Genomic DNA, 60,948 nt, shown 5'->3' with positions numbered 1-60,948 from the left:
TCCTCCTCACTCACTCCCTTATAGGTCCTTCTCTTTCTGAGGCCACAGGGGTCACTTTCCTCTCATTGATAGCCCTTAATTTGATCCTAGTACATCACACATTCCTTTCTATTCCCCTGTTCTTCTTCCATCCCCTTTCATATTCCTCCCATGTTGTAATGTAGTCTCACACACAAACACATTGATTCACCTGTAGGTACAGTGTTGCCAGATTCTGTCTATACTGCCCCATGCTTGCTTCTTCACTGTGATCTCTGTTAGAGTTACACCTTCACTCTTGTGTCCTGTACATTTAGAAAGCAATTTCTTACTAGTTTCTCTGCTGTCACTCTGTTACTGTTGCTGTCCTTGGCTGCTGTATTCATTCCTTCCTGTGTTTCTGTTGTTTGGGATGTTTGAGAAGCAAATGATCTCTTGAGTTCTGGGTCTCTTTCTAAAAATGTTTCAAACTTCTCTTTATTTTCAAACATCCATCTTTTTTAATGTACGGTTAAGCTCAGATTTGCAGGGTAGGTCAAACTGGGCTGCATCCTGAGCTCCATTTCTCTTCTGAACATATTCCATTCCCTCCTGTATCTTCTAGTAGTACATAACAATTGCATTATTAGACTTTCCTTTCCTTTGTATTTGAAGGTCTTTCACCTGATCACTTGTGGACTTGTTTCTGAATAAAATTGTTAAATTTAACTACTATATCTTGGAATTTGCAGTCTTAGTTCTTTTTCTTTCTGGAGGTGATCTGTGAATTCTTTTAATTTGCATTTCATATTCTATGTTTGGAAGTTCCCTTCTGGGGAGTTCTACTATTTCCTGCATTCTGGTGTTAGGGTTTTTTGTGTTCTTCGGGGAGACATATGATTCTTAGGTTGTTTCTACACATTCTGGTTTTTGTTTTTGTTTTTGTTTTTGTTTTGGCTAGGCAATGAGGTTACGTGACTTGCCCAGAATCACACAGCTAGTAAGTGTTATGTGTCTGAGGCCGGATTTGAACTCAGGTCCTCCTGACTCCAAGGCTGATGCTCTATCCACTGTGCCACCTAGCTGCCCCCACATTCTGTTTTCTTGATCAGTATATTTTACTTGCATAGTGAGCATTTTTTAAAATATTATTCCTTTTTATTTCTCTCCTTCTGGATTGTCCTTCACTTCTATATATTTGCATTCCCAATCTCTTGTTCTCTCTTGTCTTTCTTTTGATGAGACTTGTAATTGCAGGTTCCAATTTTTCCATTCTGCCCATTAGTTTTGCTGTGCAGGCCATAAATTTTGCCCTCCTAATTCTTATTTCTCTTTTGAAACACTCAGGCATAGTGTGTTGTAGTTCCATGTTTTCTTCACATTCCACAGGGTCTTCTCTCTAGTCGAGTGTTGGATCACAATTTCCCTCTCTTTTGCAATATTTATTCATAGATATGAACTTGTTTACTATATCTAGAGGCCATATTTCTTCCTATTATTAATGTTTTTCCTATTGACTTATCTGCTTGTGTTAAAAACTCTGAGTTTTCTTCTTCCTAAGATCTTTGGTAATTTTAGTCTTCTTCTCTCTCTCATTTTCCCTATCACTCACTTTTCAACTCTGTCCCCTCTGATGGTAGTTTCCTTGGGAGATGATCTCAAACCATCTCAGCCTCTTCCTGCACTGGGCAATACACAGTTCACGAGCCTGGGTCTCTGCCCCAAGTGACTTTTGGGTGGTCAAAACTGTTCCCAGATGAGGACTGTGATCTTTCCCTCAGGCTTAGTGGAGTGCTACACCACTCTCATCCCCCATCCCACCCACCCCACAAACTATTCTGTTTCCTCCATTCCTTAGTTCTCTGATACAGTACTGGCAGTTCAGAGCTTTGCAGCACTGGTGCTATAGGGTTATGATCCCTTTTTGTCTGTCTTAGCCCAGGAGAACTTCCACAAGCTGGAGCTGGGGTTTCCATAGCACTGGAAGATGGAAGCGGGAATGGAGATGTGGCAGTAGATCCTTGGGTCTACTAGTGCAGCCTAGATGCTGGTATTGTGGGGTGTTAGGGAGGGGTGCTGAATGAGCTCAGTATTGGCAAGTATCAGTTCATGGCGGTTTTTTAACCTTCTTTTGGATTCTGCTTGTCCTAGACTACTGAGACAGCTATTGTTGCTTTATCTTTGGCACATAATTTCTGTTTTGGAGAGGTTTGAGAGGTCATGGGGATCTTAGAAAATTTCTAGGTTTCCATTTTGTTACTCACATGACCTAGAAGATGTTGTCTCCTCCTTTTACTTGATTCAGCCTACTGCTTCTTTCACCTCCTTCCACCCCACCCTTCAACTCCCACTGCTGTCTTAGGGCTGGGGAAGGATCAGGAGTCCACCTGGGGCAGGGGTGGGGAACCTGTAGCCTCAAGGCCACATGTGGCCCTCTAGGTTCTCAAGTGCAGCCCTGTAACTGAATCCAAACCTCACAGAACAAATCCCCTTAATAAAAGGATTTGTTCTGTAAAACTTGGACTTAGTCAAAAGGCTGCATCCAAGGACTTAGAAGGCCACATGTGGTCCCAAGGCCACAGGTCCCCCATCCCTGGTATAGACTCAGCATTAAGTGGAGTGTGCTCTAACAAGATCAGTTGAGGAAGGGCTGCTGTTGACTCACTCTCAACCCAGCCCCTCCCCCACTTCATATTACACTTGCAATAGCTATCTTGTTGGGCTGTGTTGAGGATACTCTTTTCAAACCACTAAGCACAATAGACATGAGATTGTTATTGTTGTTTTTGTTACTGTCATTAATATGGTGAAGGCCACCAGATGCCCCTATTTGTGGATGGTTTTGCATCAGTAGCTGTCAATCCTGAAAACACTATATAATGGGTCTTCTTCAGTGAGATCCAGAGCCACTTAAGAGAGTCAGTCTAATAATCTGCACAGGGAAAGCCAGATGAAAACCATGTTGTAGTATGGTATCATAGAATGAGTGCTAGATTTGGAGTCAGAAGACTCAAATCCTGGCAGCTAGGTGGCTCTGAGCCTGGAGTCAGAAAGACCTGGGTTCAAATCCAGCCTCAGACACTTACTAGCTATGTGACCCTGGGCAAGTCACTTAACCTTTGTCTGCCTCAGTTTCCTCAACTGTAAAATGGGGATAATAATAGCACCTACCTCCCAGGATTGTTGTGAGGATCAGATGAGATCATATTTGTAAAGCTCCTGGTACACTGTAGGTACTTAATAAATGCTTGTTTGTTTCTTTGTTTGCTTCTTCCTTTATTACTTAGTTCCTGTGTGATCTTGGGCAAGTCACTTAATTTCTGTAGGCTTCAAATTTTCTCATCTGGACAGGATGACCCCTTAAGACCCTTCCAATTCTATCTAAATCTCTGATCCTATGAACAGTGCATATTGCCCCATATTTGTGCCAAGCAATCAGTTCAGCAACTCATTAAGTTAAATGATTGGTACATATATCTTGGATAGACATTGAAGACGGACAATTAACCAGGTTCTAAATTGAATAGAGGTAAAGTAGGCTAGATAATATTTGTGAAACTACAAGATTGTAATTGTCTCAAGTTGCTCTCTGCTGCCCAAACACATCATTTTAAAAAAAAACACACAAACACCATCAATATTCTCCCAGTGATGTATATACAATCATGAATCATTGAATAGGAGTCAATAGTGAATAGTGAATCATGAAATAGAAGAAGAATCAAAACTACCGGAGATCCAGAAGTAATGTAGAGGTGTACAGTAGGTTACATCTAGGCTGCAGCACATTATCACAGGTGACTTTCCTGCAAGAGTTGGCATAAAAAGGGTATCATCACTTGCAATGACGGGTAGCCAGAGGGAAAATAAGCAATGACAGATTGGGTAACCACAAAGCATCCGGAGTTCAAGGAAGGCCTCCAGAACATTAGGCAGGTGATGGAGGTGGCCCCTTCCAGCTCTGAATCTATGATGCTCTCCCTAACAAGGACAACAATTACCCAAGATGAGGAGGGAGGTAACACACATAAGGATGAAACCACAGATCCTCTGCAATAGCATTACAATCTAGTTGTACACGAGGCAGCAAAGTGGCTTAACGTCTAGAATGCTGGAGGAGTCACGAAGACCAGAGTTCAAAGCCTGCCTTAGACATTTACTAGCTGGGTGACCCCGGGCAAATCCACCTCTCTCCGCCTCAGTTTCTTCAACTACAAAATGAGGGTCAAAGAATATATGTCCATATGACCATATGTGTCACTGGAAGTCCTTAGAACGGATAAGATGTTGTCTCCCATTCAGAAATCCTCCCAGATCCACCAGCCTACTGACCCAATTGGAGCCGGGAGCTTTCTGAGAGCAAGCTCCAGCTCCCTGATAATGTTTCACCACGCTCTTGCTTCCTCTCCAGAAACTACACCCCCCACAATGCTCCTCACGTTCCTCGGCCCCAGTGGGCGATGCTGATTGGTCAGAGGTTTCATCTTGCCCCGCCCCTTCCCCCAGGCGCGGCTACTTCCCATTGGCTGTGCATGGGCGCATGTGGCCAGGTGGCAGTAGCTGCGGCGGCTTCTTGGAGGTAAAGCTCGGGGCTTGCTGGGGGGCGACCCTGTGGTCTCTTGGTCTCTGTCCACCCTAGCTAGACTCGGCCTCCTGGGTCCTGGGACGAGCAGGAGCAGGTCTCGTTCTGTCTGGCGCTTTAGGGGAGGAGAGGGCGCAGCCCGGGAAGGGACTCTGCTGAGAGCTTCCCAGGGAGGGCGGGCGTGGGGTACAGGAAAGAGGGTTAGATGATCGATCCATCCTCCGGCTTCCTAATGGAGGACGAGGGGTTCTCGGGGGCTAGGGGAGCTGGTACCCAAGGTCTCCTCCAGCTGCCGTGAGCTTGTTGGAGGAGGTAACGTGTATGAAAGTCGGTCTCAGTCACGTGTATGTGTCCCCCAACCCCGCCTTTCCCCCGCCCCGCCCCGTCCCGTCCAGGTGAGCCCCATGGAGTCCCATCTGGAGGCGGAGGATGTGGCGCAGGAGTTCGTGACCTTTCTGAACCAAGGGACCCCGCCAGACATCCAGGCAAAGGCAGCCCGCTATGTGCTGGGACTGACGGGGTCCGAACCTGGCCGGTCACTGCTGACAGCACAGAAAGGGCTGCTGCAGGCATTAGCAAAACTCTTAGAGGCCCCTCCTGGGACAGCGGCAGGGGCGGTGGGAGATGCCTGGCGGGCACTGGTGAACCTGTGTGCAGAACCCAGTATCCACGGCTCTCTGCTGGCTGCACTGCCTGGGCTGCCAGTCCAGCTACTGGCCCGGGCACTAGCCCCAAACTGGCCCTGGGCTGGAGAGGCAGCCGCTGCGCTGGCCAACCTGAGCCGGGAGTCAGGGCCCGCCAGGGAGCTGTTGGCGGAGAGTAGCTTGGAGTCCACCAACGACGAGGCAAATCAGGAACCCAGCCTGGCCCGCCTTGTGACTGCCTTGACCACCCCAGACTATAACCCCCATGCCCCACTCCACTACCTGGCATCAGTGCTCTCCAACCTCAGCCAACTACCAGGAGCACGGGCCTTCTTGCTGGATCCGAACAGGTGGGGGAAGAGGAGGAGGAAAGCTGGAAGTTTGAATCCCTGGAGAGGGTTAGGGAGGAGGTGGGGCCCCTGTGGGCGCGCTGGGAAAGCATTCCGGTGAAGAGGTGAGGGAAGGTCTGCAGCTGTTAATTTAGACTCCTATTGCTGCCTCCCTACCCCCACCCCCCCAGCATAGCTGTGCTTATAATAGTTGTTAACTAAATTTGTTTGTGAATTGTGTGGATGTGTTGGGAGGTGGGGAATGTAAATTACTGGAAAAGGAGGTGAATGCATCCTTGTCCTGGGGGGGCCATCCTCTGTCTTCCTAGGTGTCTGATCCAGCATCTCCTGCCCCTCATCCACTGCCCAGACTCTGCTGTTCGAAGGATGGGGGTGGTAGGCATGCTGAGGAACTGCTGCTTTGAGCACCGTGAGTAGCTCAGAGGTTTAAAGGGAATCAAGGGAGGAGAAAGAGGGGAAAGGGGGGATCAGGGTGCCTCATAGGATCCCCATTCCTCTAGGTTCCCATGAGTGGCTCCTGGGTCCCCAAGTAGAGCTGCTTACCTTCCTGCTGATGCCACTGGCTGGCCCAGAGGAGTTCTCGGAAGACGAGATGGATCGTGAGCAGGGCTGGTGGTGGCAGTGGGGATGGGGAGGGGGTGTTTCTGGGGACTTTGTTAGAGCCCTGAGGATCCTGCAGTGTTAGAACTAGGAGTCCTTAACCACATTGAGTATCCCCAAAGAGGTTTGGAGCAGCTGGGTGGTGCAATAGATGTAACTGTGGGCCTGGAGTAGGGAAGACCTGAGTTCAAATCCAGCCTTAGACACTTACTAGTTGAGTGACCATGGGGAGTCACTTACCCCTGTTTGCCTCAGTTTCCTCATCTGTAAAATGGAGATAAGAACAGCACCTACCTCATAGGGTTGTTATGACAATCAAATGAAATATTTGTAAAGTGCTTAGCATAGTGCCTGGTACATATTTACTACTCAATAAATGCTTATTATTGTGGTGTCGTTCCCCCCCAGAAAAAAGAGGGAAACTAAGACCCAGAGAGGGTAAGGGACTTGCCCTAGGTCCTTAAGTGAGCCAGGGTCAGAGGCTGGACTGGAATCTTGGTGTCCTGGCTATTGGCCAGGCCTCTTGTGTCCCTGACATGGGAGACTTGGGGTACATCCAGAAAGTCAGATCCATGGCCTCCCCAGGATTGCCAGTAGACCTGCAGTACCTGCCCCCAGACAAGGAGCGTGAGCCAGATCCTGATATTCGAAGGATGCTCATTGAGACCATTATGCTGGTGAGTGGGGGCAAGTCATAGGGGCCCCAGGGATCTGCCTGAATCCTTCCCCCTTCCCCTGCCTGGTAAGACTGGTTCCCCTAACCTTCCCTGCCTCCCTATAGCTCACAGCCACTGCTCCTGGACGGCAGCTGGTGAAGGATCAAGGGGCTTACCTGGTGCTTAGGGAGCTGCATAGCTGGGAACGTGACCCTAACGTCCGGCTGGCCTGTGAGAAACTCATTCAGGTAAGTGGGAGGGACAGAGATGGTCTAAGAGCTCATCTTCATCTCTTCAGGCTTTTGTGTGTTTCCCTACCTTCCCTTTACTCCCTGCCCTCAAGTCAGTACGGTTTGAGTGTTCTACCCCATGGCTAATGCTTTCTCCCTTCCAAGTTCTTTAATCAGGTCTGAACCCCTTAGAGCAAGCCTGCACGACATACTTCCCGTGGGCTGCTTGTGTGGGTGGCATGTTGTGAAGACCTCTTTTACATCTTCTACATTTTTTGAGGGCTGCCCAAAATCCTCTGGTGGGCCACAAGTGGTGCATGGGCCATAAGCAATGTGTGGACCATATGTTGTGCAATCAGTCAATAAGCATCTGTTAGGCCCCTACTATATGCCAGGCATTGTGCTGGGCTCTATGTGTTCAGTGACTAAAATGAAACAGTCCTTACTTGTGAGGATCTTATAGTCCAATGGGAAAGACAACAAGGACACATACAAATACATATGTAATAAATATAAAATGAATAAATACACATATGTGCAAAGTTAAATGTAAGATGATTTTGGAAGTATGGCACTCGTAGTTGTGGGAATCAAAAAAGGCTTCATGCAGAAGGAAGTGCTTAAGCTTTGATTTGAGGGTTCTTTGGGAGGGAAGGTTCTTTGAGGCAAAGTTGAGAAAGGAGTTGTTTCCAATTGTGGGGGAGACAGCTAGTGCAAAAGTACATTGGGAGATGAAATGGAGGAGAAGGGAAAAGATGAGGTCAAAGAGTATGAGAGGGAATCTCCAATAAGACTAGAAAGATGGATTGGGACTAGGTTGTGAAGAGTTTTAAAAGCTATACAGAGGTCCTAGAGGTAATAGGGAGCCACTGGAGTTTATTGAGCAGAGGAGTGATGTGGTCTTAAGTACTTAAAGAAAACTACTTTGGCAGCTACTTGCAGGATAGACTGGAGTGGTGGAGATTTGAGACTGGGAGACTAATTAGGAGCTTGTTGCAGTAATCAGGGAGAAGTGATGGGAGTCTGAATGTAGGTGATAGCTTTGTGAGGGGAGAAAGGGGGAATGATGCAAAGCAATGTAAAGGTAGAAATGGCAGAATTTTGGCATCTCATTCAGTATACGAGGTGAAGAATAATGAGGTGTCAAAGAGGTTAACCTTGGAGACTGGGTGGTGGTGCCTTTTATAGAAATAGTGAGGGGCAGCTAGGTGGCACAGTGGATAGAGCACCGGCCCTGAAGTCAGGAGGACCTGAGTTCAAATCCAGCCTCAGACCAACACTTGACACTTATTGCTGTGTGACCCTGGGCAAGTCACTTAACCCCAATTGCCTTAACAACAAAACAAAACAAAAACAAAACAAAACATAGAAATAGTGAAGTCTGAAAGCGGGGAAGGTTTGGAAGGAAAGATGAGTTCAGTTTTGGATGTGTTTCTGGGACATCCATTTTGAAATGTCCAGTTGGCCATGCGGAATGAAATTCAGGGGAGAGACGAGGATATGGAAATACAGACGCTGGATTTGTAGATCTGTGAGTCACTTTCGTGGAGATGATTAAGTTTTTGGGAATTCATGAAGTTCCCAAGGGGGAGAGTATAGAGAAGAGGACCTTAGGGAATGTTCACAGTTAGGGGGCATGATATGTAGGATGAGCCCCCAAAGGAGACTGAGAAGAAGAGGTCAGACAGGAGAGTAATGTCATGAAAACCCAGAAAGGCGAGTGTCCAGGAGGAGAGGGCAGAGTGTGTCAGATGCAGCAGAGGTCAAGAAGGTTGAGGAATGAGAAGAGATCATCAGATTTGCCAGTTACGAGGTTGTTGGTCACTTTAAAGAGAGCAGTGTCAGTTGAGTGGAGAGTTCGGAAGCCAGATTGCAAAGAGTTGAGGAGTGAAATGAGAGCAGGAGCAGCAAGTGTAGACAGCTTTTTCTAGGAATTTGGTTGACAAAGGGAGGAGAGACATGACAGTAGTCTGAGGGGATGGTAGGGTCCAGTGAAGGTTTATTTTTTTTGAAGGGGGAAAGAATTGGGCATGTTTGAAGGCAGTAGGGAAGGAGCCAGGAGATAGGGAGAGGTTGAGAGAGAGATCTGCTGAAGAATACGGGCGGCAATGGAAATGGGCCTGTGGGCATAGTTGTGGTAGAGGAGTTGGTCTTGGCAAGGAGACGAGCCCCTTCATTGTCAGAGACTTGGGGAGTGGAAAGTAGAATGGGGAAGGATGTCAATTGCTTTTGAGATGAAGAGAAGGGGAGAAAAGGGAGCTTACGTGAAATGGTCTCAGATTTTCTCAGTAAAGTAAGAGGCGAGGTCTGCAGCTGAAAGGGGAGAAAGGGGACTTGTGGGAAGCTTGAAGAGGAAAAAGAAGGTTTGGAACAAATTCTGTGGGGAGATAGGGAATCAGTGAGGGAGGAATAAAAGTGCTGCCTTGTTACAGTGTGGGCCCAGCTGAGTTTGAATAACATGAATTTCTAAAGCACTTAGTCCTGAACCCATGAGATCCCTTTTTCCTGTGCCTGGGCAGGTGCTGATTGGGGATGAGCCAGAGGCAGGCATGGAGAACCTGCTAGAAGTGAGTGTTCCCCCAGATGTAGAGCAGAGGTTGCAGCAACTGGACCAGCAAGAGCAGCAGCAGCTTCAGCAGGAGCGAGAAGAGGCAGTGCAGAGCCCTAGCAGGCTGGATGGCTTGGGACCTAGCTGATGTCTTCTGCCCAGACTAGGGGCCCTGGACCCTCCCCATCCCCCCTTGTCCCTTGATCACAGGGATCTTGTGACTGGTAGACACAGGTGAGCTTGGTGTCCAGGCTGCTAGGCTGCTGTGCTCGATAAACCAGCCTTCTTTCACTTCAGTCTTTCTTTTCTTGGATGGGCAAAGCCTGGATTCCATCAGACTCTCCCTACTGCCTCTGCCTCCCCACTTCATCTTGATGAGAATCTGGTAAAGTAACTCCTGCCCCAAGCCAGGTGTTAGGAATGAACTGTGAACACTCCTGGGGTGCTTACAGTTTGAGGTGTCCTGGCTGGGTGGTTAAAAATTCAGTCCCCTGGAATGAAGCTGTCATAGTGCACCTTCAGGCACACGACCATTGGCTAGGCCTGCCTCAGAGGCTTCCCATTCTTTTGGAGAGCTCTTTGAGTCAGAAAGTTTTTCCTTACCAGAAGCTGGAGTTTGCCTCTCTGTACCTTCTCACTGTGCCAACGTTGCCCCTCATTCTGGGGCCAAGCAGAGCAAGGCATTTTTGTGACACCTCTTTGAATATTGACAGTTCTAATGTCATCGTTGCTGCTGTTGTCTCCCTCCTCCCCACCTGGTTTCTTTCACCAGTTCCTACGTCATGGTCTCCAGACCTTTAGCTGTCCTGGCAGACCTCCTCTTCAAGGGTCTCAGTTCGTTAATGTCCTTTGTAAAACGTAGTGCTCAAATCTGAACACCAAAGGTGGTCAAAGTAGAAGAGTAGCCAATAGGGCCAGCACCTCCCTGGTCCTGGACACTGGGCCTTTATCAATACAGCATTCCATGTCACACTATTGATTCATATTCCCAAATCTTTACATACATTGTTGGCTTAAATCCATGCCTCTTCCTCCTCCCTCATCCCTCCCTTCCTCCTCTGTGTGGTTGATTTTTTTGAGCCCAAGACTAGGAGTTTACATTTATTCCTATTAAACGTCCTGTTGATTCAGTTCATTCTTCCAACCTTTTCAAATCCCTCTCAGCCACATCATCATCATCATCATCATCTCTAAGTCGGATCGACATTGCTTCTATGGCTTCATCTAGATGATTGGTTAAAAATGTAGAACAGCATGAGACCGAGAACATGAGCTTTCCCACAGTGACCACGATCCCATTAGTCACTGCTCTTGGTCTGGTTGTTCTACTGGTTTGAATCTCCTAGCTATGCTATTGCCCATCTCAGGTTTGTCCATGAAAATAATGCAAAAGACTTTGTAAAGTGTTTTCCTGGAATCCAGGCATAATTTGGGGGGTCTCAGAAGTTTTCATGCAGTTTTAAACTTAGTACAACTTTAGTAGCTTAAAACTGCATGAAGATTTTTTGGGATCCCTGTACTATGTCCTTACCTTTCCCTGACTTACCAGTCCAGTAATCCTATTGAAAATGGAAATGAGGTTAGTCCTATACAACCTTTTCTGGATGAACCCATGCTAGTTCTTGGTGCTCACTACTTTTCTCTCAAGTGCCTACAAAATGATGTGCTATTAGAATTAACAGGAGAATATCACTTCTGAGAACTTTGTGGAAGGCTTCATGGGAGGGAGGGCTGTTGTGGTTTGGGGAGGTCCATCTAGGCAGGCTTTGGTGTTCATTCCTACTACTCTGATTTTCTGAGGAGATTGCATGTGAGCTGGGCCTATGTCTGATTAGAGCCTTTCCTAAGTTAGAGGGAGACTGCCTCTCCTTTCCCTCCCATTGTCCCCCCAATTCCTGGTCCAGGGCAGGGCACACAGAACGCCATGTGCTGCTTCCCACCAGCCCTCCCCAGAGACATCTCCAGCAGCTCTGACAGAATAAATACTTTATCTGGCCCTTGTCCCCACTCCCCTTACCCAATCCAACCCCTTCCCTCAGTTGACCAGGCGGTGCAGGGGGGTTTTCCGAAACACAAACATGGAGTAGAGGGCCAGAATCTGTCGGGAGGCACTGGTCCCAGCGAGGCTGCCCCCTGTAGGGTCCCGGGATCCCATTCCCCCCCAGTATGGCAAGTTCCCAGTCTTGTGGAAATTAGGCTTCAGGCTGGCCAGTATGCTAGGCCGACCCATTGATAGAGGGCGAGTGGGTGGGGATGCAGGGCCAGGACCCGGACCTGGACCCAAAGGTTGTGCCTGCTGGGGAGATGGCAGCTGGAAGAGGGAACTGGGTGGCCGGATCAGGGCCATTGCTGACAGCTCGCTTGTTGGGGCCTGTTCAGGGCTGGCTTCAGAGGGCCCCTCGAGCATCCTTATGGTTGCAGGGGTCAGGGCTCCTGCTTCCTGGTCCTGTGGTTCAGATCCCTCCAATTCCTCTATAACACAGAATGGGAATGAGGGGCTGCCCTGGGTGACAGGGTCAAGGTTAAGGAAGGGGGGGCACCTAGGAAAGAAGGATTTGGCTTTTGGGAGGAGGAGCCAGAGGAATAGAGGCAGCTCAGGAGGTTCTGGCTTAGAGGGCAAGAGGGCATCTGCTATGGGCAGAGGGGAGTTCTAGCTCTGGGCTCAGGAAGTGAGGGTGTGGGAGAAGTTACCTGATGCCAGATCACTCTTCAGGGATTTCTCCTCAGTCCCTGGCATTGCACTGAGCACATTGTGGAACAGGGCATGGGATGCAGGCAGCATCCAGCAGTGGGAAGCCACCTGCTGTAGGCCCAGCCGGGCTCTTGGCCGCAATTGGAGCAGACCTTGGATCAGGTCCTGGCACTCTGGGTGGGGGAGGTCCGGGGAGAGGAAAAGTGGAATGTTGGGGTGGGAACGTCACGCCTTTGGCAGGATTGGCTCCCTTTCTCTTCCTGGCCTCCCCTCCCACACCACCATCATCACTGTGGCCAGTCCACGCATTCCTGTGCACCTCCTTCTGCCCCCCAGCTCCCTGCCTCCAACCTGGGTGGGCAAGAAGGGAAGGACTTATGAGGTAGAAAGGACGTTAGAGCCTCCTCTTAATTCAGCTCCCTTACTTTGCTGAGGAGGAAAACAGGTCTGGAAAAGAGGACCGTCTTGCCTCAAGTCACATGACTACCGAGTGGCCGAGACCAGATTTAAACTAAATCCCCTCTCTCTGAATTCATTAAAGCCAGGTTACCTTGGGACAGGCTGGGCCGGAAGGCCAGACTCTGACGCATGAGGTGCAGCATTTTATGGGGTTGTCTCTCCTTGAAGGGCAGCTTCCCTGTCACCATGGCGTAGAGGATCACGCCACTGTACAAGGACAGACCTGTCGTCACCATCATCCCAATCCCCCTATTTTTACAAAGCTTTTCTCGAAACAACCCTGTGAGGTAGGTAGTTGGAGCAGCATTGCCCCTAATTACAGAGGGGAAAAGTAAAACTGGGGAAAGCCAAGGGCTCTGATGCTCAAGGGCACATAGCTGGTGAGCCAGGGCCTGGAGGAGAACTTGGGGGGCGGGGCCCTCTACCTTCGCACCCACTTTGGCCATACTGATTTACAAAGGCTTTTCCTCACTGTGGTGACATAGTCTTGCAGGTATTTTACCAAGGTGCAGACAAGGTCAGTCACTTGCCCAAGGTCACACCACTAGGGTTGGAGCCAAAATTTGAACCCAGAGTGCCTGAGTGGGCCAGATGACTTCTAAGATCCAGTCCTGAGTCTGCTGTCCTATGAATGGGTTCTTTCTACTTCATTCTTCACACTCCCCCAACCCCCCCACCCCGTCTCCCTCAGTCCTACTAGAGCCACTTCCTTGCCCCTTCCTGGTGCTCACTCCCCAGCCATGCCCCCACCCCCACCTCAAGCCATAGAGGTTATTCTGTTCTTTGTTGAGAGGCCTTGCCCCTTACCCTGTTCCCACTGAGTTCCTTGCTACGTTGGCTACTATTTTTTCACCTGGAGCTCATTCTCCTGCACTCTGGATTCCTCGAGGACCCACAGTCCTATTTTTGGTGAGACTTGCTTCCCTGCTCCCTGTTCATTTCCCAGGGCTCCCTATGGCTTTGAAGTTTGCTCGCCGGCTCCTTGCCCTCCTCCCCTGGAGCTGCCTGTGATCTTGGGGCTCTCCTGCCCTGGGGCCCCCGCTGCTTTGTCACTCACAGGCTCCACAGGTCGGCCTGTTCACCATTGTACTTCTTGCTCATGAGGATCTCAGGGGCTGTGTAGGCCACAGAGCCACAGAATGTGCTCAGCAGAGAATTCTTCACTGCGGTCCGATTGGCAAAGCCGAAGTCTGAGGGGGCAGGGGCAGAGAGGAGGGTTTGGTGAAGATGACTCTGTACAATGAGGACATCTCGGGGATGAGGATTGGGAACAGAGGAGAGGCTGAAAAGGGGTTGCTTCACGGGGAGACAAATCTTCCTTGCCCTTCCCCGACATTTGTCTGTGTCAGAGACTCTGCCTTTGTGTGTCCTCGGCTGCCTTGTTAAGGCCCAGGCACCCCTTGTCCGAATATGTTTTTAAATTCATAAAATAAAATACAAAGGAAACCAATTATATTGAAGTAGTTTTCAAAATATTTCAGAAAGCTTGTTCATGGGCCCCGAGTTAAGAACCTCAGGTCTATGGCAAGGTCAAGCTCAGTGAACCTCGATGACAATCAGTAATGTTACTTGGAGACGTAGGAGTTTTAACCTCTGTCGGAGAGACTGTCACTGGAACTCAGCCTGGATGGGGCCTCCCAAGCCATCTCCGCTCAACCTCTGTCTGAAGGACAAGTCCTTCCCTAACGACTGGTCATCCAGTCTTTGCTTGAAGACAGCCAGAAGTGAGTAACCTCCAGAGGTTACTTTTCGTTGCATTCCACTTTTGACCAGTCTGTGCTTTATATTGTGACAGAATCCAGAGGGGAGAAGTTGTCTCCAAAGGGGAGAGGGAGGTGATTCTGGCAGGAATAGAAGAGCCTGGGTGGGAGGGGGCTCAGTCTTGAAAAGGCTGGGACAGGAGGAGGTTCTTACCAGTCAGCTTCACAAACCCTTGATCATCCAGCAGAATGTTCTCGCACTTGAGATCCCTGCCAAGACAAAGAGGAAGGGAGATGGAGGCCGTGGTAAGGTCGGGAGTTGGGTCCGGCTGGGACTCAAGAGGCCAGGGTCAATTAGGAGGGTTGGGCCTAAGACCAAGTGTCAGATCTGATGGAGGATAGAGTGGTATTTGAGCAGCTAGGTGGCGCCATAGTGCATAGGGTGGCAAACCTGGGGTAGGAAGACTCATATCTGAGTTCAAATCCAGCCTCAGACATGTACTAGCTGTGTGACCCTGAACGAGTCACTTAGTCCTATTTGCCTCAGTTTCCTCGTCTGTAAAATGGCAAACCACTCCGGTATCTTTGCCAAGAAAACTCCAAACAGGATCACAAAATGTTGAATGTAACCAAACAACAACAGAGTGGTGTCAGGGCTGGGGCAAAGAATGGGGTAGGATCTGGGATCAAGATTTTCCACTTCTATGCTCTGGTCTGTCCTCTGACATCTCCCCTGGGGACTTAGCCCTACCAATTAGCCCCTCTCATCTTCAGTCTTTCTTTGAACAATGTCTCCTTCCCCAATATATAAAATTGCCAGTGTAATCTTCTCGAGGCACAGTTCTAACCATAACACTATTGCCCTCAAACCTTCTATTACTCCCTATTGCCTATAGAATAAAGAATAAACAGAGGGGAAAAGTGAAACTGGGGAAAGCCAAGGGCTCTGATGCTCAAGGGCACATAGCTGGTGAGCCAGGGCCTGGAGGAGAACTTGGGGGGCGGGGCCCTCTACCTTCGCACCCACTTTGGCCACTTTGGCCATTCTGTTTCCCTCCATTTAGCAGCTGCCCTTAGGATTGTTGGGAGGAGTTAAGAGGTTAGCAAAGTGCCCAGCATGTAGCAGGCACTTACTGTGTGCTAGGTACTTTGCTAAGTGATTTACAATTATCTCATTTGATCTTAACAACACTGGGAAGCAGGTGCTATTATTATCCCCATTTCACAGATGAGGAAACTGAGGTTAAGTGACTTGCCCAGTGTCACACAGTAAGTGTCTGGGGCCAGATTTCAATGAACTCAGGTCTTCCTGACTCCAAGTCAAGACTCCCTTTTCCCTATCCCCCCCCCCATTTAAAGCCTTCCACAATCTTGCTCTAACTCATCTTTTCCGTTTATTTCATAAACCTCATCTTCTTATGCTCTGTGTTCCAGCCAAAATAGGCCATGAGCTTAACATTCCATCAGCCATCTTCATGCACTCAAACAAGCTGACTGTCTTCCTCCTGCTCTCCACCCTTCTGAATCCTTAGCTTCATCAAGGCTCATTTCAGACATCATCTCCTCCAGGAAGCCTTTCCTGATTTCCCCTCTACCCTCCTACGTTGGTTTGTGCTCCCTGAACCCTTTGTATTTACTTATCTGTATACATGGAGGATCCCCACCACAAGACACTGTAAGATCCTTGACCAGAGATTATTTTGTTTTTATCTTTGAAATTCTTAGCACCTGGCATAGTGTGAGCACATAGGTGAGCTCTTAAACGTTGTGGACTTGAGGGCTGTGGCAGAATCTGGGCTTAAGGCAGAGGGTAGACTCTGGGGCAGAGTGAGGTCAGCGTTGAAGATGACCAGGATGCTAAAGCTCCTTGGGCTGGGAGAGGGTCTGGAGGGAGGGAAGCCATGGTCTGGGACTCTGGAATCCAGGTTGGTCCATGGAGCCTGGGTCAGAGTGTGTGTTGGGGTGGGGGAGCAGCTGAGGGCAGCTCTCTGGGGCTCCCTCACCGATGAACAATGCCCACGTTGTGGCAGTGGGCCACAGCACTGACAAGCTGTCGGAAGAGCCTTCTGGCCTCCTCCTCCTCCAGCCCAGGGCAGCAGCGCCGATCCGATGTGGCATTGATGTGCTCCAGCAGGTCTCCTCGGGATGCAAGCTCCAGAACAAGGTATGAACGCTGGCTGTTCCGATACGTCTCATAAAGCTGAATCTGTTCCCCAGGGGACATCCATCCTCCTTAGCCCCACCCTGGGCATACTTCTAGGAGGCAGGGCTTAACTTGGGCGAGACAAAGAGACGGAGGGGGGCCAGCCCAAACCCCAAGTGTTAGAGGAGCTGGGGTGGATTGGAGAGAGGAGGTGGCTGGTCAGGTCTGAGAAGGGGCCCTTAGGGGCGGAAGTGAGGATGTGGTGGCTTCCCAAGAGCTGGACCCCTGGGAGACGGGAAATCAGTGTGAAAGGGATCACAGTCCCTCCTCCTCCCCTCCCTGTGCCCCATCCCTAGCTCACCACATTGAGATGCTTGTAGGTAGCATTAAGTGAGTAGATCTCTCGGGGAAGGAACTTCCGGGAGTACTCTAAGGGGGCTTCAGCTGTAGATATTATCTTAATGGCCACCTGTTGGGGGAAGGAGGTGCTATGAAGGAAATTGTATAGAATAGGCCACCCAGGACCTTGGAACAGGGTCTGTCCTGCCATCCTGAGATCAGCAAGCTCTCAGGGAAGAGCATTCTTAGTGTTCTCAGTCCATATTGCAGTGCCTGGCCCATAGTAAGTACTTAATAAATGTTTGTTGACTGACTGACTGATAAGAGGGAGAGACAGGACCTGCCCTTGTGAAACCTTGTACCCTCCATCCTATTCCTAGTCTTGCTTTCAGGGGCTGCCTGGGACAGGTAGAACCCCCTTTCCTCTCGACAATCTTCAGATATTTGAAGGTGGCTCTCATGGCCCCTAAGCCTTCTCTTTCCCACATTAAACACCCCCAGGTCATAGGATTTAGAGGTAAAAGGAACCTTAAGAGATCAAAACCCCTCATTTTACAGATAAAGAAACAAGAGGCCTGGAGAGATAGTTGGAAAGAGTTGCCCAAAGAAACACAGAAATAGTAACAAAGGTGGAATTCGAATGTGGTCCTTATCTCCCCAAGTCCAGGGTTCTTTCCACTCTAGCCTGCTACCTTTCTCCTCCTAGGCAGCTAGGTGATGCAGTGGATAGAGAGCTGGGACTGGAATCAGGAAGGCCCGAGTTCAAATGCAGCCTTAAAAACTTATTAGTTCTGTGACCCTGAGCAAGTCAGTTACTCCTCATCTGCCTTATCTGTAAAATGGGGATGATAGCATCTACCATACAGAAATTGCTTTGCAAACCTTACGATGCTATGTAAATACTAGCTACCACTTGTTCTTTCTAATACTTTCTTCCATCTAGAAAACCCTTCCCATGTTTTAAGACAGTTACCATGTCCCTCCTAAGCCTTCCCATCTTCAGGCTAAGTCAAGTATAGTTCCTTAGTTTCCAGTCCCCCTGCCAGGTTGGTCGCTCAATTCTGAACATTCTCCAGCTTGTGCAGTGTTCTTTGTATAATGTGGTTTCCAGAACCAGGCATGTTGCCTCAGATGGGACCTGAGCAAGCAGAGTGAGACTCACCTCCCTCTCTTAGGACACCTTAGTTTTCAAGTCTAAATGTCCTGCATTATTGTCATCTGTTAGCCCACTTCTAGGCACCTGGTAGCCCAGAGTAAAATAGTGGCTAAATGGACTTGAGTAGAATATAGGTAGGGCAGCTAGGTGACACCATAGTGTACCGAGCACTGGGCCTGGAGTCAGGAAGTCTCATCATCCTGAGTTCATATCCGGCCTCAAGACACTCACTAGCTGTGTGACCCTGGGCAAGTCACTTAATCCTATTTGCCTCAGTTTCCTCATCTGTAAAATGAGCTGGAGGAGGAATTGGCAAACCACTCCAGTATCTTTGCCAAGAAAACCCCAGATGGAGTCACGAAAAGTCACAACTGAACAACGAGAACATAGGGACATGATTGCTGCCTTTAAGTGTCCGAAGGTTTGTCCTACAGAAGAGGGCTCAGACTGGGTCTGCTTGGTCTGAGGAGGACTGAAGTACAAGAAATGAATGGGTGAAAATTGCAGAGAAGCAGACCATCATGCTGAAGGAAAAAAAGGACCACTTAAATTAGTGGGTCCCCTAGTTCTGGAGTACTTCAAGTGGACACTGGATGGTGTTGAGAAAGCAACACGAGGTATTCCTGCTCTGTTTGAATTAGATGGCCCATGAGATGGCCCTCCCTGCCTGTTCTGGAGATTCTGTGAGAAGAGTCAAGCCCCAATGGAAGCCTGGGCTGGGTTTATCAATAGTGCTGTCCCCTCTTCCCCACTCCCATGGCCGTTCATTCTATGTCATCCCACACTTCCCGTCCCCCAGCCACCCACCATAGTGTGGCGCTTGGCTCGCAGGTCAGAGGACAGCTTGTAGTTCTGACGCATTCTCTCATGAGTGGCGTAGCCCAGGTAGACTTTGGAGAAAGCTCCTGAGCCGATCTTCTTGGAGGACAGCAGGTAGCCGTTGTCCCAGCACTCGCGCACCTGATCCATGAATGCCCGCCGGTTTGAATCTCGCTTAGTGCTACTCTTCATGATGGGGCTAGAGGTCCAGGGGAGATGGGGCAGTGGGCAGGCTCACCTGGTCATGGAGAGAAACAGGGGGCTGGGCAGCACAAACTCCTACAGAGAGACCAGGGTTCGAGCCAGTGCATATGCAGGAGGTTGGGGTGAGGGGGGACAGGTGTCCCAGAGGTAGGTGCCGCCCCGGGCTCCCCGCTGTGCTCAGGGGCAAGGACTAGGCATTTGCAAGGACTGAGTTCTCTAGTTGGGGAGGATGTGGTCCTGCGGCGTTGGACTCGGTATGGGGGGGATTCTAGAATAGAAGCTGACTTTGTAGTTCTGGAACCTGGGCTTGCATTGTCCTTTCCAGGCTGCTGCCCTCCCCTGTGTGCTCCTGTACCTCACCCCTGCCAGAGGAGATTGTCCGGAGGTGCTTCCTTCCCTGTCCCGCGCTGGCTCTCAGGGGTGACCCAGCAACCTAGAATCACAGTCTCAGAGGTGGAAGGGGCTTCAGTGGATTTCTGCTTAACAGGGATCTCTGAGAAGTGGTTACCCTGACTGCCTCTGCTTGAAGACCTCCAGAGATGAGGAACTCATCCCCCTTTGAGTCTGGCAATTTCACTTTTGGACAGCTCTGATGATCAAGCAGCTTTTCCTTTTATGGAGCCTCTCTGGAGCTTTCCCCCTTCTCTCTTTGTCCAATCAATTAAATCAGTCAGTCAATCAACAAGCATTTATTAAGCACCTACTGTGTGCCGGTCACAATGCTAGCACTAGGAATAAAAAGACAGAAGTAAAACAGTCCCTCCCCTCAAGGAACTTCTATTTTAATCACAGAGGCAGCAAGTATGCAGCATATATTTAGAACTGGAAGGTACCTTAAAGGCCATAGAGTCCAACCTCTCATTTTACAGTTGAGTAAACTGAGACACAGAGAAGTTAAGTGATTTGCCCTGAGCTAATAAATGTTTGAAGTGGGATTTAAATTCAGGTCTTCCTGACTCCAAATAATATATTGCTACTCCTTGTATATATTCTGCGTATATTTAAGATAATGTATTTTTATTTCTTGATATACAGAACAAATACAAGGCATCTATAAGTATATAAGGCACATAAAATTATATGTGGAATAAATATGAAGAGAACAAATAAAAGAGAGGGATGAAAGAACTGCATTAGCAGTTGCAGGGATCAGGAGAGACTTTGTGTTGAAGATGGTACAATTCTATTCCCTTTTTCATATGAAAAACAGTTATCATATACCTTCCCTCCTCCCTACCCCCACCCCCCCCAGTCCTGTGTTTCCTTCTGTAGGCTAAACCTACCCAGTTCCTCAGAATTAGGGTCAGGGTTAGAAACACACGAGAACGGGTTAGTTCCTGATACTAGCTTCCAGTTTCCTCACCATCCTGGTCACACTCTTGGACACAGTCCAGTTTGTCAGAGGATCACTGGTACAGAGCTGGAAGGGAGCATGGAGGTCACGTAGTCCAACCCTATCCTGGTTATGGACAAAGCAGTCGATGGTCAGAGAGAGTGCCCAAGGATGGGTGTACCATACGTAGCAGCTTGGATTTGAACTCACGTCTTCTGACTCCAGACGCACTCTTTCTGATATTCCTTGCCACCTCTCAGTGTCAAAGACCTTCCTCAAATGTATTACCCAGAACTGAACACCAGATTCAAGATGTGGTTTGATTAGGCCGGGGCATAGCAGGAATCACTTTACTATTACTTTTTTCCTTTTTAAAAAAATTCCTAACTTGAATACCCAATAAAATGAGACTTTCATAAATCATAATAGAAGAAAAGGAGAGAATTGTACATGAAACACTATTATGTGAATCTCTATTATGTAAGGCTTGTTTTCTTTTTAAGTATGTAATAAACCCAATGTATAATTTTCAAAATTATTCTGTTGTCTATGATTCTCTCTCTCTCTCTCTCTCTCTCTCTCTCTCTCTCTCTCTCTCTCTGTCTGTAGTAAACATGTAGACATTATTTCTCACCTACCTGAAGCTGCTAGGTGGTACAGTGGATGGAATGCTGGACCTGAGTTCAAATCTGGCCTCAGACCCTTAGTAACTATATGACTTTGGACAGGTCACTTAACCTTTGTTTGTTTCAGTTTCTTTAATAGTACGATGGGTACAATAATAGGGTTGTTGTGAGAATCAAATGATGCTTAGCACACAGTAGGCACTATATACATATTTATTCCCTACCCCTCAATATTTTTTTAAAAAAGAAAGGTAAAGCCCTTGTAACAAATACGCATAATGAAACAAAACAAATTTCTACACTGGCCATCCCTATAAATGTATGTCTCATTCTGCACCTTGAGTCTTTCACATCTCTTTCAGGAGGTAAATAGTATGCTTGCTTCATCATTGATATTCTAGAATATACCAACCAAAGTTAGTTCATTGATCAGTGTTCTTAAGTATTTCAAAGTTGTTTTTCCTTTACCATGTTGATGTTCTCATATAAATTCTTTTCCTGGTTCTGTTCACTTCACCCTTTCACTTCACACAAGTCTTCTCTTTTCATCATTTCATATCATTCAATAATATTCCATCACACTCTTATACTATAATTTGTACAGCATTCCCCAGTTGATGGGTATCCTTTTAGTTTCCAGTTCTTTGCCACTACAAAAAGAGCTGCTATAAGTATTTTTGTACATTATGTACATATGTACATAAGTATTTTCCTCTTTCTTTGATCTCTTTTGAGTCTCAGCCTAGTGATGCTATCTGTGGATCAAAGGCCATCTACAGCTTGATAACTTTGGAGGCCTGGTTCCAAATTGCTTTCCAGAATGGCTGGACCTATTCATAGCTTCAACAACGAGTCAACACACCTATTTTCCCAAAGCCCCTGAATTATTTGTCATTTTTTTTGTTGTCTTTTTCAAACTGATGACTTTGAGGTAAAACCTCAATGTTACTTTAATTTGCAATTAAATCTATTATTTGGTGCATTTTTTTCATATGATTTTTGATGGTTTAGGTTTCTTTGGAAACTGTTCATACCCTTTGACCATTTATCTATTGGAGAAATATGCCACCATTACTAGAGCCCACTCTTTTTTTTTTTTTCCAATTTGGCTGCCATACTTCCTTGTTGTTGTCTCATTTTGAATGTGTAATGCTCGGAGACCTCCAGATCTTTTTCACACAAACCACCATCCTTCTATCTGTACCTCTCTGTTTTATCCTTATATAGTTGATTTTTTTGAACTGAAGAAAAGAGATTTACGGAATCACCAAATTACTATGTATCAGAATGGGTAGAAGAATCAGCCAGTATACTAAATCCAGCATTTATCTTGGGTCATAACTAAGAATATTTTCCTCTGGGGTAAAAACAGGGTTGGGGGGAGAGAGGATACAACTTTTGTATGTTCCCACAGTTCAATTAGTAAATGGCTGAGATTTAACCCAAGCCCTCTGACTCTAGATGCTCCTTGCCCATATGGTTTGTTCTAAAACATTTCCTCCTTTTGTGAATGTGGAAACTGGCTCAGAGAAGTAACTTACCCATGGTCCTAGGAGGGCATAGCTATTTTCAAGTATTTAAAGGACTCAGATGGAGAAAGGGGTTGACTTTTTTTTGCTTGGCCCCAGAGAACAGAGCTAGCCATAGCCTACCTTTCCCATTGGGCTGGTCTCTTCACTGTCACTCATGCTCTCACAACCTAGAATGTTCTTTTCCCTCTTCTCTACCACCAATTTTTTTTTTTTTTTTTTGCTTTTTGGTGAGGCAGTTGGGGTTAAGTGGCTTGCCCAGGGTCTCACAGCTAGTAAGTGTTAAGTGTCTGAGGCTGGATTTGAATTCAGGTCCTTCTTACTCCAAGGCCAGAGCTCTATCCACTGTGCCACCTAGCTGCCCCCACCATCTTCTTTTAATGCTTTTCCTATTGCCCAGTAGTCCAGCTCCTGCCCTAGGAACGTGGGTTACTGATTTGTGAGAATTCTCCATATGTAGCCCAATGAAGACCTCCTAAGCTGCTATCTGACCATGCTGCTGGGTGCACATACTCTTACTGTGGGTATTACTTCTCCCTTTCTACTTCTAGCTGTGGAAACAGTAATCAAATCAACACTACTATTCCTGGAGATAATGTGTCTGTCAATCAGTTGCCCAGTGGATCACTACCTATCTGGTTGACTTTCCAGACCAAAATACCCCTTCCTGGTCCCTGAATGTGCTGTCTTCCAAAATTAGAATGTAAACTCATTGAGGGAAGGTATTCTCTTGCATTTTGTATTTGTATACTCAGCAAAGTACCTGCAATATGGAAAATACTGAATAAATATTCCTTCCTTCCCTCTTCCCTGACTTCCTTTCTGTCTTTCTTCATGCCTTCATGTCTTTCTGCCTTCTCACCATCCAAATCTTCAACTGTTCATAATAATATCTGACATTTATATAGTGCTTTAAGGTTTCAAAGCACTTTCTATATGTCACCTCTCTGGCACAACAACTCTGTGAGGTACTAGAGATGCTATTATCCCCATTTTAAAATTAAGAAAACCGAGCCTCTAAGAGGTAAATTGACTATCTATGGTCATACAGCTAGTAAGTATCCAGGGCAGGATTCAAACCCAGGTCTTTCTGAGTCCAAGTCCAGCCCCCAATTCAATATTCCATACTGCCTTTCAAGACCCCATTTAAGTCCTAACTCAACCATGAAGTTTTCTCTGTCTTTCCAAGACACAAGAAAGTATCATTTCTGGCAAGTTCTGTCTGTGCCACTAACCCACATTTCTCTTGCTTTCCTATAGACATCTCTTATTTCTTTTGGTTCAGCTTCTGAAGGACGAGGACTGTACTTCATGCTTCTTTCTATCCCTTATGCTGTGTGGAGAGGGTGCTCACATGTTTGATCATTTTGTTAGGGTTTCAAGATTCAGTGAATTTCCTTCTCGCTGTAACCCTTCCAAAGCAGTTTCAGCTGTTTCACGTTCACTTATCTTTCCTTGTGTGTGTGATTTTTAATCTTTAGAGGCCAAAAATAGATGAGTGTGTGGAGAGGGGACTTCAGGGAAATAATGTCAAGGACAGGTGACAGAGGTACTTGTCCTGGTTGCTCTCTCAGGGAAGGATTCTTATAAAAGGGACAGACAGAAGGCTTTGTGGAGAGCTCTCTCTCTCGGGCTTCCAGGTGCATCTGGGACACACTAAAAGAACAGATGAGGGAATTTTCTGGGCTTAGCCCATACAAGTATTGTATAAGCAGATTTGCCTGGGTGCTGGCCAAGAGTTGATTGCAGTCGCTTTGGGAATAATGAGACAGTGTAACCTGAGCATGGTAATGTGGTCCTTTCCATAATCCCTCCACTTGTGACCTTGAAAATGTTGAATTCTTCATAGTACTTATCCACCAAAAAAAAAAAAAAGCCCACTTTGAGACAAAACTATGAGACCAAAAGAGTCAGGATACTGAAGAAAGGGTGGAGGGAGTTAGAAGTTCAAACTTTGAAACTGGCTCCCTAATGTTGTGGTTCAAGGGCTGCCCTTTTTTAAGCCTATAGAAAGAGAATGTACTATCACTGAGCTAATTATCCATCGAAGGAGTGTGATATGTGAATTGCTCACGAAGTGGCACTCTATTTGAACCACTAGCCCAGCCTTGTAAGTTAACTATGACTCATACTGGAGACAGTCCTTTTCTTTCTTTTTTGCAGGCAATGGGGTTAAGTAATGTGCCCAATTAATAAGTGTCTAAGACTGGATTTGAGCTCAGGTCCTCTTGGCTCCAGGGCCAGTGTTCTTTCTACTGCACCACCTACCTGCCCCAAGAGACAATGCTTTTCTAAGAATTTACAGTATACCTGTTGGTCACCAAATGGCCCTCAAACTGAAAAAGAAACAAACAAAAAAAAACCAACCCAAGTTGTCCTCCACCTCCAAAATCACATGGTAGCAGGAGTGCTAAGCCCTTTTGATTAATACCTCACTGACTGGAACTAGGTGTAAAGTTAACCCATGAGATGAAGTAGAATCTTACTCATAATATTACATTATAAAATTTTCTATCTATACCTAGCTCAGAGCCTCTACTCTGTGTATTGATTCCTCCCTCTCAATTCATTTCCCTTTATATTTGTAGTTTCAGAGAATTAGCATGCTGTGGTCACATAGTTTATTGGTATATAGAAAGAAATGGAAAAGAAACTAAACCAAACACACCTATGTGGAGGCATTTGCCTCTAACCATTTCCTAGTCCTCCTGCTCATTGACTTCCCAGCTTTTTAGGTGTGGCTTGGAAGAATACTGACCATATACACGGGTAGCTTGTTGAAAAGGAATAAGGTAAGAAGGATGTGCATTCCCTGTCTCAGACTAATAGACTAAGATGGAAAAGTGGGAAAGATGGTGTTTCTCCTAGTTCACTCACCTGCAGATATACAATAGTCATGCTAGCTATTGTTGTTGTTTGGGGGTGGAGCTATATAGTAGGAGCATTATCCTAAACCCAACTATTAGATCAATTATTGGCATCTCATTTTGTTCCAATTTCAGACCTAAACTACTAGGAGACATGCTGACTGTGACTACAATCCTTAGGGACCAAATTGAATTCAGTAACCCCTTTGGTAAGATCGTGATGCTACAGCCTCTCAGCCCTGTCCCTTACATCTTGGAGTTAAGTGTAAGTGTAAGCATACAAGTGTAAGACCCTTGGAACAAAGAACATTGTAAGATTAGAGAGAGAGAATCATGAAAGAGGCAGGGAAAAAAAGAAAAGGGGAAAGAACAGAAAAGAATAAAAAAAGAGATGCTACATTTAGGTATTATCTCTTTATCCTCCTGTGACTTCCTATTCTGGAGTAAACTTGGGGCAGGACAACCCCTCTTTCCATCCTAGGGAGAATCAGGGCAGTCTCATTTCTTTCATATATTTTTTTTGGTAGGCAATGGGGTTAAGTGACTTGCTCAGGGTCACACAGCTAGTAAGTGTCAAGGGTCTGAGGCCAGGTTTGAACTCAGGTCCTCCTGACTCCAGGGCCGGCGCTCTATCCACTGCACCACCTAGCTGCCCCCATTCTCATTTCTGATAGCATGTCTCACAGATTCTGTTCTGTCTATGCCAGGATCATCAGAATTTGTTCTACTACTCAGTCTCTATCTCTGTCTCTCTGTCAAATCAAGTCAACAAGCATTTATTAAGCACTTACTGAGTGCCGGACACTGTGCTAAGCACTGGGAATATAAATATAAGCAGAATAATAGTCCCTGCAGGCCCTCAAGGAGCTTATGTTCTCATGGAAAAAGACAGTGCATAAAAAGGGAAGCTGGAAGAGGGGCCAGGAGGAGAAGGAGGTACCCATGTAGGGACATGGTAGAGAAAGTCCAGAGAAGAATGGAGACATGGCTGACTTGGGCACTTTCCTTAAAATGGTGGTTGTAGCAGAAAGGAGTCAAAGATGCAGAGTTTATTTTGAGTGTGAGAAGTCTAGGGGCAGACAGAATGAACTTACAGAGTGAGGAGGCTCCTAGGACATGGTAGGGATAGTCCAGAGGGTCGGGAGTGGAACCCAGAGAGGATAAGCTATTTTTTTTTTCAGCCAAAGACAAGGTTTATTAGAACATCGGTCATACTGGGCAGACTCTTAAGGAGTCTGAACATTAATGAGTGGCTAGATTGTAAGAATCTGAGCAGTGGCTAGATTATAAGAATCTAAGCACCTTAATGCAGACAAGATGGACCTTATATACGGAAAGACTATGGGAGGGATGTAGGAGTGTCCAAGGAGTCTATGAGGTAATAGAATGAGGATACATTATTTGACAGAAACTGGTGGGAAAATATTGGCCACAGAGTTTTCTTTTAGAAGGATCTTGATAGGCAGTCATACTAGTATACAAAATGCTTGAAAATGGTTGATACAGAGGCAGCTAGGTGGTGCAGTGGATAGAGCACCGCCCTGGAGTTGGGAAGACCTGAGTTCAAATCCAGTCTCAGGCCAGACACTTGACACTTACTAGCTATGTGACCCTGGGCAAGTCACTTAACCCCAATTGCCTCAAAAAAAAAAAGAAAAGAAAAGAAAAGAAAATGGTTGATATACAAGTTGTTACCACTGTTGACCACAGTGTTCTTGATATTCATATCACTGCGTGATGTGAAGGAATAAGTTGTAGCCATTGTTCCTGGGACTGATGCTCTGTATAGGGGACAACTGTATCGCTATCTTATGACAGAATTTAAACTCTTCCAGATAGAAGGGCCCTTGGAACAAAGAACTGGAGGTCTCACTCTGTCTCTGTCTATCTGTCTCCCTACCATCTCCCTGAGCCCAGGGAAAAACAATAATTCAGAGAAATTAAAAGGACAGTGCAGATTTTTCAAGGTTACAGAACTTTGAAGCAACTGTGCTCAGTCATTGTGGTGTTAAATGCTTTTATACTTTATTTTCATTTATAGTGTCATTAACACTTTTAATTTGTATGCTGAGTGAGTACATCTTTTGGGACTATATTGAAAAAGGAGCTGTGAATCAGGTCATTAATGGGATAGATTTGAAAAGGAAATGAATTTAGTTAGGCATGATTTATTTTTTTTTTTGAGGCAATTGGGTTTAAGTGACTTGCCAAGAGTCACCCAGCTAATAAGTGTCTGAGGCCAGATTTGAACTCAGGTCCTCATGACTCCAGGGCCTGTGCTCTAACCACTATACCACCTACCTGCCTTTATTCTTGAAGGAAAAAAAATCTGCATTGAGTATATGGAGTGTGCCTTGGTGTGGACCCTATAATGGCACTGGAAGAAGGCAGGGAAGGGTGTGTGTGTGGGGAGGGGGGGAATACAAGTGAGTGGAAGCACATAAGCCAAGAGAATTATGAGTTATTTGGGGGAATTTGGTCTATACCCTTAGATCCAAAATGCATAACCCAGGGAATTTAGGAAAAGCCGGCAATGATGTGTGTTCCTTAGGTAGTGAACTGATGATAGATCCCTAAAGGCTTTTTGCTTATGCTCAGTCTGGTGTACTACTATTGTATAGTATTGGTGTGCTCAGTCTGGAGCCTACTAGTAGCGCACGTGTGTGTGTGTGTGTGTGTGTGTGTGTGTGTGTGTGTGTGTGTGTATGAAAATGCCGTGGTGAGTACTCCAAGCCCTAACCCTTAATGCAAGCAGCACTATTCCTAGGTGTCCTCAATGGGTCATGAGAGGAAGGCAAGGGTTGTGCAAAGAACTGTATTAGTAATTAGGACTTCATTAATTAGAAACTGTTAAACATAGAGACTTTGAGTTCAAAATGGGGTTGTTACAGACTTGGGGCCTCTGTGGGGAGAGAGAAGCATTTAAATGTAGATGAAACAATGCCGCAGATCACCCTTTTTGCCCACCAGATTGTGACACTATCTTCTCAGGGATGGGGAACCCGCAGCCTCAAGGCTATATGTGGCCCTCTAGGTCCTTAAGTGTGGCCTTTTGACTGAATCCAAACTTCATAGAACAAATCAAGGATTTGTTTTGTAAAACTTGGACTCAGTCAAAAGGACATATCCAAGGACTTAGAAGGCCATCTGTGGCCTTGAGGCCAAAGGTTCCCCACCCCTATACCTAGATTCAGTGTTGTGATGTTGGTGCAATGAATCCTGCCCCTGCTGTGATGGAAGGAGCTTAGTTTAGTGTGATTTCATCTTAAAAACAACAACAACAAACTAGAGTAAGCGTGTGGTGTATCCCTTGGTGTGGACCCTCTGATGGCACCGGGGATCCAAGTGAGTGGAAGCATAGTGCAGGCCCTCACGTGGGACCTGGGTGAATTTCTTCATGTCTGGGTTTTCTACTTCCTGCGGAGTCTTTCCTGTCCTGCCCTTTCTTAACCACTCCAGCCAGGCTTCTCCAAACTCTTCACTACACTTTCAATGGCAGCAAAGCAGTGCCACCTGATACTTGGTGACTCACCTTTCACTTATTTCACAGATATTTCACATATTTGATTTATGAGGTAAAAATTCAACAAATCTCTCGTAAGAAGTCAGTAGTCCTTATTTAATAATCCCATAATCTTCAACTAGTTATATGATTTTTCATTTTATGAGTTTTCCCTTCTTAAATCTTAAATCAGTTACATGAAAATGAACTAAGGGACCGCAATGTCCTGCAGCTCCAGCCATTTATTAGTTTTCAATATACCTCTTCCACAGCTATGTCTTTGAAAACTGTTGCTTTATATTTACATTTTATAAGATTTGAACAAGTGACAGTTCTTTTTCTTCTCCTTCTATGTTACTTCATTTATTCACCTCCCATGGTTTCAATGATCGTCCCTAGCTGATGATTCTCGAATCTCCTTATTCAGATCTCACTTCTCTTCTAAGCTTCATACTCTCATCTCCAACTGCCTATTACACATCTCAAACTGTATGTCCCCATAGACATTTTAAACTCAACCTGTCCAAAACTGAACTTACTGTATTTCCCCCCAAACTCTCTCCTGTTCTGAATTTCCCTATTACTGTTGACGATACCACCATCTTCCCCATCCCCCAGGCTCACAACCTAGGAGTTATTCTGGACTCATCACTTTCTCACCTCCCATATCCAATCTGTTGCCAAGTTATGTCAATTTTACCCTCATAACCTCTGACACTGCCACGCTGTGGTACAGGCCTTCGTCATTTCATGCTTGGACTGTTGCAGTAGCCTGCTGATTGGCTACAAGTCTCCCTATATTCCAGCCTATCCTCCATTCAGCTGTCAAATTAATCTTCGTAAAGCATGGATCTGACCACATCAACTCCATTCCATTCTGTAAATTCAGTGGCACCCTGTCACCTTCAGGGTCAAATATAAAATCCTCTGGCATTCAAAGGCTTTCACAACTTGGTCCCTTCCTGTCTTTCCAGGCTTCTTACAACTTTCTCCCCCTGACATACCCTGTGATCCAGTAACATTGGCCTCCTTGCTGTGCCTTGCACAAGACACTCCCTCTCTGACTCTGGGCATTTTCACTGTCTGTCCCCCATGCCTGGAATACTTTTCTTCCTCATAGCTACCTCTTGGCTTTCCTGCTTTCCTTCAATTCCAGCTAATATCCCATTTTCTAAGAGAAGCCTTTCCTGATCCCCTTTAAAGCTAGTGTCTTCTATTGATTGTCTCCTATTTATCCTGTATATTTTTTTGTTTGCCTGTTGTTTCCTCCTATTAGACTGTGCACTCCTTGAGAGCCAGGACTGTCTTTTGCCTTGCATAGTATATCTGGCACTTAGCACAGTGCCTAACACATAGTTGGTGCTTAATAAGTGCTTATTTACTGACTTTAAACCATCAAGCTGTTTGTTTATATACAAAAAAGACTTTACCTTACATCCTTTACAAGGTGATTTAAGACTTTATATTTATGCCACAATTTATTTTTTGCCTCGAATTGGTCACATCCCTTTTGAAAAATACAATTATTTACGCATAGATTTTTAGCAGTTTTTAATTAAACCAAAGTTCTTTTCCTACTCCTTTCAGATATCAAATTGTTCATGGACAAAAGAGGCAACATCTTATATCCTTTACTGGTTGATTTAATTCTTTATGCAAAAGTATATTTTTTGTCCCACCAAACTGCCGGGACAGTATCTTAGATGTATTTCATTAAGGCCTTCACAGCTGTTTCTCATACCCTGACCTAGATTTAACCTTCCCTTGTTATTAAGAAAAACAGGAAAAAAATCTAATAAAGAGATAGCAATCTGTGTGTATCCACAATATTCTGTCCTAGTCATCCCTCACCTCTCCACCATGAGAGAATGGGTATATCTTTATTTCTTTTTTTTTTTTTTATTTTTAGGCAATTGGGGTTAAGTAACTTGCCCAGGGTCACACAGCTAGTAAATATCAAGTGTTTGGTCTGAGGCTGGATTTGAACTCAGGTCTTCCTGACTTTAGGGCCAGTGCTCTATCCACTGCACCACCTAGGTGCCCCTATGTCTTTATTTCTTTTGTTGGGATCTTCACTGGTTTTTCTATTGCTCAGTTAACTTCCTTTTAGTGATCTTGTCACTTACATTGTGTATTGTTCTCTTGGTCTTATTTCCTGTCTCTATCAGTGGCATGACTTTAATGGACATGTTGGCTCTTGGTAATTACCACTTTCCCAACATGTTAGGGTAGTAGGGAAGTGTCAGACACACTGCCCAAGGTCTGCATGCAGCCAGCCCAAATCATATTAAAAATAATTGGGAAATATTTAATGAAATAGATAAAAATGTGATAAAACACAGATAATGTTAATATGTGGTTTTCTAAGTCAATATGAGACTCACAGGTATCCTTATGCATGGTTTATTGTTGTTCAGTTGTTTCAGTTATGTCTGACTTTCCACTTCCCCTTTTGGGATTTTCTTGGCAAAGATAATGGAGTAGTTTGTCATTTCCTTCCTGAGGGAACAGAGGCAAACCGAGTTAAGTGACTTGCGCAGGATCACACAGCTAATATCTGAGGCCACATTTGAACTCAGGAAGATGAGTATTCCTGATTCCAGGCCTGGTATTTTATCCACTGCACCACGTAGCTGCCATGTATGGTTTAGTGGTCTCCGTTTCTATTTGAGTTTTACACCACTGATGAGTAAACAGTCAGAAAGACGTGGGTTTAAATTCAGCAATTGATATTTACTAGCTGTGTGGCCATAGGAAAGTCACAGCCTCTTTGGACCTCAATTTCCTCATTTACAAAAGGAGAATGAGACCTCTAGCATCTACCTTAAAGGGTTATTATGAATTTTGAGTGGAATAATGTCTAAAAGTACTTTGCAAAGTTTAAACCATTCTACAAAAATCATTAATTATTACTCTGTTCCATTTAGGTTATTGTCCAAGCTCATTCTTTCCTTTGTTATATTTCTAGTGTTTCGTAGGCTGGAAATGACTTGGCTTCTCCTTTCTTCTGTCTTCGCAAATCTAACTGTAACCCAGGCTCAAGCCTATTCACGTAAGACTCTTTATTGATGGAGAATGATTACAGGTATTTCATGCCTGTATGAGGGGCAGAGTTGGTGAGAGCTTGGGAAAGGAGAGATCCTTCTTTAAGGTTCGATATTTAAGAGGGGAAACCATGTGGTTCCAGCCTCTCTTCAGGGAGACATCCCTGGAGGGAGAGGAGACCTCTGGGAAGAAGCCAGCAAGTAGAGGAGCTGGTACCTCAATCATATTCCTGTGTATCCTTAGCTTACCATGTTAGAGACTTTGGGGAATTTCCCATGGGGAATCTGAGACTTTCTCTCTTACGCTCAAGCTGTGACCTCACTCCCTGTGGGAGAGCTCATTCATTCCGTGTATTGTCTAATATATTCTAAACTACATAACAAGTGTTATATGAAGGCAAGAAGGACCCACTCCCGTGGGCAAGGGCACCACCCTGGACGCACATCGATCAGGCTCAATCTTAAGGAAGCCTGATCCCTAGGAGAGGGGAGTCAAACTTTTTTCATATTCTTTGGCTCATTGCCCCTCTACCTCAGAGTTCTGGGGGAGAAAATTTTCTTAAATAAAACTTAGGTAGGGTGTCCTCTGAAAAGGATTGGTAGGGTGTCTTCTAGAAAATATATTCAATGTATAAAGTAGATAATCAAGCACAGGATGATTATTTCTATCATCACAAAGGAAATGCTTAAAACCCAAAAGACTCATAAGCATTCAAGTAAAAAATTAGAATGTAAAACAATAACCTGTTGCCTACATGATCAGTCTCCTTGAAAAGGAAAGGTACTTTGTGGGATTGCTGAACACACGGTTCACTGTGACCTTTGACCTGTACTGCCCATGGATCTCCTGGCAAGCCAGAACAGGATGTGGTTTTTTTGGGTCCTTTCCACTGCAGCTCCTTCTGGCATTTCCTCATGGCATTCATCCATCTTCTCTAAGAAGTTGGGTAGTAAACTGAAGGGGATAGCCGGCATGGACTCTAGTAGTGAGCACCCACAGAGCCAGAGTGCGTGCCCAGATCCTTAGGGTTAACTCTGCTACTTAAGTATCATGATCCACATTCTTGTAAGTAACAACTCATATTATTTGGTGGTCGAAAGTTTACCAAGTGTTTCATAAAGGTAGCCTGGTGCCTGCTTTCATTCTCTTCTCTCTGGACTCGCGGAGAGGAGAGGGAAGGGGAAGAGATGAAGAAGGGAGGGGAGGAGAAAAGAGGAGAGGCTAACAGAGGAGAGGAGGGCAGAGCAGGAGAGAGGGGAACAGAGGAGAGGGAGCGAGTTCTAATGATCCTGGCACAGAAAATTAAATATACCTCCCCAGTCTTCCCCTTCATATAGAGTCCGTGGTTCAAATGAGAGAAATGAAATTCAAAAAGTGAGAAGGCGTGCCCACAGTTGCACAGCTGGCTTACTGTGAGTCCTAGATCACCTGACTTTCGATCCAATCACTCCTCCGTATCATGCTGCCTCTTCAAAGAATCACAGAATTTGAGAGTTGGAGGGGCCTCTGTGGCCGTCTAGCCCGAACTCTTCACATATAACATCACTGATAAATGATCATTCAGCCTCTGCTTGAAGACCTCCAAGGCAAGGGGAACCTACCACGTCTGATGGCAGCCCCTTCCATTTTGGGGCAGCTGTCATGGATAGGAAGTATTTCCTGATCTCAAACATAAATTTGCCTCTTTGCAACTTTCACCATTGCTCCTGTCCTCTGGGACCAAAGATGGCATTCCTTCAGATACTCTAATACAGTTATTCTGTCCCCCTTGAGTCTTCTTTACTTTGGATTAAACATACCCATTTCCTTCAACTGATCCTCATGTCAGTGCCTCAAGGCACTTCATCATCCTGATTGCCCTTTTTTGGACACTATCCAGTTTGTCAATGTTCCTATTTTTTCATTTTTCATTTTTTTAATCACCAAGCATTTCTTTTCTTTCCCTTCCATTTTCCTTCCTCACCACTGGAAAAAAAAAAGGGGGTGGGGGAGAGATAAAACCTGTGTAACAAATATGTATAGGCAGGCAAGATCAATTCACACATTGACCATGTCCAAAAACAGAGGCCTCAGTCTGCATATTGATTCCATCACTTCTCTTTCAGGAGGTCATCTTAAACTGTGATGCCAAATGAACAAAATAACTCTAGATGAAGTATGACAAGGGCAGAGTTCCATGGGCCTTCAACTTTTTTATTCTTAGAAATATCTCCCTAAAGCTGCCCAAAATTGCATTAAAATGTTTGACTGCCGCATTACACTGCTGACTCACATTGAGCTTGGAGCCCACTTAATTCCTCAGATCTTTTTCAGAACAATTATTGTCTTAACTATAGCTCCCCCATCTTATACATATGAAGTTGACTTTTTGTGCCCAAATGCACAATTTTGTTTGTGGAGAAGCTTCTGATTTTATGCAATCAAAACCACCCATTTTATCTCCTTCCTCTGACTTTTGTTTGGTAAGAATGCCTCTCCATAATTGCAATTGGTAGCTACTTTCCTGTCCCCTTACTTTATGATATAGCATTTATATTAGAATTATGTATACCTTTGGAGCTTATTATAGTATATTGTTTGACCTCAATTTCTACCAGCCTGCTCTCCCGTTTTCCCAGCAGTTTTTGTTAGATAATTAGTCCATACTCCAGGAGTTGGAGATCATGCTGGCTATGGATTCAAAAGAGGACTTTTGGGCTGTAAAGTACCGAAAGTTGTGAGTTGCCTTTTGCTCTACATGTATCTTACATGTGTACCTCACTACTATTGTACTCTAAATTTGAGCCCACTCTTCCCATGGAACTGTATTTGTGGAAGAGTATTTATGGTAACTTTTGGACAGAATGTTTTGTACAAAATGTTTTTGCTATAACTTTTTAGTAAATATCTTTGCTAAAACCTAATCAAGTTTACTGGCTCAGTGTTAATCAGAAGCACCAAGAGAACACTGGTAGGGACTTTTGAGTAAGAGCACCCACTCCTTCAAGGTTACCCCTAGAATCCAGAGGAGAAGTAGTAGTCTACTCTCTGGGGACCCCAAGCCATGAGTGCTATTTCAAATTAGGAGAGCAAGCCCCTATGGAGTGCTACACCTTGAATTTCTGGGGGTCCTGGTGGTGGTGATCATGGTCAGTTGCTGCTGCAGGAACTCAAATCAGTAGAAACAGTACCAGGAAAGGCAGTGGGAGAAGTGAAATCATACTGGGAGCCATGATATGAGCTGAGATTGGACAGGAAACCTCATTTTCCCCCTGATTTCATGGTTTCCAGAACTGGAGCTTCACCCCTGGATCCTATAACTGATTCTCTTACTCTATTTCTACAATCTGTGGGAGGGGCACAGCTCCAAACATTTTCGTTACATTTTTGATATATTAAATAAATTGGGTAGCCAGTGAATATCATTTACCTGAGTCTTAGCAAAGTGATGGTTGACCAACAGAGAGCAAGAAATTTTCGAGGATTAGGGGGAGTTCTAGAGCCACATTTTCTGTATATTTAACATTCAGAGCAATATTTTACTTTTCATGTCCTAGCATAATTCAGAGTTTAGGTTAGTGAGAAATTCTTTCCTTTCCTTAGCAGGGCTGGTTGACCTGCACATGTGCATAAAGATAATCATTTACACACGTATCAACATGTCCTGGACTGGTCGCTCAAGTAGCATACCACTTGATGGGCAAAATTCTGAACTATACTTCCCTTTTTGATAATGGTAATGGATATTCTGTCTTTCTGTAGGCTTACTGGAAGTTTCTATTCTATGGCAATATTTCAAGTGTCTCATGAGATAACCAACAAATGTACACAAAAGTCACCCCTATTATCACGTGCTTAAGTGTCACAAAGATTAAAAATAGAAAACTGCCAGGAGTTTACATTTTTAATAGCGGTAAGCCCATGGTGCGAGCATATGTAGCTACATGCTTTTGTCTCTTGAGAAAGAGCACGTACAATCAGAGCCTCCTGCTTGGTACCTTGGTCACCATGATGGAAGGATTAGCAATTGAGCCAGGAAGAACCAACTTCTCAATCATCTTTTAAAAAAGGGACGACAGTGTTTCCCCCTTTCTCTCACTTCCCCTCTTTGGTGTGTGCTACTTGGGATTTGGGCAGGGAATCTCCATCAGACTTCCTGCCAGGGGGCGGGCAGGGAATCTCCTCCCCCCAGCAGCAATGATGACTTCCTGCACAGGGCAGCAAGAACATATGATGGCCTAGATGCGATTGAGACTGCACCTCAATTCCCTGGCCACCTCGTTTGTTTCTTTTCACTAGCATAGGTAACAAACTGATCTTGTTGTATCACTTGCTTCAGATGTCTGGCTCATAGGGACCATAGGGATCTAAGATCTTTGTCTGGATCATAGGGATCTAGTTACTCTAGCTTTAAGAGCAATTAGAATTTTGAGGAACACAGTTGGTGTGGCAGTTCAAAGTGACAGTTGAAAAATGGCTTGAAACAAAGCCCAAGAATAACAGTAGCTAGCATCTGTATAGAGCTTTGAGGTTTACAAGCACTTTGCATATGTTAACTCATTTGATCCTCATGGCAATTCTGTGAGGGTGGTGCTATTTTTTATTACCCTCGTTTTATAAATGAGGAAACTGAGATATTTAGAAAGATGATGAGAATTGCCCAGGGAGTACCTGGGTTAGGATTTGAACTCAGGTATTCCTTTCTCCAAATCCTGCTCTCTGTCTAATCTGCCACCTAGCTACCCACTGGCGTCTCTACCCCAGTGGAGACAGGGAGAAGGCAGGATTATCCACAAAGAATTTGTACTGTTAGAGGCTTTTCCCATGGACTCAAGGAGAGTGTGAAAAGAGATGATTAAAAGTATTAGCTTGAGAGAAAATAAAGACACAGAAGGATGAAGAAGTCTTTTTTGAGGGAGCTGCTTTCAATTTTATGAAGAAGATTTAGGGCTTTATTTAATATCTTGAGAGACAGTGAGTGGAGCAAGACTGAGTTTCCTGACAAGTGAAAAGGAGTCAATTACCGATATCTTAAGGGTTTGGGGTGATTTTGGTCATGGCCAAAATATTCTAAATTGATTAGAAACAAATTTGTATGTCTATGTAGTCAGTACAGGGTGTCCCAAAAATTGTAGTGAATTTATTGAAGTTTTAAAATTGCAGTAAGACTTTCGGGACATCTTGTGTGTATGTATAATCTGTTTATTATCATTTGTTAAATTATACATATATGATAATAATAGCAAACATTTATTAGTATTTTAAGGTTAGCAAAGCACTTTACAAGTATTTCCCTTTATCTTCATAACCACCCTGGGAGAGAGGTGCTATTGTGATTCCCATTTTACATATGAGGAAACCGAGGCAGACAGGTTAAGTGACTTGCTCAGGGTCACCCAGCCACAAAGTGTCTGAGTTTAGGTTTTAACTTAGAACACATACCTCTATGAAGGTTTGACTCTGGCCCCTGGGAGGCCATATTTAGACCATGTGTATCATGCTCAGATGCTGCCAAAATACACGAGGAGGCTTGAAGAGCCTAAAGGGTAGATGAAGCCTTGCTCTGGGCTATCTACCATCTTTGAGAGTGGAAGGTTAGGTAATGACCCCAACAGCTTCTGTGAGCAACATGGGTGTTAAGCACTCCTTTTGTGATGAAAGAAATGAACATCTGTTCTAGATACGATAGCTTCTATTTTATATATCGATTTACTTTTCTAGAAGAGATTTATCTCTTTACTATTCATTTAAAAGGAATAATATCCTTTTTGGCGATATCCTAGACATGTGCCAAACCTAAGCTTTGTTCTAAGAGATTTTCACGGGATGGGGACATAATAACATCAATGTGCCAGTAAAAGCCTGACTCCTCCTTTTGGGGATCAGCCTCCCTTGGGGCTGAATCCAGTCCATTGATTTGATTGATTGGCTACAGCAAGGGTCTCTTGTGGGAGAGTGATGCTCCCTGGGCTACAGGTTACACATTGTACTGAAGAGATGGTATGGTACGCACAAAAGTAATACTAGGTAGGGAGAGATAAAGAGCTCTAGGAAAATTTGAGGGAAGGTACACTTTTAGCATAGGTATATGGAAATCAGTTAAGGTTTCATGAAAAGTTGGAACATGTTGAACCTCTGTCCTAACCTCTGTGTACATTTCAGGAAGGAAGTGGTATGTCCAGTTTGGCTGGAAGAGAGTGCATGATGAAGAGTAATGTTGGGGCAGCTAGGTGGCACAATGGGTAGAGCACTGGCCCTGAAGTCAGGAGGATCTGGGTTCAAATCCCGCCTCAGACAAAACATTTGACACTTACTAGCTGTGTGACCCTGGGCAGGTCACTTAACTTCAACTGCCTAAAAAAAAAAAAAAAGAGTAATGTTAAATAAAGCTAGAAAGATTGAAATCATATTGTGAAAGACCTGAATTGCCAGTTTTAGGTAGAAAAGGAGTTTATATTTCATCATTTTTTTCAACAATTAGGAGTAGTATTGCTATGAGTGGAGAGAAAGAGAAGTACAGGAGATACTGAAAGCAGAATCAAGGAAAGACTTGGCAACCAATCTGATGCACCAAAAAGAAGGCCAGACAGAAATGAGAACTTGGATGTTGGGAAGAGACAAAGAACATAGATGAAAACTCTCTTTGATATATAAAGCATTACACAACCCATATCCCATTACTCCTGATCACATAGTATACGTTCTAATCAAACTGGCCTTCTTGCTATTCCTCAAATATGATATTCCATCTCAATCAATAAATCAGCAAGCTTTTATTAAATTCCTCATATGTGCTAGGCACAATGGCAGGCATGGGGAAGAATGAACCAATTTCTACTCACAAAGAATTTACATTCTAATAGGAAAGATAAGTGCATATAAGTACATATGTATACATACAGCATAAATATAAAGTGAATAAATACAAAGTAGTTAAATTAGGGAGGGAGAGCACTAACTGTTGGGGGAATTAGAAAAGACTTCATGTAGAAGATGGTGCTTGAGTTGCATCTTAAAGGAAGACATAGGACAGGATAACACATGATCCATGTCTGGCCACTGGACCCAGATGGCTCCGGAGGAGAAAGTGAGGCTGATGACCTTGCACGGCCCTCCCTCACTTAAATCCAATTCACTCGCATGTCATGGCATCACTTCCCTGACGTCATGGTCCTCTTCGAGAATGAAGGACAAACAGCAGCAGCAAAGGAAGACAAAGGATTATAAGGAAGCTGTAAAGACAGTACGCTCTGGACATGTGGTCCAGCTAGTACAGAGGCCGAGAGATGGAAAGTGGAGTGCTGTGTGTGAAAGACAGAGAGAAGGCCAACTTGGTCAGATCACACAGAGTGTGGGAGGAGAAGTCAAGTCCAATGAGGCTGGAAAGGTACACTGGAGCCAGGTTGTGTAGGGCTTTACCAGATATCTAAATAGAGGAGTTTATATTTTATCCTGAAGGCAATAGAAAGTCATTGGAGTTTATTAAGTAGGGGAGTGACAGTGGTCAGACTTGCACTTTAAGAAGATCACTTTGATAGCTGAGTAGAGGGTGGATTCCAGTGGGGAAGAAACGTGAAGCAGGGGGGCCAATCAGAAGGCTTATTGAAACAGTCCAGGGCCTGTTCTAGGATAGTGGCCAGGTCAAAGGAGAGAAGGGGGTGTGTGTGTGTGTGTGTGTGTGTGTGTGTGTGTGTGTGTGTGTGTGTATAAAAAGATATTACAAAGGTAGAATTGACAGAATTTGGCAACTGACTGGATAGGAAGATGAGAGTGAGTAATGAGTTGAGGATGATACCTAGGCTTAGGTGACTGGGGTGGGGGTGGGGAGAAAGAAAATGAGTTTAGCTCTAGACTTGTTGAGTTTTAGACACCTCTGAGACATCCAGTTTGAAATGTCCAAGAGGTGATTAATTGGTGATATAGGACTGAAGCTCAGGGGAAAGACTAGGACCGGATACACACGCACACACACACACATCCCCCCCCATCTCAATGCCTTTGCGATGGCCATCTCCTACTCTCCCACTCCTGGAATGTGTTTCCTCCTTCCTCCTAGGATCCCTGGTTTCCTCTTTAGCCATATATACTCTTTTTTAAAAATCTCACTTGTTACTTGAAATGTCAAGGTCCCCAGGGGTTTGGCTAGCTATGTATCCCCCTCATGGTTCTGGGCACTCCCCTAAAGGGCAGTGGGAGATTTTTTCTATTGCTGTTGGCTGAAGTTTCCATTCCAGTTGTGTTCTCCCCAATATCAACTTTCTATTTCAACTCCCTAATATCAACCTTCTCTATATTGTTGATTATGATTGATTATGACATTTTGGACTTGTATAGTCTAAAGAAAGTTACAAAGCATTTCCTCCCAACACCTGGGAGGGGGGCACATTCTTTCCTATCCCACCTTATCCCCTGGGGAGAGTGGGCTCAAATTTAATATGGTTGCCACAAAAATTCATCCCACCAAGGTCACTCCTAGGTATAGCATAGGCATTGGAGAAGTAGCTTCCTTCCTGCGGGGGGGGGGGGGGGGGTGTTTTGGAGTCAATCCACTAGTGGTGTGGGTCAAGCAGGCTACTCCTCAGGGTCTCCCTGGTGCCTCACCTGGCTAGGCTGAAAGCAAAATCTGGTATGGACCCCAGTTCTTGGACTGATGGTGGCTCTTCTGACCTTTTGGAGCAAATAACTTCTGTTCTATTGCCAGCCAATACTCTTTCACCTAACAGCAAGAAAGAACACATGTAAAGAGGCATGTGACAGCCATAAAGAGGCCATGTGACAGCCCTGGTGAGGAGACAGGCTACCACCAGGCAGCAGGAAGTCACCACTGTTGCTACCTCTTTCCTCATCTCTAAATCACCCACCAGAAAACAGGTTGAATTGCCACCATGGGAGTCTACAGCAGTAAGCAGCACAGAGTAAACAGTCACAGAATACCTGAACACATTCCATATTGCTGTACATGCTTTTATGCACAAGGTTCTCATCGACAATTCCTCATTATGCCTTCAAAGCTCAACTTCTACATTTATCTTTTTCTGATTCCTCTCCAGAAGTTTAGACCTCCCTTCCCCCTTCAAATTGTTTTGCATTTATTTTGTAAATATACATCTCTCCTTATAGACTGTAAGCTCCTTGAGGGCTGGGATTGTTTCATTTTTGTCTATATCCCCAGTCCTTAACACAGTGCCCACAATGCTCAGCACACAGTAGGAGCTTGTTGGTTGAAATATTGTTGAAAGGGAGGGGAAAAGGAGAATCTGAATGTTGAGAGAGGAATAAAAAAAAACACCTTGGATTTTGTGGGATGAGAACTGGAATATTAGGGGTGGGAATGAAGACCTCTTTGTAGGTAAGAACACTTGTATGTAGTGGGGTGGGATGAGAGGGGGTAGGAGGTAGATGAGAACCTGAATGGCCTAGTTTTTGGTGGGAGGACAAGAACCTGTGTGCTCTAGGTTGGCAGAGGGGAGAATGAGAACCTGGACGTTGAGTTAAAATCTGGCCTTCTTTAGGAAGCCCAACTCTTTTACTTCCTATTTCTCCTGTATATGGCTTGCTTTGTAGATATTTGTTGGCATGCTTGGGGACAGGGACTGCCTTTTGCTTCTTTTTGTATTCCCAGTGCTTAGCACAGCATCTGGAACATAGTAGGCACTTAATAAATGTTTTGGTTTGGGAAGAGGTTGAGAACCTGGGTGAGGACAGCTAGGTGGCAAAATGGAGAGAGTGCTCCACCTGGAATCTGGCAGACCTGAGTTCAAATGTGGCTTGAGACAACTTACTAGCTGTGTGTGAACCTAGACCAATCACTTAACCTCTGAGTTTCCTCATCTGTAAAATGGGAATAATAATAACACTTATCTCCTAGGTTTGTTGTGAGGGTCAAATGAGATAATTTTACAGCACTTAGTACACAGTGCCTGGCAGGTAGTAAGCTCCATACAAATGTTTGCTATGACTATGATTATTAAATGGCCTAGGTTGGGGGAGGGAGCAACGGGAGGATGAGAACTTGGATGTTTTGGGGGGGGTGTCCCTAAGAAGCGTGAGAAAGAGAACGCTGTCTAGAGGAGAGGGGTGCACGGGTGCCAGTCATAGGATAGGTGGGGGAGGATGGGGCGAGAGTTTGGGTGGGTGAGGGTGTCACTCATTCATTCTCACACACACACACACACACACACACACACACGAGCTAGGGGTGTGGGGCGGAACTGGCAATGACTGGAGGGGAAACGGACTGAAGGGAGAGGAAGGCTGGGCAGTGCCACGGGCGGGGGCTGCGGGGCGTGGCGCCACCCTAGCAGGGAAGGGCACGGGGAGGGGGAGGGGCGCCCCGCCCCTACCGCCCCCTCGAATTTGTTTGGATAGCCTACGGCCCCTCCCCCTGCTCACCTTCGCCGGGCGCGCGCGCAACGCCCCCCTTCTCCCACACCTTCCCCCTCCCCCCCTCGTCGGCCCAACTGTCAGGTGCAGAAGATCACGTGGTGGGCGGGCTTGGTTGGTTGGGGAGCCCTACGGGCTGCCAAGGAGGAAGCCCGGAGGGCGCGTAAGCTAGAGCGCGCGTGCGCGCGTGCACGCGAGTGTGTTGGGGCCTCCCAAAAGAGGGGTTGGAGAAAAGAATCGGGTCGTGGCGGGAAAGACCAATCGGAATGCAGAGCGCAGAGGGGGCGGAGGCCCGAGTGTCCGCTCCGGAGCTTGCGGTTGGTTGGGCAGGAATGAGGGGCGGGGCCTCCGCGCTGTCTCGGAGCGGGGTGTGGAGCACGGGCGCGCGGGCCGGCAGCGTGACGCGCGCGCCTCGGCTTGCCAAACCTTGCAGCTGAGCTCCGGCTGGCTGTGCCGTGGCTGCAGTAGCTCGGGAGGAGGCTCCGGAGGCAGCTGAGGTAACTAACCGGCGCGGGCCAGGGGAGGTGGAGGGTACGTCATGCGCCCTCCTCAGACAGCCGGGGATGGCTCCATTCCCTGGGCTTCCGGGAGGGAGATGGTGGAGCCGAGCCCACCCCGCCCTGGCCGCAGCCCAGGGGAGACCGAGGCAGCGCCGCAACAGGGGCGGCCTCCTCCGCCCAAGGTCACGGCCCGCCGGCTCTTGTCTCCCTGGCTTTCAGCTCTCTGGTCTTTTTTCCCCACTCCTGCGCACTGTCGCTTTCCCACCTTCCCCGTGCAGGTGTTCTCCCTCAGGTAAAGGGAATCTCCCTGCACCGTCATCCCCTTCCATGCAGCGTGGCTCCCGGGCTCCTGCCTCCTCCCCTTGTTCCCCAGCGAAACTGCCTTGCTGCTCCTCCTCTCCGGCGCTGTAATCCCTTGAAGACTGCCCCGCCCCCAAAACCATTCTCCCTCCGCCCACTTTGTATTTTTCAGCACTGCGCCTCCCTCCACCCCTTCCTTCCCTTGCAGGAGTCTTCTCTCCCACCGAGTGAAGGCTATACTCCCCTACGTTATTCCCCAAACGAAGGTACTTCCACCTTGCACTCCTTCCTATCCCCTTCCTTCTCTTCCCTTCTCCGCAGCCACTCCAGTGACCTGATCCCCCTTACTGCAACCTGCGCCTTAAGGATGTTTCTGCCCAAATAAAAGTACCTTCACCTTCAGCATTACCTTTAAGTGTTCCTTAGTAAGCCCTGCTCGCACAGCCTTCTTAAAACCTACCTTCGTAGTCAGGTGTTTATAGTTGCTTCATAGACAGGTTAGCTTATTAAGGCCCGTAGAAATAAAGTGATTGAAAGCCACACCGTGAGTTGTGAGAATCAAATGAGTTAATATATATGTAAAGCTTATATAAATGTCAGTTATTCTCAATAGCATTATTATCATTATTGTTAGTGATTCCTTGATGTTAGGCAGGGCCCTTGGCCTCCCAGTCTGTGAAGGATGTCGCAATCTTATCTCAACAGACAGGGCAGTAGTGGTAGTAGTAGTATGAGAGAGAGAGGATGAGAATGAATGAATGAGAGTTATTTGTTAACAAAGTCAAGGGTCCAGGTCAGTGGAAGGCCTGTCAAAAACAGTTGGTGGTACCTTAGATTTAGGAGAAAATATGCTTGTGCTTTGTTACTGTATTTTTGGCCAGATGAGCCTTTATTCCTGATGTGAAGTCTGGAGGGTCCCTTGTTAGCTCTTGGAGAACATTGCAGGTTTAGCTGTTTGTATTTCCTTGTGGAGAAAACTGTCAAGCAATATAGGAGTACATTCCAATCTAAAGAAGTACAACAGATAGAAATTTACAAGGACAGCTGAATGGAATTTTTCACTTTTCTGATCTCTGACACTCTTCCTAGTATGTTCTGAGGCTCCTTATGTTGGAGTCTTGGTCACTTTGTTGTAAATACAATTCTTGGCCTGTTTTTGTTGGAGCTTAGACTCCAGCTCAATTTTATGTAATAGAATTTCTAGTACAGGGTTGCAAGCAATTGTCTGTGCTTGTCAGATGAGGGAATGTAGGTTTATTTTCCTGATTTGTGTGGAGGGTAGGGTTTGGCTCCTGGATCAAAAGTAAGAATCAACATTGCAGGTGACCCCAATAAAGAGTGGGAAAGATGCTGTATGCCCCACAGTGCTGGGCTTCCCTCCAGCATGCCAGCATTTAATGTCTGTTTTTACATGAAGCAATTTCCATCATCACTAAGCCAGACAGAAGGAACCAGTGCTTACTTTGGGGGATATTCCAGTTCAATCTGGTAATGCAGCTTGGTGTATTGCATGTTGGGAAGTGACATTTATAAGAGACCAGTATGAAGTAAACTCTATAACTTAATTTCCCTAAGCTTGCAGTGGCTGTTTATTTTACTTCTGTCTGTAATGTGGTAAGACTTTTCTTTCCTGCTTTGAGCTCTGTGGTAAGGAAGAAAATTTCTATGGTCATGAAGTAGAGAAATGGTTCTGGTTGTAGACTGAGCAGTTGTCAGCAGCCTCAAATAATAGATAGATTTCTATTTAATTTTTACTCGTGGGTCTTCAGCAGCTAAGTGATTTTGGTAATTTCTAAGCCTGTTTTCTCAAACGCACAATATACTATCTACCTCACAGAGTTGTTATGAGGAGCTACATAAAGCACTTCTTAATTTTAAACAATTTATTGAGGCATTTTGTTTTGACACAACAGACATTCCCCAACAAATACTAACCAAGTCCTCTTTTGTGTAAATTTTACTGAAGCAGATTAACAGAAAGGAGTGTGTGGCCTTTAATTTTGGTAGTGTGGTACTAACATTTTATTGATGCCTTTTGTCTTTGTCAATCATTTCTCAACTTGCCCCTCCAGGTTGAACCCTCCTTTTTGACAAAGAAAAATAGTCAAGTAAAAACTTACAGAGTTCTGCTGATTGTATATGATATTGTTTGTTAAAAGTTCTGCTGCCTCTCAATATTGGCTGTATTATATTGGTGTCGTGTATATTTTAACTTTTTTTCTTCATCGTTTCATCATATAAGTCTTGCCGTGTTTCTGGGAATTCTTGATAATTACCATTGCCTGTGGTACAGTAATATTCTGTTACATTTAATTTGTTCTGATATTTCCCAATTGTTGGACACACATTTTGTTTCCAGGGTTTTATTATAAAAAACAAATCTGCTACGAATATTTTTGTTCAGCTAGGTTTGCTCTTGCTGTCATTAACCTTCTTGGTCTACAGTCCTAGTAGTGGAAACTCTGAGTTAAAGGATATAAGAATTTATTAGCCCTTTTTTAATAAGCCCATTGGCAGCTTATCTTTTGGAAAATGGCTCTTTAATGTTACAAATTTGTATAACAGATTTTGGAGGTCTGACTTAAGCCTGTAACATGTACCCTTGATCCTATCTCTTCCAGCAGATTGTTTCCTCAGTTATCCACTGTCTCTGAACTTCCATCTTGCTCTTTCTGTGGGTTCTTTCCCTGCTGGGAAGGGAATGGAATAAGCATCAATATAGTCTACTATGTGCCAAGCATTGTGTTCACAGTGCTTTTAACAAAAATTATCCCATTTATTTCTCACAACAATCCTGGGAGGTAGCTGCTATTATTTCCCTCATTTGAGGGGCTTAAGAACAGACGTTAAGTGACTTGTCTAGGCTCAATTCAATTGAATGAACATTGCTAAGAGCTTGCTCACCTAGTGAGTAAGTGTAGGAGGCTGGATTTGAACGCATCCTGGCACCTTTGTTCATTGTGCCACCAGCTACCTTCAAACATGCCTAAATCTTCTCCATTTTTTTTTTTTGTGAGGCAGTTGGAGTGAAGTGACTTGCCCAGAGCCACACAGCTAGTGAGTGTTATATGTCTGAGGCTGGATTTGAACTCACGTTCTCCTGACTCCAGTGCCAGTGCTCTATGCGCTGCACCACTTAGCTGCCCTGTCTTCTCCATTCTTAAAAAAACATAACTCACTACCATCTCCTCAAGTTATCATCCTCTGTCTCTCTTCCTTTTCTCAGCCAATTTCCTTTAAAAAAGCTGTTTTCATTGTTTCCACTTTCTCTGTCATTACTCAACTAAAATTGTTCTCCAGAGTTACCAATATCTCTTAACTGCCAAATCTGGTGATTTTTTTTCAGTCTTTTTTTTTTTTTTTCAGTCTTGGCTGAAATGGTTGGGTTTTTTTTTTTTTTTCCAGTCTTCATTCTTTTTGACTTCTGCATTTGATATTGTTAACCACCCTCTCCTCCTGTATTCTCTCTTCTCTCTGGATTATTCTGGCACTTCTCCCCACAATTAATTTTCGCTAACTGTTCCCAATGCCTGGAATTATCTTCCTTCTCATTTTTTAATCTCCTGACGTCCCTGTCTTACTTCAAGTCCCAGCTACAATGCCACCCTGTACTGATTAGTACTAGTGCCTTTTCTTTGTATATTAACTCCAGTTTATTCTGTATCTATCTTGTTTGCATGTTGTCTCTCCCATTAGACTGTGAGCACCTTGAGAGCAATGACTGTTGTTGTTTCATTTTCCCCATATCTTCACTGCTTAGCACAGTCCCTGGCACTTAGTGGTAACTTAAATACTTTTTTGACTTGAGTTGGTTTTCCTCAGGCTGCTTTGCTGACTCATCACCATGTCACATCCCCTAATTGTGGATGTTCTCCAAGGCTCATTCTTGGGCCTCTTCTTTCTCCCTATGCACTCCCTTGGTGACCTCATCAGCTTTTATGTGTTTCATTATCATCTTTATTCGAATGACTCACAAATTTCTATATCCAGCCCCAGTCTTTCACCTGAACTTAGGTAGTCTAACAATAGTTGTCTGTTGGACATTTAAAAACAGATGTCCTAGAGACACTTCAAACTCATCATGTCCAAAACTAAGCTTCTAGTTTACTCATACACACATACCTTCTCCCCCAAATCTCTTCTTCTTATCTTTCCTATTTTTGTCAAAGGCATCACCATCTTTACAGTGTCCCAGATTTGTAATTTATGTGTTACCTTTAACTTCTCTCTGTCACTTAACATATCCTGACCACCATTGCCAAATCTTGCTTTTTCTACTTCCAGCATCAGGCCACCTCATTTCACTCACACACCTATACCCTTTCAAGTCTCAGCTAATGTCCCACATTCTGCAAGAAGCTTTTCCAATTCCCTTTAGTTTTTGTGCCTTTTCTTTGTTGATTAGCTCCAGTTTATTCTGTGTATAGTTTGTACATAGTTGTTTGTATATTGTCTTTCCCATTGGACTATGAGCTTTTTGAGAGCAGAAATTCTTTTTTAAATTTTTAAAAATTAATTAATTTATTTTTAGTTTCAACATTCACTTCCATAAAATTTTGAGTTTTAAATTTTCTCTCCTCTCTCTTCTCCCCCCTCCCCAAGACGGTGTGCAATCTGATATGGGCTATAGTTATGCATTCGTATTAAACATTTTCACATTAGTCATGATGTAAACAAGAATTGGAACTAATGGGATGACCCACGACAAAGAAAAAACAAAACAACAAAAGAAAAGGAGAGCACATAGTATGCTTCCATCCACATTCGTACTCCAAAGTTCTTTCTGTGGATGTGGATAGCATTTTCCATTGGAGGCTTTTGGAGTTGTCTTAGATCCTTGAATTGCTGAGGAGAGCTCAATCTATCAAGGTCAGTCATCACACAATATTGTTGTTACTGTGTACAGTGTTCTCATGGTTCAGTTCATTTCACTCAGCATCAGTTCATATCAGTCTTTGAGGTTTTTCTGAAGTCCTCCTGCTCATCATTTCTTAAAGCACATATTATTCCATTACATTCATATACCACAACTTGTTCAGCCATTCCCTAATTGATGGGCATCCCCTCAATTTCCAATTCTTGGCCACCTCAGAAAGAGCTGCTATAAATATTTTTGTACATATGGGTCCTTTTCCCGTTTTTATGATCTCTTCGGGATGCAGACCTAGAAGTGGTATTGCTGGGTCAAAGGGTATGCCCAGTTTTATAGCCCTTCGAGTATTGTTCCAAATGAGAGCAGGAATTGTTTTTAACACCACCTTCTCTGTAAGCTTTTCTTGATCTCTCCCCCATCTGCTAAAGATCTTCTTTCCTAACTACTTTGTGTTTGTCCTGCATATGTTCTTTGTGTTTATGTATGTATTGTTGTTTCCCTTGATAGAGTATAAGCTCCTTGAATGTACGGATTTAAAAAAAAAAGTTATCACCAGTACTTAGGACATATGAGGCATTTAATAAGTGCTTATTGATTAATTTACAAAGTGCTTTGTAAAGCATTATGGGAATTTTAAACTCACTACAGTTTTTACTGCCATTGTTGTAGTCTTAGTTCTTTCCTTCCTACTTGAATCATCTTGAGTTAGTTTTTGGTATAATGTTCTTTTACCTATATAGGTGAAGCCTAGGAAATCACTTCAGGATTAAAGTTAACCAGTTCTCCCCCTCCTCACCTCACCCCACCATTGTTCTCTCCATGGAGATATCTCTGAGACCCAAGTGAATAGCCCCAATATTCACCCTCTTCTGTCAAGTACTTGCCTTGGGAGACCAGGCAAGACTTTTATGCTCCAGAGTCATATTCTGAATTCCCATGGACTAATTTCCAACACTTAATGTGGGTGCCTTCCTGTAAGCTTAAATCTTAAAAGTAGCTGGTAAAAGGAATAAATATATTTCTGAAGGGCAGCCCAAGAGATTTGTATAAGAGAGAAAAAGTAGTTCCAATTCATTGCTTTGATGACTGCTCTTTCTTGGGTAGGGAGTTACAGGCAAGTTGTATATTAATAATAATGATAACTAACATTTATATAGTGCTTACTATGTGCCAGGCACTATTAGGCACTTTACAATTATTATCTCATTTGATCCTCACAACAACCCTGGTAAATAGATGCTGTTATTATCTCCATTTTACAGATGAAGAAATTTATGCAGTCAGAGATGCCCATGTCATATCGCTAGTAAGTGTCTGAGCCTGGGCTTTGTGTTTCGATCTTCCCAGTTGTAGGCCCAGAGCTCTTATTCACTGCCCCAGGAACTTCCAGCTTTGCAGGGCTTGTTGAAAAAACCATCTTCATATTCTCTTTTTCTGAGTCAGTGACTTAGTTCTTAGAATAGGGTGATACCTCCCAACATCTTACTGTCCATCCTGAGGACACCAGTTATTTTTTTGGCCTCCCTCTGTGAAGGGAGGGAGCATGATTTAAATCCCGTGCCTTCCCCCCAGTCTTACCAAATAAAATCAAATTAGCAATTAGTCAGTGTGTGCTTCCAAAAAAGAAATGCTATGGAGTAGTAGTGGACAGGCAGGAGGTAATGAAGCATTAAAATGAGAGGGCATGATAGAGCAGATTTAGTGGCAGGGAAGGAAGAACGTAGCAGTGTGGAGGAGGAAGTTAGGTGGACGGTCCACAGGAGCTCTGTAGCTCTGGGCTGTGACTCCCTGGGTTGGATCTTCCTTGTAACAGTTTGAGGAATACCATGCTGAGTAAATAAGAATGATTCAAGAGTCATTTATGTTTTAGGTAATGTTTGTTCTTTGAGATAATTTTGAAGAGAATGCTCTCTAGGATGTAATTTTGAAGCCTAGAATGCTTGAACTTGGAAGTTTTTTTATTTTATACTTTGACGGTATTAGTTAGATGGTATTTCTAAAACTTGGGGAGAATAAACGTCTTTAAGCATCTCTTCCATTAAAAACTTTTATGAGAATAGTCAGTTACACGGCTAATGAGGAAATATATTTTTGTATGACTTCAAATGTATAATTGATATATTGCTTCCTTTGCCATGGGTGGGGGAGGGGTGGGAGGAAGGTAGAAAATTTAGAACTCAAAATTTAAAAAGTGAATGTTAAATAAAGTATATTAAAATGGGGGGGAGAGAATAATCAGTTATTAGAGTAGAAAGGAAGCATTTCTGTTTAAGAGGACTCTATTTTCCATGCAACTATGTACTCTTGCTTTCTGAACCCAGGGAGGAGGGATTTTATATTCAGAAAGGGTAAACAACAGTAAGTATATAAAAATGTTTAATATGTTAATTTTTTCTTTGCAGACCTTAAAGCAAGAAAGATGCTCTAGAGAATGATATATCAAACATGTTAACTCCTGGACTGAAGTCTACAAAAAAACCTACATTGAAGAGATGATGGAATAGCTTATTTATTATTTGCCAACAGAAACTATCAGAAGTTCTGAAAAAGAGAATATTAAGCAAATGTGGATTATTAACGGCTGGAAAAATCAGAGAAGTTCATTTATACTTGGTGGATTGCTTATAATCTTCTCCTTCATGGTTAAATTCAGAATAGAAATTTCAACTTAAATTTTTTCCAGTAGTTTTTGTAGTACAAAGAATACCACTTTTTGAAAGCTGAGCTATGATGTGGACACTTGCGAATTGAAGTCTAGTTCTTTCTGGTTTTCCAGGTTTGAGAAGAAACCCATTTTTGTTTTGGAGAAACCTCAGACCACGAAAATGGCAGAATCAAATGTGAAAAGTAAGTGTGTGTGATTGCTGCACTCACGTGTGTGCCTGCCTAAACATCACAGAATACAGAACTTGAGAGGGTCTTAAAGATCCAACCTGAGAGGTTAAGTGACAAGGCTTCTGAATGGCAGTTTTAAGACTAGAACTAGGTCTTCTCCTAGTGTTCTCTTTTTTACCAAGCTTTAAATCAGTCCGTGACTGTTTCCCAGGCATGCCGTCCATTTGCCCTGCCCTTGAGGGTGGGCATTGGATTACACATTGGTTTAGAGTAAATATGCTTCTTGTTTTCAAAGAGTGTACTGTACAGAGTTGAAACAATATTACATAGGTGGAGTGATAGCAACCCCTTTGTCTGTGGTCTGTCTTCTCCATATTCCCAACATTCTACATTGCTTACACAAACTCAGTTTGGAATAAGATGAAGAGAGCTTCTGTGATGGAGAAGACTTGGGGTCCCAGTACCTTTCTCCAGGGAGTGAAGAATAACGTTTTTCTTCTTGCTGGGATATTAGATCATGGACTTAGTGGGGTCTGTTGAGGCAGAGATCTTAGAAGTACGTATGTATATGCAGGACAGCAGACCCTGATGAAGAAGGAGCTGACTTGGGAGCAGCTAGGTGGTGCAGTGGATAGATCATTGGCCCTGGAGTCAGGAGGGCTTGAGTTCAAATCCGGCCTCAGACACTTGACACTTATTAGCTGTGTGACCCTGGGCAAGTCACTTAACCCCATTACCTGGCCAAAAAAAAACAACAACAAAGAATAGAGCTGACTAGTTAGAGTTAATACCTGTCAACACTGAAGTCCCTGCCCACTCTGCCTTTCCCAGGCAAATGAGTAGCCCTGGTTATCTTGCACATTATTTATGATATGACTGGATGTACAGTAGCTTAGAATTGATGGACCTTCATCTTCTGTAAACTCCCTTCTATTTCAGTCTTCCTTTCTCCTCCACCTCTTCCCTCCCTTTCTCCCCTTTTTCAAAGAGTGAACCTGTGGCCTTAAGGCCACATGTGGCCTTCTAGGTCCTTGGGTGCGGCCTTTTGACTGAGTCCATGTTTTGCGGAACAAATCCTTTTATTAAGGGGATTTGTTCTGTGAAGTTTGAATTTAGTCAAAGGGCTGAGAACCTAGAAGGCCACATGTGGCCTTGAGGCCGCAGGTTCCCCACCCCTGGTCTAGTTTATGTACCATAAAGGTACCAAAGTAGAGGGATATATAATGGAGTTTTTGTTTCCTTCCATTCCTTTTTTCCTTAAAAAATTCAACAAGCATTTATTTAATGCCTGCCTTGTGCCAAGCACTTCGAATACAAAGACAAAAATCAAACGGTGCCTGCCCTGGAGGAGTTTGTATTCTGTGGAGGAAAGAACATGTCATAGAATATTAAGTACAAAGTAGATAAAAATTTCCTGGGGAGGGTACTAGCCTCTGGAGTCTTTTCCTTTCTACATTCCTCTCCCATTCTCCTTCCTGCCCATTGGCAGACCAGTATCTATTTTTTTAATTAATTAATTTTTTTGTTTACATTTTGAGTTCCGAGTTGTCTCCCTCCCTCCCTTTCAACCCTTCTTTAGAGAAGGCCAATATTTGATATAGATATATATGGAGCCATACAATACATACATATATGTCATATGATATATATACATATACAATACATATTTCAGTTCTTTCTCTGAAGGTGGATAGCATTTTTCTCTAAAAGTCCTTTGTAGTTGCTTTGAATGATCAGAATAGCTTAGTCATTCACAGTTACTCTTCGAACAATATTGCTTTTACTGTATACAATGTTCTCTTGGTTCTGCTTGTTTCACTCTGCATTATTTCATGCAAGTCTTTCTATGTTTTTTCTAAAATCAAACTGCTCATAATTTCTTATAGTGCAGTAGTATTCCATTGTAATCATCTACCACAGCTTATTCAGCCATTCCCCAAATGATGGGCATCACTTCATTTTCCAGTTCTTTACCAACGCAAAGCAGACCAATATCTGCCACAGCTGATGGCAGTCTTTGGGCGTTGCTGAAATCCCTTGGGGCTGAAGAACTGCCAAACTAGGAAAAGAATATGAAGCTCCTAACTTGTGAGTGCTGTGGCTGAGCTGTCATGCCTTGAGGAAGCATAATGAGTGTGTGGTTTGACAGGGACCTTCTCCACAGGAGAATAGCTGGTGCTATCCCAGCGACCAGTTTAATTATCCCACTTCATGGATCCTCTTGCTTTGGTGGGTTTATTGGGATGATGATCCTAGGTCCAAAGAGCACCTCTGCCAGGCTAGCTCCCCATGACTTTCCCAACCTGGGAGTTAGCAGGGACCCTGATTTGGTTAAGATGCCGGTGGCAGTGTTGGCGAGGCTTGGACTTGGTAACATACTAGCAGACTGGTATGGAAAGTCAGCTTTGAAGTGGTGCTTATAGTTTTAGCAGATGTCTAGAGCTGGAAAATAATATTGAAATTTGAGTGCTATAGTAAGCGGACCCTTCTGCAGACCTCTACGTAAATCGATTTTTACATAATGCAAATTTGGCTGTGGATGTGGGAAAGGGAGGGAGGGAAGGAGACAGGAAGGAACCTGTGTGCCTGTGAATGGAGGGGGTGGGCAGCAAGTGGTTCAAGTACACATTGGGGCCAGGGACAGAGAAATATGATGAGTGAAATCTGAAATAACCCAGGAAACAAAGGTTCAAACTTCTGAGCTCAATTTATTAAGCAGTGTATGCCAATTGCATAAACAAGTTGGGACCAGGCTTCCTCAGCTTGACATTGGACCTGGAATACTGGGGTATATAGATTTTTATGTGTTAAAAAAAAACCCAACAGGATATAAACTAGGATACAAGATTAGGGCAATCTGATTTCTAATTGGAGGAAAGATTAGGGGCTTTCTGAGTTGGGAGGGGGAGAGCAAACAGGTATAATTCTCTGAAATCAGAAAAAAGAAGTGTCCCACTCTCCTCTCAGTGTCCCACTGAACCAGTAACTGATTGACCAGTATGGGGCCAGTTTTCAGATAAGACATATGGGTTGTTTGAGATATAAAATTGTGAGAAAACTTCTTGCATTAATCTTTTGCTCTGATTGGATTTCTAGTCAGTGTATCTTAAGTCATTAGTTAAGGGTTTCTGTTGTTTGCCCTTCCTTTTTGAAGAGGATCCATGACATCACGGGGTGATGTCTTGACTAGTGTGTGAATTGGATTTAAGTGAGGCAAAGTTGCACAGAGTCTTTAGCTTCACTGTCTCTTCCTGAGTCATCAGAAGTCCAGTGGCAGGACAAAAGTAAGATGACTGGCAGTGGCCTGGGACGTAGTGGATGACCGTGGTGTCTTAGAAACCTGACCAAACTCTTAAGTCCTCCACATTGCCTACTTCGGTTGCCTTCATGGTCATTGGAATAAATTGTTCTTATCTGCCCGTTCCACCAGGGGAAGTCTCCATGTGCTTGGGGGAGCCACAAGTGAGAGTTGGGTGACAGGTGGACACCACAGGTGGATGAGCAGCCCTGAAGAGGGCTTGGCAAGCCCTCCTATACTAGAGGTGCTAGTCCTCCTGAACACCACATATGCCCAAAGGGTCTCTAAGCAGCAGGTAGAGATGGTCCAGCTTGCCAGCCACACAGGGCTAGGTTCAAACAATACAATGAAGTTTCTTCACAGTTCTCATAATTGAATAAAGTTTTCTCACAAGACAGAAATTGGACTAGATCCATAATTGAATAGAAGAGCTAGATCCAGAAATAAGTCACAAGATGGAGTTAGTAGCAGGAGCAAGAAGAGGAACACACAGGGGCCAGGGCTAGCCACGTGGGAGTCTGGCTGGAACCAAAAAGAAGAACACATTGTGGGCAGACGCAGAGTTGGACAAAGACAGCAGAGCTTGGGAGACAATGCAGGGTCCAGAAACAGATATGCGTTACCGGAGTGTGGACAGACAGAATGCAGACACGTGGGAGCTGGACATGTGGACCGGTGGATGGAATGGGGCAAAGATCTTCTCTCTTAGCACTGCAGGTCTCAAGCCAAGCCCCGAAACTGGCAGCGGTCTCTTTGTGTGTCCATTCTTCTGCTTTCACTTGAAGGATTTTTTTTGTTTTGGTAGGTTGGGGGAGGCCATGGAGCACTGAACTACAGTAGAGTAAAGTTAACATAGGTGTTGTTTTGGAATGTGGATTTCTTTCAGAATTTTTTATATAAAATCAAATTTGCATAACGCAAATTTATGTAAAGGAAGAACTGACTGTATGTTTTTTGCCAGTCTTTCAGGGTGCCAGTGCTGACAGTTTTGAGTTTTTCTTTCTCCATGTTGGAGTGTGAGAAGATGTGGCTTGTCTTTAAAATTTATGAATCATCATCAATGTCTGTAATTAAATAGTGATGCATAATCTGGTGACCACGTACAAAGTGCCTTTTCATTTTAAGTAACACTGTTTGATCCCCAGTGGTGTGCTAGATGATGCATTTGCAGAGAATCTTCTCAATTATCTCAGATGCCAGAAGATAAATCCACCTGTGTGTCCTGGAGCACCTTAAGTGCAACTTAGTGCAAATTGAACTGTATTGCCCTCAGAATAAAGTTTATTTCCCCTGTCTGACATTCAAAGCTTTCGTAATCTGGTGCTTACCAGCCTTTCTAGCTTTCTCATATTTTTCCAGCCTTCCTCACTGTGAACCACCTGAACTGTTCTCAACTTTTTACACTTGCCTTGCATTTTTCTGTCTCTAGGTACTTCCTCACACTATTGCCTTAGGCCTGCAATGTCTTTCTCTCCAGTCTCCCTTTTCCACCTCCCCTTCATATTGTATTCCTACTTAGCCATTAAAGCATTTTTCAGTTACAGCCTTCTCCATCAAGATTTCCCTGACCCCATTTCTAGTTGGGTTACCATAGGACTTTTTTTTGTACCTTTCTGGTGCATTTGTATAATGTGTATTATAGTTATCTCCCCATTAGACTGTATGTTTCATGAAGGCAAGGGACCATGTCTTATCTAAACTTTTTGTCTTCGTTGACATAGTACTTTGCACCCAGGTGCTTATTGAATGATTTGGAAGGGACCTCAAAGATTCATTTATTCTTCCAATAAATGTTTACTAAGTATGACGTTCCATGTGAGGTATTGTGTGAGATACAGGGTTCTCTCGAGGAGGTATTTTTTGGGGGGTGGTGGTGGTAATTTTTACTCTATACTGCTTGATCACTCTTTTTTTTTTCCCTGTATTTTAAAAAAATCTTATTTTTAGTTTCAGTTCCTCGGAGAGTTTATAATATAGTAGGACAGATAAAGATACATACACAAAAATTATAATACAAGGCAAAATATGATAAATTCTGTTGTAACAGAGTTTTCACTTATGGCTGGTGTGAGCAAAGACTTCTGTTTAAAAATCTTCAGTGACTCGCAGAGTAAAGTTTAAACTTTTTGACCTGGCATTCAAAGCCCTCCACAAATTGGCACCAGTTTACCTTTCCTAAGGCATCTAAAATTACTCCCTTCTATACAGCTGTGATCCAGCCAAACTGGACTAATTTGTGTCCCTTGAACAGGCATTGTTCTCTTGCTTCCATGATTTTGTTAAGGCTGTTTTCCAATGTGTGAAATGTCCTTCTTTGCCTTTTCAATTTCTATACATCTCTTCCATGAAACCTTCCCTGTGCTTCCGAGTTAGTAATGACCATCCTCTTCATAGCTCCAATAGCATGTTTTACAACTCTTAACTTAAGTAACATATTGTATGTTTGTGTTTACGTCTCTTTCTGTCTGTTGATAGTAAGTTCCATTAGATGGACTGATTTATCTACATTTGTTTCTACAGTACTGCCTCAGATAGTGCTTTGAGCACATAGTAGGTGCCTAATAAATGTTTTATTCAATGAATGCACAAATGATGGAGTGGAGGCAGAGGTGATGGTAGGAGCAAAGGATTGGAGACAGGAAAACAATACATTTTTGGAAAGATTTGAACAAGATGGTATAACTGATGGTTATATAGCATGTTTGCAAAGTGCTTCATGTACATTGTAATCTGAGAGTCAGTGCTACAGTATTGTCCCCATTTTAAAGATGAGGACATTGAGACTCAGAGAAGTTAAGTGATGTGTCCATGGTCACACAGGAAGCACATATCTGAAGTAGCATAAGATAGAGAAAGTAAGTTGAGGCCACATTTCAGATGTCCTTGAATGTTGGGGTAAGGAATTTGGACTTTTTATTCAGTAGGAACTGGGGAACAGTTGAAGTTTTTTGAACAGGGTAGACATCATATGCGAGATGGATTGGAGTGGGGAGAGATGAGCTAGGAAAATTGGTTGAGAGCCAAGGTGATATAGGGTTAAATGGGTTGGACTTGGAGTCTAGGGATTTGATTTCAAATCCTGTCTCCAGCACCAGCTGTGTGAACATGTATGTCTTTGATTGTCAGTTTTCTTATTGGATAATGGGAATAATACCTGTATTACCTATATCTTATTGAATTGTGAGAATCAAATTAAAATATATATAAAGTTCTTGGCACACTTCAAGACACTGTATAAATGTCAGATATTAGTATTGGTTAAGAGGCCATGTTAATAGTCTGGGTAAGAAATAACAAGGATCTAGGGTAGGGTGAATGAGAATGGATTTTAAAGAGCCTGCCCATTGGGTCCTCATTATGTCAGGGATTCAAATGTGATACACTCATGAAGCTAGTTCTAGGGCATCAAAATCTGTCTTTACTCCCCAGCATCAGATTAATTGCACATTTGTCTTTGGAAATCCTGTGGCATTTTGAAAGCGAGTCTACTTAGAAAAAATGTTGCTTGTAGGAGGTTATATATAAGTTGGACCCAGTGACCGTTTTTGATCTTTAATTTGGTTCAGAGTTTAATGTCATTCTGGTGCCATATTCCTAGCCATAGGTCAGGTCATCACTGAAGGATGCACTACTTAAGCAGGATTCATTGATAGCTTTTAGTTCAGTATGGATGAAAATCTTTGACAGTATAGCAATGTATAGCAGCAGTTCCTTGAATCACTTTCTTGTGCCTCTTGTGTTTCTACTTCAGTCATTTAGCAATTCCTAGGAGATTGTCTCAAATGATGTGTGAGATTCTCTGAGGATCCAAAGCCTATTCAGATGGCAGATTCCGAGTTCCTGTTGTATCCTCAAGCATAGCTGCACTGTGTAAGTGGAATACATCTAACCCTGCTGGATTTACCACAGACAGTGAAAAAACCAGTGATGAACTGGTCAGGCAAGCAGGACCTGTTTTTTCAGTGGTTTAGGGAAGTCCCAGTGAGTTAATACCCTCTACGAATGCGGGTTGTCATTTGCACTGCAACTTAGAGTCTAAGGAATTGAGAGAATAAATGACTTGTTCAGGATCATATAGCTAGTGTGTCTAAGACAAGACTTGAATTGAGGCCTTCTTGACTTTAAGGCCAGTTTTATAGCCATTACAGCACATGGCCTGTCTAGACAATAATTAGGAATAAAGAGCTTTTTGAAGCAAGTGTTTAATCAAGTGAAGTCCTTCAGTGCACTGTGTAGATGGACTTGATATTCCTTTATTCACTATTTTAACCATTTTTTTGGGGGGGTGGCACATTCTTTAATCACCGTCAGTTGTTAGATGTTAAAGCGGAGACTGGGTGACCCAGGATGGTTTAATTGGAGGGGATTTCTACCTTGGGTGGAAGGTTTGGCTAGATAACCTTCTGAGGTACTTTCCAACTGTAACATTGTAAGAGTTTATGTCCTTTTTGAGAAGAGGTCATTTTTTGGTTGATTATTTGGGGTATTAAAAAAACAGATATAGAGAAATATGAAAATGGAAAAAAAAAAAAAGACTGGCTTGCTTCCAGAGTCACAATAAACTTGTACTTGGTATTTTCTTAGGAGAAGATGCCAGTTGTGCAGACCTAAGGAGTCTTCTGTATCATTGTTTTTAGCTTTTGTTGGGTGTCTCAGAGCTGAGCTGCTCAATTTAGAGATCTCGTGGCCTTTGGAGGAATTGTCCCTCGAGTCTTTAGCCATTTTGGGAAGGCCCTTGTAGGGGAACAGCAACACTTGGTATTATAATTTGCTCTATTTGAACTGCCATTGTGATGTCCCTTTCTTTTTCTTTGGAGCCAGAGTATTATGTGAGTTATGCAGTTGGGATGGAAGGGTATCTCTGAGAATTCTCCTATCTAGTTTTGTGATGTATTGCTTTTGTATCTCATATTTCTGTAGCCATTTTCTACTCTTGGGTAGAATTTCAATCTCTTGTTTTCTATCACTGCTGACATTCGTTGGTTTCTCTGTGATTCTCTCCCCACCAAAATATTGATTTATTTACTTCTCAACCCTAGTTAAGTTTTTCTGCCAGAATCTTCCAGAATTTTTATCTTAACTGTTTTGGATTCCTTTAAAAAACATTTTTTTTTTCACTACTTAAGCATCATTTTGCGGAATAGTTCTCAGTCCTCTGCAATTCTCTTTCACATCTGCATTGATGGTGGTAGAGTAGCAGAAAAGGAGACAGAGGATAATAGCATCACAATTTAGACTATAAACATTAACTTAGCTGTTGGTGCTCTAAATGTGAGATATCTGTCTAGTAACTAGAGTGTGCATGTATATTGTAATTACTGAATCATTAATCTTGACATTCTTAATCTAAATGAAACCCGAAGATCAAAAGAAATGGGAAGTATAGATCATATGCTCTCCTTAGAGAGTCAAATAAAAGAATTGGTGACATTACCTTTAAAACGAGTCCAAAGGCAACAAGAAACATCATTTTCTGAGATGCTTGACCATCTTGTATTCCAATGCTTAGAAGCATTTGCAAAAATGTCTACTATGTAGATCATTGCAGCTTATGTACTAGGATCTGCTTGTTTATTAATTTGTCTGCCTCTGTTGTAGAGAATGAGGGGGTTAGAGAAAATCTGTGAGTTGGATAAGACCCTTTAAATTAATAAGCATGTACCGTAGTCCTTGGTGACTTAAATGGGTATGGGGAAGATGATGAACAGTATGCTGGAGAAAACAGTTTTAAAAACTGTAAAGAAAGATTTTGGACCATGTACAAATTATGGAATACACAGAAGGCTCAAACCTATGTATCATGAATGCTTCAGGAGGCTGGGAGACACTGGTGAGCATCAAATAATATTACAAAAATGAAATTGCTTTTGACAGGAAATGACTTATTACTGATGTGGAGTTTTCAGTCAGCAGTCTTTCTACAGTTGGACTATCAGTTTGTCAAAACAGATTAAAGTCAATACCAAATTAGAAAAGAATAAAAATGAGAAAATAAGGTGTATAATTAAGGAAATTACAATCTGATATTTTTTATGTTCTATTATATTTTTATTTATTTTAAAAATATTTCCCTAATATATTTTTATCTAGTTCTAGAGGCACTTGTAAGAATTCAGGGCCAAGTGCTGGTCTGAGCTGTGTTTGACACCTCTGGGATCAATGTGCTCCTTTTTTATTAATTAATCAATTAATTTGAGTATTTTTTCCAATTATATATTAAAACATTTTTAACATTTGGTTTTTAAAATTTTGAGTTCCAAATTCTCTCCTTTTCTCCCTCCCCTCCCCTTTCGTTGACAAGGCAAGCAATTTGATATAGGTTATACATGTGCAGTCATGCAAAACATATTTCCATATTAGTCCTGCTGTGAAAGAAAACACAGACCAAAAAAAAAAAACCAACAAGAAAAATAAAGTTTGAAAAAAAAAGGATGCTTCAATCTGCATTCAGACGCCATCAGTTCTTTTTCTAGAGGTAGATAGCATTTTTCTTCATGAGTCTTTCAGAATTGTCTTAGATCACTGTGTTGCTGAGAAGAGCTAAGTCATTCACAGTTGATCATCGTACAATCTGATACAATCGTGTTTCTAAATGTTTATACCAAAAAGTAGGAAACAAATAAGAGAATAGACATAACCAGACTGACACTAATTCCTGTGCAAGTTTATGATATACATTGATTCCCACAATGAGGGAAAGAAAAGAACCTGGAAAACTACTTCAGCCAGAAAACACTTGATCTTCTTACTAAGCAGAGGGATGTGACAGTCAGAGAGGTAGTACTGATTTAGAATAAA

At 43.9% G+C, this 60,948-nt stretch overlaps 3 protein-coding genes across 11 annotated transcripts in view; 2 read left to right on the top strand and 1 right to left on the bottom strand.

Annotated features, from left to right (window-relative positions):
- The first annotated feature begins 4,492 nt into the window (after nt 1-4,492).
- HGH1 (HGH1 homolog) lies at nt 4,493-14,166 on the top strand. Of its 3 annotated transcripts, XR_003568715.1 has the most exons (9): nt 4,493-4,537; nt 4,936-5,534; nt 5,843-5,943; nt 6,035-6,133; nt 6,720-6,811; nt 6,916-7,038; nt 9,540-9,802; nt 12,802-13,006; nt 13,666-14,166. XR_003568715.1 is itself a non-coding variant. In XM_027857790.1 (7 exons), the coding sequence occupies exons 1-7, from the start codon at nt 4,499-4,501 to the stop codon at nt 9,714-9,716; spliced, it is 1,230 nt and encodes a 409-aa protein (XP_027713591.1). In that variant the 5' UTR covers nt 4,493-4,498; the 3' UTR covers nt 9,717-10,703. The 3 variants fall into 3 exon arrangements, 1 of the variants encoding a protein (XP_027713591.1); XR_003568714.1 differs by having other exon boundaries at nt 12,802-14,166; XM_027857790.1 differs by lacking the exons at nt 12,802-13,006; nt 13,666-14,166 and having other exon boundaries at nt 9,540-10,703.
- LOC114039884 (testis-specific serine/threonine-protein kinase 5-like) lies at nt 11,287-19,068 on the bottom strand. Its single transcript, XM_027857788.1, has 8 exons — nt 18,865-19,068; nt 16,924-17,031; nt 16,423-16,625; nt 14,634-14,689; nt 13,777-13,909; nt 12,811-12,926; nt 12,260-12,433; nt 11,287-12,040 (listed from the first exon to the last, which is right to left on the bottom strand). Exons 1-8 carry the CDS (start codon nt 19,066-19,068, stop codon nt 11,604-11,606), a joined length of 1,431 nt encoding a protein of 476 aa, XP_027713589.1. The 3' UTR covers nt 11,287-11,603.
- A 23,685-nt stretch (nt 19,069-42,753) lies between these two features.
- MROH1 (maestro heat like repeat family member 1) overlaps nt 42,754-60,948 on the top strand; it is a 185,195-nt gene continuing 167,000 nt past the window's right edge. For all 7 annotated transcript variants that reach the window (XM_027857638.1, XM_027857637.1, XM_027857639.1 and 4 more), the window contains exons 1-2: nt 42,754-42,841; nt 50,420-50,864. In XM_027857638.1, coding sequence (XP_027713439.1) covers nt 50,843-50,864 — 22 coding nt within the window. In that variant the 5' untranslated portion in view covers nt 42,754-42,841; nt 50,420-50,842. The remainder of the gene's footprint in view (nt 42,842-50,419; nt 50,865-60,948) is intronic.

This window comes from Vombatus ursinus, unplaced genomic scaffold (assembly GCF_900497805.2).
Source record: "Vombatus ursinus unplaced genomic scaffold, bare-nosed wombat genome assembly UNPS02012319.1, whole genome shotgun sequence".
In the NCBI taxonomy this organism is placed as follows: domain Eukaryota; kingdom Metazoa; phylum Chordata; class Mammalia; order Diprotodontia; family Vombatidae; genus Vombatus; species Vombatus ursinus.
This window is presented reverse-complemented; position numbering and strand designations above follow the sequence as displayed.

Excerpts from the sequence above, each read along its gene's own strand:
- HGH1 (XM_027857790.1), top strand. The coding sequence starts at position 4,499 with ATGTGGCCAGGTGGCAGTAGCTGCGGCGGCTTCTTGGAG. Across the intron at positions 5,944-6,034 it reads GAACTGCTGCTTTGAGCACC|GTTCCCATGAGTGGCTCCTG; the intron begins GTGAGTAGCTCA and ends CCATTCCTCTAG. Across the intron at positions 6,812-6,915 it reads TCATTGAGACCATTATGCTG|CTCACAGCCACTGCTCCTGG; the intron begins GTGAGTGGGGGC and ends GCCTCCCTATAG.
- LOC114039884 (XM_027857788.1), bottom strand. The coding sequence starts at position 19,068 with ATGAAGAGTAGCACTAAGCGAGATTCAAACCGGCGGGCATTCATGGAT. Across the intron at positions 13,910-14,633 it reads AGGGTTTGTGAAGCTGACTG|ACTTCGGCTTTGCCAATCGG; the intron begins GTAAGAACCTCC and ends CTGCCCCCTCAG. Across the intron at positions 12,927-13,776 it reads CAGGCCGACCTGTGGAGCCT|TGGCGTGATCCTCTACGCCA; the intron begins GTGAGTGACAAA and ends GTCCTTGTACAG.